Genomic DNA, 72,089 nt, shown 5'->3' with positions numbered 1-72,089 from the left:
ACTCTTTAGTGGTTGAACCCTCCAGGAACTGCTTGATATGATACAGACTTTAGAAGGCGGTTGATGTCTTGGTGTGCAAGACTGAATATCTGTTTTTTTCCATCTGATTAATAGAAGGAATACACACCTACTTCATCCATCTACAGAGTCTGTCCCTCCAGTTCAGTTAGTGATAACCACAGAAATGCTAAGCAGAACAAACAAGGATTTACCCTAAAGTAATCTGCAGGTGCCACATCGGCCAATCTTCCCCTCAGATACACATACAGAAAAGATAACACACAATATTTAGCAATTTATTTTTCTATTCTGTTTCATTACCACCTCAATGGAATATATATAAAAATACACACATACACACATATAAATATATATGGAATGGAGTGGGGACAGGACGAATGAAGATACAGGAAAATATAATATTTAAGAAAATTATTGCTTCATAAACAAATAGACAAGTAAATACAGGAATTTGAAGAAGTTGCAAGCTGAGATCAAAATTGAAACTTGCTTTCCTTCCCCCAAACATTGTTTGATTTTAGGGTATTGTAGCTTTCCACCTTCCATCTGTCCTCAAAAGAAAAAAAATTATTCACTGTGTAATGGATACAGGTGTTAGTAATAAAGCCTAGAAACTCTATTTGTCCTCGTAAGCAATTGTCATCTCCCTACTTAAGTACAGCCTGGTGCTGCCAATAAATATAAGCAGAGTTTTAGTAAAGATAAATTATAAACTGGTTATTTGGTCTTCTAAAGAGACTGGGTATTCTGGACAGCTGTTTGGCTGCTGGAGCTGCATTTAATGAGATTCATGCACAAAATTGTTTGCACGTTTGAGTGAGATATTTCACAATGGCACTGAAAACAATTGGGTGTTGTGGGATAAGTACCTTTTACAGTATATCAAGGTCAAACCTCTTACTTGATGTACTTAACTAACCATGTAAAATATTACATCAGCAAGCCTATGAGGCACTTAGAGATATATTCATATTTGCATAATGTCCTCTGTAAGTTAGTCTGTGGTCCTTAAGGGTGTTTAGAATAACTGCATGCAAGAATATACTTAATCCAATCTCATTTTAGCTTTTGCTCTTTTAAGATTTCAAAATTAATAAATCCTCCTGATACTCCAAATTACCATGAGCTTTTATAAGCATAACTTTGTAACTTTAACCCATTTATGAACATACCCTACAGGCATATGTACTAATGAATAAGAAATAACATTAGAAGTTTAAAGATGGTCTCTTTATGAAGTAATGTAAGAAAATCCTGTTAGCTGGATCAAGTACAAAAGTGTGATTTCTTAAAAATAGAAAATCCTTCACAAAATTACTTGTAATTACAATAACCAAAGGATAAAAAGTAAGAATAGTTTAAGTATTGTGCATTATTTAACTTGGTACATGAAATGTTTTATGTTTATGTATGAAGCATGCAAATAGAAATCTGATCTAAAGTGTGTTCCATGGCTATGGGATTTTTATTAATTTATTTATTTATTTTCTATTGCGCTTGATTGCTGTCAAGAATACTGACAGATAAAGGATTTCCAATTACCTTAAATGCTTAGTGCTCCTTCAAGTGACTTAAGCTCTTCTCTTGTTTACTTCTAAGACATTTGGAAGAGGTGGGGAAAATCTTCCTAGTCAAAGGTTCTTCCAGCATCCCACAGGTTCTCCAGAATCCACAAGCTACATAACTTCTTTGGAGAATTTAAACTATGATAAAATCTGATGACAATTAATGGGTCAGCAACTGACATTTCTCTTTCTTCTTGCCATGGGCTTGAAGCAGTGATTGCGTCTGCCCACCGTCAGGAGTCATTACAACGCATTAAATGGAATATCCTGGTGACCAAGCCCTGCTAGTAGCGAGGGGAAAGGGGACCAAGTCCCAGACACTGATTCTGGTGGCTCACTGGAAAAAAAAGGCCATGTGAGAACCACATAGAAGTGGGAAAAAGAGGTTTATTTTGCCCACCACCTATTTAATAAGGGCAGAAAAAGCCCTGCTCATCTCTTGCTTCCCCCCCACCCCTTCCCACTTAAACATTAAATGGCCAAAGTATAGGGACCTCCTCATTCCCAGTTATTACTTATTATGATAATCCATTTTGTTCTGTTCCCAGATCAGCCTTAATCACTATTCTCCTTGCACAAAATAACTAAAAAAAGGGATTTTATCTGGTATGAGCAGTCGGTGTGTACCATCAGAGCTGCTTTAGATCAATGGAGCTATGACACTAAGAAAAGCTGAACAGCTGGCCCTGAGACCTCAGTGTGCCCAATAGATTAACTCTGTTGATTTCCTAAAAGTGGCATTTCAGCATATCGAGAATGTATTGCTTTCAGAAGGAGGACAGGTGCAAGTCTCAGACGTCAAAGGAGTCACCCTTTTATTGTAAGGAAGCTGAAGTGTATTGACAGGTCTCACAACAAACCCATTTCTTTCATCACATGTTGACTTTGGCAAGTTTTTGCCCTGCTCAGTGGAGCAAGAATAAAATAAATTTAAAGCAATGACAACTGTGATTTTGCCAGGTGGGTGTGCTATAGAGATGCTCTACTGCTCTTTCACTGGATGTCACTCTGACATTGAGCTGAATTCTAGGCTTTCTGCAGATCTAACTGGCTTTGTTCAGGGAATAATGCAAGAGCTGAAAGTTGAGAGAAAAGCTAAATGACTTCTTCTTAATGCAGCTTCAGATGTCCAATAACCCTTTGAGAAGTAGGATCATGATCGTGTCACAGGGATTCATGGGGGCAAAACAGCACGTAAACAATAATTCTTCAGCCTTAGGAAAACAAGGCTGGGAGGGGATAGATACGCTGTAAATAAATATGTAGATTTAATGCCTAGAGGTAGAAACCACTGAAGCTAAAGGACAGTAATGCACATGAACATAAGATAACCTTGATCTTATTTAGACTGGAAATTAAAGGAAGGATTCAAAGTGTAAGATCAGAGAGAGTATGGAGTTGCCTGGCTAAGTGGACTATCACTAGTGGAGCTTTCCCTCTCCACCCAAGAAAACAAACCCCATCTAGGGTTAAAATGGAAATTATTCTGTTTATGAATAGCACTTCATCACTGCGTGAGTCAGGAGGTGACCTAACTCTGTGACCCATTTCTGTGACCCAGAATGTTTCTTCTGTTCTTCAGTTATCAGCAGCACCTTAGCTACTACCCATCTGTACTACACACTAAGGCAAAGGATTTTATGTGGAGTACAGTCCATGGCTGAGAATGCCAGAAGGCAGAAACATTTCACAGAATCACAGAATCATGGAATTCGAAGGGTTGGAAGGGACCTCAAAAGATCATCTAGTCCAACCCCCCTGCAAGAGCAGGGTAACCTAGAGTACATCACACAGGAACTTGTCCAGGTGGGCCTTGAGTATCTCCAACGTAGGAGACTCCAACTTTCCACTCGTTCTCCTGCCTCCCCTACCCTTGCTCTGTCACATTCACAATGTGACGGGACAGTCAAGCGGGACTAAGAGACATCCTGAACTGGGCAGGTTTACATACCCATAGATGAAATCACTAGGAACTGTATTTAACCCAAGTCATTAATACTTGGTCTAGTCATAGGACTCAAAGTGAAGTGATACCTCATACAACGCTGATAGCTGCTAGATATGTCACCTGTGGTATTCCAGGAAATTCTTCAATAGAGGCAAGTTTGCTCGGAGAAACAATTACATATCCCCTCCCTTGCAAAGCCTCGAAGGCAACACTGGCTTAGATGTTTTCCACACTCCTGCTCTCCCCCATCTGCCTAGCAGGTGGGATGCCATCATAAAACTGAACCCAAGTGCACAGGTTCAGAGGGCTTCAGGCCACCTTCTGCTTTGCTTGTGCAAAGTTGCCCTGGAGTCTGGCAAATCTCTCCTTCAGCAGAAACATCTGGATTCCCCCATCTCTGGCCTCTGCTAGTGCATCTGCTCCGACAGCACTAACGGCTAAGGCTCTTACAGCTGCTACCCTCCACAGCAATTGCATGAGGCACATCCAGCGTGCTTTACCCTGGATCTCCTCCTTTCCAGGCAGATTATTAGAAAGACAGCCAACTAAATTGCTACCCTAGTAATGAAGAGAAACCCCATTTACAGAGAAATTTACAATATTTTTGCAGAAAAATACTAGCATGTCCTTGACAGAGAGAAAAAAGGGCAACTTTAAACAGAAAACAAAGACTTCTAGTGCCTGCAAAGCCAGCAGTAAAAATATTTTGCAATAGAAAGATTATTCTTTACATCCAACAATATAAATTATTGTCCACAGAACGTGCCTATTTGGGAGTGCATAATAATTTTATGTACATAGTCAACAGTGTCAAATGTAAAGCAAAAAATTGCCACTGAACCTTAATCATATGACAAGGCTGAAGTTATTTTGCCACTGTATTATTGAAATTATCAATGAAAGAAGAGTCTGATGCTCCTAAATTTCTCAAAGGACGAATAATTTCGTTTAATTCCCACACTGAATAACAGATTTACTTGTAAATGCTCGGATGTTCATTCTTCACTTAGGGTAAGCACCCTGAACTCGGGAAGAAACACTTGATATTCCTTTATATACAACAGTAAGTTCCCCTCATTTACTGGGCTGTCACTGATGCCTCCATAACAGCAGAAGTCAGAAATTTGAGAGTTTAAAAAGGGTTTAGATACACAAGTTCCATTAGACTCATGGGAACTGTTCCTGTAGATCTTTCAGGCAGCTCCAAAAAAAAATCAGTCTAAATTCCTTACCCCTCCCTTTGCACATTTTAAGGAAACTAGAGACAGCTCTGGAGATGAGCGGTAAGCAGAGAGGCAACTCCATTATCATCACTGTTAGCAAGTGAAATAAGAGAATTGGACTTGCATGGTAGGAGAGTCTAATGAAAGCCCTTACAAGTGCCACCATATTTGTCTTACATGTGTAGCTTTCACACATGGTATCAAGTAAGTGATGCTGCAATGCCATGTAGTAGAAGGTAAAGTTAGCTGCATATAGCGGTTCATTAGGCATGAAAATGCTTCTGAAAGATGGCAAGTTACTACTGAACATAACAAGAAATATGAGTTGAAAAAGCTGAAGAGAGGAAAGAAATTCATCCCATTTCAATTAACTTAGAAAGCTGAATAGAAATATTTACTCCCAAATAGCACTATCAGCTTCAAGACTTATTCTCCTTTAGGGGACAGAAAGTTTGATAAAAATGTAACACTCTGGTGCTGATTATGATAAATGCTCATTGAAGACATATTTTGGTGGTGATAAGGAGCTGCATGACCTTGTGGAGACCCAGTGCTCTGAGGCAGACACTTGCAGTAGCAGCAGATGCACTTCCACACAGGAGCAGCTCTTCTGCAGAGAAAACAAATAAAGAAATTAGTGCAGCTCTGACACAAACCATCTTTTAACTCAATTAGTGTTTACAAACACATCTCTGCTCCTGTCTGGGGAAGCAGAGACCAGTTACTGTCAAACTGGATAATGAAATGGAAAAAGAAAAAGAAGGAAATAAAAAAAAAGCCTTTACACTAGCATCTCTCCTTCTCCTAGCCCTGGTCCCCTGGTCATTTGGAGAAACGCATCCAATCCCCACCTGGAGATACAGTGGGAATTGGCCTCCCAAGAGGAGCAGACAACATAAAAGTCTGGAATGTACTCTTGTCCTACACCCATCATAGCATGGCATTTGAATGTTGGATTTAGTGCTGTGCTTCCACAGATAGAAAATGAGGCCGACAGAAATCTGGATTCAGGCCCTTGCTCCATACTGCTAACTTGTAGAGAGCTGGTAGCCAAAAGCATTTGGAACAGTTGTCTCTCTCCAGATGCTGCCATTCATTTCTGTGGGAACAAGACCATTTACATCTAATTACAGTTTCTGCTCAAATTAACAGGACAGAAATGACAGCAAAAAAAACCCCTTGTCCGGGCTAACTGGGAGACCTTTCATCGGCATGGCTTATAAAGTAGATGACTTTCAAACACACCAGCTTTTAAGTAATTTAAAGTTCACATCTTGACTTCTCAGTTTCTCTCATCAACATATTAAAGCAACAGCAAAAGCAAAAGAAATGGGACATTTTTATTAAAGACATCTGTTTGTAAAAGATATGTTAAGTGACCATGCAGTCAACTATGGAATTGGTATCACCATGGCATAAAGCATTGCTTTCATTATCAAATCAAATGCCAATTGCATATTACATTGTGGTGTGGACTAGAAATTATACAAAGATAAATGTTTTCACTGACATTGCATATGGACTGAAGCATATGTCTGTAGTATTACAGTTGCATACACACCTGTGTCTCATTTAATTGTGCAATTGTGTCCAGTTCCACTGAAAGGTAAGAAAATCTGCAGTTTTCAGATGAGAATCAAGGCACCCATGTACTCCTTTCCCCCTTGCATTACATTTAACCTCAGGATCATACCAGTAGTCCATTGGATGCGGAATATTTCTGCCTTTTTAAGTCCATAGGAATTTTGCTATTGCAATTAGCTGGCTATGTAAGCGTCATTGGTGTTGACTAACTTTGCTTTGATTGGCCATGTCATACAAAGGAGGAAAACAAAAGAAGGTGGAAGGCTATGAGACTTCTTCCTTGTGGTCCATCAGGCAGTACTGATGCAGTTGCTACAGTCCCATAAGGGCTCTCCACATCCCTCTGGTGAATCAACACCCAATTCAGGTTTTCTTCCTGCCAAACAAACTATTTGCACATGAAAATAATTCTGTGCTATTGGTCATTATAAATTTATTATTCTGGTCCAGATAGATTGTTTAGATTATGATTTTATGGTTGGATAGTTGCTGTCTCTTTTAGAACTTGATCAATGTGTAGCAGATAAAATAATTCATGTTATTCCAAAAGACGGGGTTACACCAATATAGTTAATAGCTTATACATTCAAGGGAAACTTCTGTTCCTTTTTTAACATATATTCATCAGCAAACTGGTTCTTTTGCAGTTTCTTACCTGCAACACAACTGCATTTGGTTATTACATGGATGTATAAATGCAGCCCTGTTCTAAATATGAAAGCAGGACATAGAGCAACATGCAACTGTCATACAGTCTAGAAACATGCACTGTCCACTTACTGTTAATGCTTGTTTAATAATTTCTAGGTTCTGAGTGAATCTACACCTGATACATGCAGATATAGACAAGCAAACACTTGTCATCTTGGAATGAGCAAATTACAGATTTGAAAAGGAATGGACAAGTTATTTGGACAAGTCCATTCATGCACAGAAGTTGTTGCTAGACATGAGCCCTGTGCTTGATATTGCAGGTAGGTAAGGGCCCCCTCCAAAAAAGGAAAGAATTAGATTTTGAAGACAACCATAACCCATCTCAGGACCCACACCACTATAAAAAAGCAGAAAAAAAAAGGTTTTGTAGTGGACTTCCAACACACCAGCTACAAAATTCTAAAAGTTATTTCTCCTCCAGATTTCAAAACTGGACATCATTTTATAGCCAAGTCCAGTTCCTGACTTGTGCCAAGAGACAAAGTAAAATCACAGAAACCATCAGACACCCATTTTATATGTGCAAGTTGTGAAGGCAGCTGATTATGGAACAAGAATTTACAGACTGCAGTGCACAAAATTTGGCTTTCCCTTCTATTTCAGCAGCAGAGCCCTTAAGACTCACCTTAAGCAGAGTCTTAAGACACACCAAACGAAATAAAAATCCTCTAGAAATATGAACTTCACCTCACACTGGACAGACTATAGGAAACATCTCAAGCCTGAGATGGACAAAAGAACAGGAGGAAATACTGTACAATATATATATATAATATACAATGGATCTAGACAAATTCATAGCAAAAATGTGGATTAGTTTTAACTGAAGTTTTTCTCCCATTATGCCTTTCCTTAGGAGGAAGGAAGGTTTTCCATTTGGTCCTACTAAATTATTCTAAACACACAGACATCATGTTTCAGCATATTAGGCCTGTTTAAAAGTCATATTTGAAAAAACACTAAAATCTATTGGATGTGCATAGTATTTCTTGCTAAGGGTCCAGCCCAGTTTCCATTGCATTCAGTACTTGGAGCTCAATGACAGCTGTGTTAGACCTTTCAGGTGAGATTTTCAAAAGCTTCCAGGGACTCACAGTGTGTTTACACTGTTAGTTAAGCTTGTGTCTGAGCCTGATCCTTAACTCCATAATCATCTGCACTGTTAACCCTCAATGTACCAATAATTGATGCTTGAAGAGCTTCAGGAAGTGTAGGCTAGGAGAAGAACCAGTCTTTTTGGGGACCTGTGAGAAAAGAGGATGTAAACTCCTTCCATAGCTGGTGTAGTGGGAGCCAAGGCTTCTTCTGAGGATGCTCCTCAGATACTTAGCTGGTGATGTTAACTCCACTGTTTGACTTTGCACTGAAAGGGAATGCAAGTGTTCCCATGGTTGGTGACAGCAAAGCAGAAACTTATAGATTTATGATCAACTTTGCAATAGAAGCACTGTTAAGTACACTAAGTACATGAATGCTGCCATTAGAGCTGAAGCTATCTGCATACTTAAAGGCACATCATTTCTTCTGCAGAATCCAGTCTCTAGAACTTCCCTAAAAGTGCTAGCTTCCACAGAATTGATATCCTGGCCTACCCCTCCATGGGAGGCTTTGTGGAGTAGGGGACCAATGCAGTTGTATGGAGTTGTAACTCCATTGTACTGTTTTTTTTTAAAGCACATTAAAATAGTTTTAGTTCACTGGAACTAATTTCATGCTGGTAGTTTAAAGAAGAAACCAGTAGCTATGAATCAGGTAAAAGAGAAAGGAAACTTTCAAGCTGGTAAAAGATTCTAAGTTATTTTATAAGAACTAGCCAAATGCTGATTTATTTGTTTTCAGGTTTTTTTTTTTCTCCAGTAGAAAAATCAGAGCATTGAATTTGTATAACAAGGAAATAGACGACTATCAATCTGTGTTCAGCTTGCACCACCTTAGTCTTTCCCACAAGGGGTTTCTTTCTAGCCAAATATTAGGGGTATTGTCAGTTCATTCCAAGGACAAATTCCTGGAATAACAGCTGCTAAGTTGACAGGTTTAATGCTTTATCTAGAGGGAACATGACAGGGAATGTGCAACAGAGCAGATTTTTCACATGAGCGTCATTCCAAGAGCTGCAAAACTACAACAGTTTCCAAAATATAGGACAGACTTCCTCAGATTATTGCCTTACGCACATGTCCACACAGCCAACAATTAAAAATTCACAAGAACATCTTGTCATAGAGCTCAGCATTCAATTTGCTTTCCAGCCTCTGAATCTAATCTTACCTTGAGCATTCCTTATCTCAGGAGGAAGCTGGTCTTTGAGTTAAAGCAGGACCAGGCTGCAAAACCACAAGAGTTCAAGACCCGGCCCTGCTTCTGAATTTTAAAGAACTTGTATAAACCCTTCAAGATACAGCTTTCCATACATAGAATGGGAATAATAGCACTTGCTTTGGGTTGTCTGTTCAGTCTCTTCAGATCTTAAGTTATTTAGCAAACAGTTTCTTACCATATATTTGCCTTTTACTTTGTGGAGTAGGACATCCAATGCCATCAGAGCCCTTAAGAAATACAGCAATATTAGCATAAGCTAGCGAACCAAAATAATGTCAAAGGATATCATGGTGTATACAGTTTTAAAAGCCACTTTAAGGAAAACCAACAAACAAGAAAGAAAACACAATCAACACAAACAAATAAACCCACCCAAACCACCACCAACAAAAAAACCCCAAAACACAACAACAAAAAAAACCTCTCCAGAATGTTTTAAACAAAATTGGTCCAGTCTTGAAGACCAGCTGCAATATTGCTTCACAATATGGTTCACCACTTAAGAGCTGGTATGGGATTCCTGTGTCTGAAGATTTAACATTTATTCCATGAACAACAGAAAGGCATCATTGAAGATGGAAGTCAGTTTTGTAACTCCTACCCTGACAAAAGCTGAACTGCATTTCAACCTAGAATTGATGGGCCAGATAGAGAATTCAGGATGAAATTTTCTGGCTAATACAGGGCAGATGTCAGGACAGATGACTGTAGTAGATCCTGCTAGTCTTACAAAAAATTGGCTAATCCACTGTCAGCTCAGGCTCCTAAGCAAGCAGTGATTTCAGACTGTATCAACACGCAGACCGTACAGGAAGTAGTCATAAGGAAGCCTTTGCAAAATTCTGAGGAGCAAATATCTCAAATATTGCAGGCCACTAGGTGATTTTTTTTGCATATCGGAAAAATTTACGTGTTTGGAAGAATACAGCCTGCAAATTCTTCACCCTGTTCCACTAAGCCTACTAAATCATCTGGAGGTGTTCAAGTTAAGCAGAACTACAATCCTTATTAAGTGGCACTCATTGCCACTAAGCATCATCGAACTTACATGATTTCCCTTGTAGATGTCTGGATTAAGTGGTTTTGCCAGCTAAGCACCTCCTTTTTCTGATACCGTTGAGCGTACTGAATCGTACGTATTTTACTGCTTTATATATTTCAAATAGCAAGAAAACTGTCTTGTTTTGTGGAAATTAAAATACAGTTTATCTGTTCCACAAATTTTCAATACATGTGAGCTCCAAATGCACATGGAATACATTTCATCCCACCTATATATACAGTCCTACATTAAGTATATAGTGGTTTTCAGAGAGTGGCAAACAGCCTTCCCATGCATTTATCCTGGCCTGATAACGTTCTTATGAAACAGAAATAATATGCTGAACATTAGAATAATGTCAGTTCACAAAGGAATTAAAAATAAATAAATAAACCCCAAATCCAGGCACCTTGAAGCAAAGCTCTGAGAAACTGTCTCAGTGGAAAATCCTGTGGTTGGAAAATGTACCTAAGGCTGGTACCTTTGGCCGCTTTCAGAGCATAGTTCAGCAAGCAATGCCTCTTTCATTGGGCACCCAAAGCTCTAGAGCCACATCTGTTTGTGCTGGCGTGAGATTGGCACGCTGCTCCCACTGATGAAAGCTGAAGCAACGGTGCTGGCCTACAGGGAAAAGCATGGTTTTCAGGATTTTTCCTTTATTTCCTTTTGCTGCGAGTATTCTTCTACAGTGCCAAGGTGGAGAGAGGTGAGCATACACAGGTTTTCTTTGGAGGACAAGGAGAACAGAAGGAGGAGGGTGTGAGGGGTGCAGGAAGGTAGAAAGGCATCTTATCTGAAAGCTGAACCTGCAGAGATTTCTTCGGGGTTTTTTTCTTTTTTTTATGATAACAGAACAGGTCAACAGTGACCCGCACCGTGGAAGGCAACAGAAGGCTCTCCATTCCCTTCGGCAGACATCTTCAGTCCCTGTGCCTCAGTGGGGCAGGCACACACTCTGCCAGCCCAGAGTGTGAACATGCCTGATTTTCAGAATATAATCTTTAAAAACTGGTTCCTTTTCCAGAGAGGCAGATGAAGCACTCACAGGTTTTTGTACTCACACATTTGACCCAAAGAAGCATTTAGGCACATATGAATGACGGGTTGCAAAGCCTAACATCCAGGTGCTTGGTCCCAAGAGACCCTACAGCTTTTTGGTGCATGCATAGGTTCCTTTATCAACAGATGGGGAGAGCTGAAAGCTTCTAAATTTGGCTGATGAGTCTTTTGCAGATCATATTTAAAACAGTACCTCTACCACCTTTATTCAGCGTGGCCTGAACAACTCACATTTGCATTATTCTCCATTCTGAGATAGGTCAAGGAATAATATCCCCATAGGCCACTCTATAACCCAAGAGATACAGACTAGTTCCAAGTTGCTACCACCCCAGAGCATAGAAGGGATGGGTCAAGGATATGCACTTCATTTCTAGACAGACATAAATTAATAAGAATTGATGCTATATTCCACAGTATAGGGTTCATCAAGAAATAAATGCGAGACCCAGGGCTCTACACTTCTGATGGAACAGAGGCTGCACATTGTTTGAAACCCAGGTTTCAAATATGGCTCCCCAAACATTAAGTGAAAAGCAAGGCCAGGAAAACAATGCATACCCTACTTCTTGAAACAGCATCACCAGAAAGAAAATAGCACATGACTCATAAGGCCAGATCTCAAGTAGGTTTTTGGTGCCTTCACAGGGGAAGATTAAAAAAAAGAAGTTGCAGCAGGACTGAGACTTCATCTGGCCTTATTCTTATGCCTTGTAAAATATCAGAATAAATAAATCTGTTTCTCTTCTTTAATTAGCCTCTTATTAGAACAGTTCACTGTCATGTATTTATTTACTTGATAATATCTCCTCCACACCTTTGCCTTCCCTCATTCAACTAATCTTAACATCTCCCTTTTCCTCCCCTTCAAGCTCTGTATTTTAATGCTTTGATGTTGTATTGGCTTCCCCACCCATGTTTTGTTTTAAAGAAAAACAAAGATAGAAAATCTATACACAAAACAGAAGAGTCAACTACATCTTGACAAATCAAGCTTTTAAAGTCATGAAAAGCAGATTTAAAGATGAAAGCTCATTCTTAGCCCAGCTTCCTTCTTCAGAGACCTTAATATGATCTTTTATGTAATGCCAATTAATTCAAAATATAATGCAAGCTGCAACTTCACATAGAGACACGTGATTGTTAGGTTTGTGTTGAATATACAGTTGTAGAGTTTGACCAATGGAGCTGCATAGAACAAGATGTCTTTTAAAGACGTCAATTGTCTGAGCAGCCACTGTTTAAATCTATGAATTCACAAGAAATGTACACATGGGTGTACATTTCACATGGGTGGAAAACATTTATCCTAGCAGAATAGTAACAATCTTGGAGCAATGACAAGTCCTGTTCAAGTTATGATCCAGATATGGAGAAAACAGCAGTTCATCATCACAGAGTTTGCCTTACTCAACACATTACCAGCGCTTAAAGGCAGCAGCCATGTCCAGGCTGTGAGAGATCATATTCCTGAATATTTAAGATTTTAGCCTGGAAAGGTTGCTGTAGGCACTTGTTTTCACTTCCATCCTCTTGGATATGCCCTTGCATTGTACCTATAGAAGAAGGACACATGGCTTTACAGGTAGACACATACACGTACCTAGATCCAGGCCAAATAAAAATAGAAATATAAAAGTTCTTTCCCAATAATTATGATTGAGAAATACACATCTCAAATGGAAGAGACAGTAATTGCAGGGACATAGGTTTCACTGGCACCATTTGAAAGGACTTTTTGATTTTATACTTCAATAGTGATGCTACCTCAAAGTTGTTCAGCTGATCCTTCATATAATTGCTTGCTGGCATATTCTGAAATACAAGGAAAGATAATAAGAAGCCATAAGCTATGGAATATGTTATTAAGGTTTACTGGCACGTGTTTCAGGTACCCAGAGTATTCATTAAACAGGAAAGGGTTTAATTGAGCTCAACAGATTCAATTTTCAAGGATTCCTGAGTGGAATTAAGAGTCCAAACCCCAATGCCCTTCAGGTAGTTCCAATCCTGACTTACTGAAAGTCCCTGCCCTGCTTTGGCTCCAGCTGCAGCATTGTTACAGAACAATGATACTGCAGCAATATGCTGCAGACGCAGCCTGAGATCCCATCAAAAATGGGGTTAACACCTGGGAAAAAAAAAAAAAAGACAGACGTCCAAATCCTGGTATAAACCAAAGTATTCCCTGTAATTTTTCACATGTAAATGGCCTGGAGCATCAAATAGGTTCCCATGCTGTCATATTTAACAGGACCAGGGAGGAAGATGGCCAGAAGCTTTCTGACATACGTTGCAGTAGACACTGATAAATTTCCAAGTGAGCCCTCCTCTGCAAGCCTCACAGTTCAAAAATTCCTACCCGGACATTTTCATCTCATCAACTAAACACACCAGCATATAGAATACTAAAGCTAAAATAAACTGCTAGTTGAGCATTATCACCCACAGGATTTGGTTGGAGACCATACCACCTCTGGAGGCATAAAGACAACTCTCAGGCCCTATTATGTTCTTCAAATATTTAATGCAGACCTTATGTTGAACAGTGTACAATAATACTTCTTCAGACAGAGCTCTCCAAGTGTGGTAGGACTGAAGCTTTTTATGCCACCAGACCTTAGGTGACATAAGCCAGGTGGAAAATGAAAAATAAGCCTAGAAGCAGCCTGACAAAGGAAAACAGTTGACAATGAGAGGGAGCAAAGTACCAACAAAAAGCAGAAAAAGGAAAGCATGACGCTATTGGGTGAAGTGGTCAACTTTTAGCCAAGTAGCAGAAAAGGAGCAGAAGAGAAAGTATGTTACCAGCAGCCTGGAGGCAAGGCACAAAATGAAGTGCCAGACTGTAGCCCACACTGTGTCCTTAACCCAGGAGAGGGCCAGGGTTAATCATACGTACTGGTAGTTCTACCCTGCATGCTGAGATCAAGGTCTAGCAACAAATGCCAAAACTGCAGCTGATTATGCTCTGACCAAGACGCCTTGCCTAACTTTGGCCACCCTGTTGGTACTCTAGCACCTCAGCATGCATGGCAAACACCCATTCCACAGGCATTCACTGCTTAGACTTTATTTACTAGTGACAGATCAGACTTCCCAGGGCTTTCCTCTCCTAACATGTGGCATCTTGCCAGCTAAGTTAGAGGAGTAGGAAAAGCTGAGTGCTCAGCTGTAACCCATCAATATGCCTCTCTCAAGGAGTGCACAATATACTGTGAGGAAATAGGACCCAAGCTTCAGAACAGCTACAGCTGGCTCACAAGACAGGAGAGCAGCATGGGTGACAGCACTGCACTGCCAGCGTATGAGACACCAGCTTTCAATTTACAGATCTCCGAGCTTTACATTCAGCGCATGAGACCAGAAAAGTAGTAAAGTGGTGATGCTTTTAGCATAAGAATGGACACCAGAATACAGCCTTAGACATGGTTCAAAAAGCTTCCAGTGGTGTCCCCAGAATCCAATGCAGTTTAAGGTTACGGGGAAAAAGAAGAAAAAAAAATCAACAAATACTGTAAAAGGTGACAGTATAGATGGGTTCCTCAAGAGTCACACATAATCAGGATCCTGGCCCTGTTCTCTTCACTCAGACAAAACTACTGATGAGAAGAATTTTCCCTGTGACAGAATATGCTGGAAGCATGCCCAGGCTCACTGCAGCTCCATCCCAGTAGTTCAGGGCAGAGCCCCTAGTGCTATTCACAATCAAGAGAGTGAATTCTAAAGCCTCCTGCTTCCCCTTGCCCCACTGGCAGCCAAATTCCTACACTGGCATTATGCAAATCCAGCTAGCCTTCTGTCCCCCACTCCTTAGGCTCTATAAAACATTTTATTGAGCTAAAAATATCACACTTGTATTGTCTTCCACTGTCAGTCTCAAGCCACAAAGGAAAATGTTCCTGCCCTCACAGATAAGATTTGCAAGGACACAGCACGTGCTTATACCTCATTGATGGTAGCACACTCTCATGATGCATGGTGCACCAGACTGTAATTGGGTGCAGCCTATTTACCCCTGGCACTGTCCCAACAGTGAGTTTCCTCCCTCAGCCACCTTAAAGTCCACTTCTCTAGCATCCAAGGTGAAAAGGTGCAAACCTAGGCACCAAATATCATCCACTAGTTTGCCCACTGCAGTTTACAGGCAGCTGCATTCCCTGCAGATGGGGTTGTATAACTGGATTTAAAACGCTGTATATAGAAAAGGTCTACAGAGGGATCTGGACAGGCTGGATCACTGGGTTGAGGCCAACTGTATGAGATTCAACAAGGTTCAGTGCTGGGTCCTGCACTTGGGTTACAATACACCCATGCACTATTACAGGTGAGGCTTGGACAGATCCCGGTGGAAAAGAACCTAGGGGTATTGGTCAGTGGCCAGCTTGTGCCCAGGCAGCCAAGAAGGCAAACATCCAACCATATTGTATCAACAACAGAGTGGCCAGCAGGCACAGGGCAATGATCATCCTTCTGTACTGGGCACTGGTTTGGCTGCACCTCAAATACTGTGCTCACGTTTGGGCCCCTCACAGCAAGAAGGACATTGAGGTGCTGGAGCATGTCCAAAGGCAGGCATTGAAGCTGGTGAAGTGCCTGGAGCACAAATCTTATGAGGAGCAGCTGAGGGATCTGGGGTTGTTTAGCCTGGAGAAAAGGAGGCTTGAGGGGAGACCTTCCAGTCTCTACAATGCCTGAAAGGAGGTTGTAGTGAGGTGGGGGCTGGTAAGAAGCAACATGACAAGATGAAATGGCGTTAAAGTGTGCTAGGGGAGGTTTAGGCTGACTACTTGGAAAAATTTCTTCACCGAAGGGGTTGTCAAGCATTAGAACAGGCTACTCAGGGAAATGGTTGAGTCATCATTCCTGGAGGTATTTAAAAGACATTTAGATCTTAGAGACATGGTTTAGTGGTGGACTTGGTAGTGCTGAGTTAACCGTTGGACTCTATGATCTAAAAAGTCTTTCCAACCTGAAGGATTCTGTGATTCCAATGGTACTGGGCTCTGCTGGAATTCTCCATTGGTTCAAGGAGCCAGTGTGTATGTCCAAAGCAATTACAGAAGCATGCCTTGTCGAGGCAGTTCACTAGTGTAGCAAGATTTTATTTCTCTCACCTGAGAAAATAAAAAGCAGGGGAGAATTATTTGTCAGCCCAAGCCCTGTGTTAATCTAGTTGCAAGTATAATGTGATTTCCCTCCTGCCCCCGTAGTAGGTATTGCAACACCTTACATATGGATCATTTTAATCTATTATAATCTGGCTGGCTAGAAAGAAGGTTTTTCTCCACCACAGCTGCTTGTGATTAATACTAAATATACATGCCAAGCTTCAATCAGCAAGAGTGTGCATTTTAGCTAGTCTGTATTTTGTAAATCAACAATAAACCCTTCAAAAATGCAGAAGATGCTGCAAAGATTTACATGCTTAAGTTATAACCAGCTTTTTTTCCAAATGCTTCTTCTATTTGCCATTTCTAATGTATCATTATCTTTTACTTCTTTTCCTTAAGCAAAATTGATTTAAAAGCTGCTGATCACAGAAGGTGTCACCTCACCTTTACAAATAAACTGGGCACATATTCATTAACTGCTTTGTCCTCTTCATTTTACATTCACTTACTGCAAACTTCAGCAAGAGGAGAAGCATTTCAGTTGAAGATGAAGCACATGTAATAAAAAAAAAACAAAGCCAATAAATTATAATTTTATAAATCATTATAGAATACAAACATGTATTCTTATTTTACTATAATTATCAAACTAGGATTAATATAATCTTGTATATTACTTCCCTTCACGGTGAATTAAATTATGTAAAAATTCTCCCACTAGTATTCTTACCCAGCAAGAAACATTTTAATTGTAAATTTGCCTTTTAGAGTCTTTAAATTACACACACATTAAAAAAGGCCAGTACTATGGTTACTGTGTATCCACTAATCTGTAAATAGACTCCCAGTCCAGGACTCATCTCTGAAACGCGGCATCAATTGCACAGGCTCCCATTTAGCTTTAGTTGAATAAAGCCATACTAGATACGCAAATAACATCAAACTTGCCGGATTAGAAAGGGGCACCTCATACTCTAAATCATGATTGTCAATCATCACCCAGGATTAAGGGATATAGTTTAAAAACCTAAAAGCAAGCACTTCCTTTTAACTTCTGCCTACTGTGCATTTTGGATTATCGCCCAGAAGCGACATTACTTGAAACAAGGCTGCCTCCCTTCTACCATCTCAGGGAAGTGCATCTTTACCATCTGCTAACCTCTGCTTGGGGAAAAAAGTATAAAAATATCTCAGCAAAGCATACAATTTAGATTTGAGATCTACTGCTGGCTGTGATTATATTTATAACTCGCTTTTCACAGAAAAATGGGGGGTTATTTTTGGCTTAATAAGTGCTTTCTGAACACAGTCACCACTTTTATCAGAAAGATGTAAGGCAGTTAAAAACCAGAGCAGCTACTCTATTCTTACTCAGAACTGGCAGCCTTCCTGAATTACTGCTTTTCACATGAAGGGTTTTGAGGGAATTACTTGGAATGTATTTCATTGTACTCCTAAAAGCAGAGCAGCATCCCATGGATAACTCCGCCTGTCCTCCTGCACACAAGACAGTCAACATTCAGCCTTCCAACTCTGTCCCTCACCTCTCCCTTTATCACTTCTCCTGTGTTCCCCTGGTTGAGCTACAAAGACACTTTGGCAAAGCTGGAGTTGCCACTTAGAAAGTCTCTCATTTGACATCAGAAAAGGCCAAGGGAGAGGGAGATTGGTCAACAAATGTTAATGTTGAATGCGTATGCAGGTTCAATGAACTGAGCTCAGGATTTGGTTATAAACTGGGAATAATTTGTGGCAACAGTTAACAGAATTGGCTGCTCGGTTTGGCCCCTAACTCATGATTTATCATCTAATCTTTCAGGCAAACAAGTATGCTGTTTTCCTCATTTGATGTAAAGTTCAGGTCATTCCTAGTCTTTTGGCTATTTCTGCTCAACAACTGTCATGCCAACTGATGTACCTTCATGTGCAACTTATATGGAGAGCTGCGCACAGATGAAAAATTTTTTAATTCAAGTATGGCAAAATCCATGTAGAAGAGAAGGTACACAAGGAATCAGTAAGAGGGGGTAGCTGTCTACATGAACAAAGACCTAACAACTCTGTTTTAAGATTCTGAGCTTCATCTGTGGTTCAATGCTTCCATGTCTTTGGCTACTACCACAGACAACAATATGCATGCCATCATGCACATCCATCCTGTCAAACCCAGCTAATGCTGAGTATGGTACAGGCCCCTTGAAGTTATTCAGGCATGTAAAGCCTCTTCAAAATTATGGGATTTAGATAGCCTGGCACTTTTGTGGATCTGAGCTTCTAAACTGGATGCTTCAGTGTTCAGTCTACTCAGGTCTCCATTGCAGACATCTCAAATGATCAGGCAGGTTATCCTCCATAAGCAAATGTTTCTCCTGCATTTGCTTACAAGTGTGTCTCTCTTTCTCTCTCTGTATTTATGAAATTTTATTAAAATGCTCCAATCAGACATGTACATGTGTGCAAATGTATGGTATATAATATAGTCAAGTTATGAGGAAGAAAAAGACAAAATAGAAGAGAATGAAGTATCATCAGTGCTATCCTAGACTATAAAAATAAGATTAAATCAACTTCTACAGCTAATCAAAATATTTTTCAAATTCAGTATTTTTGGAATATCTTTATAATTGAGATGCTCAGCAGAATCTGGGGACACAGGTCAGATCCTCAGCTGGTGTAAACTGTCACAGCTGCACTGACTTCATATGCACTTTCACAATCTAATTGAGTCAATGATCTTGCCCCTAAGGTACAGTTTATGGCTGCATACTGATTAAAGAAAATATACACTGGTTCTTTAAGCAAGAAGGGGAAAAAAAACTCAGCTAAGGCTAATCTTATCAACATATAACCTTTTAATCAGATTATTGAAACAACATGTTAATTTATGAAAAGTTTGGCATTCTATTAAATTGCAAACAACGTAGTGAATTGCAACCCAACAGGCTGCTCCATTGAATTCATGCAGCCACTCCTGGCAAAGGCATTTCAAATTTGAACTTAATTAATATTCCTACTCCTGGTTTCCATAGTTTCTTTTTAAACATGAGTACTAGCAGAAACTGGCAGTAACTTTACCCATATTCTCAATAATAACCCCCCTCTGGCTGTCAATATGTGTGAAAGGAAAAATTTTTTGCATACCCCAAACAGCCTGTCATTTTCCTGTCTTTTGTCAAAAATATGTTGGCTTTTTTTTTTTGCTTACACAGTTTAAAACACTTAACTGTTTCTCTGCTTGGGTTATGAGCGAGGCATCTCCTTTGCATATTGGAAAGAGAGCTCAGGAGTCATGCTTCTCCAATCTCAGATGACAGCCTCATAGAAGAAAACCTGAAACAAACCAAAGAACAAAACAAATCAAGACAACTTCAGAGTTATGGAGAGGGAAAAAAAAGCTTTCCTAGGAGAATCAAGGAACTCAAGTAGCTAAAATGCTTGGGGAAGTGTTTAACATTTTCCTTTCTTGCCTAAGAAATTAAAAAATGGCTACTGTCCATGCTGATCCAAGAACATATTCTAAATATGCTTTAAAGCTGTTTTTCTGTTCCAATATAAAAGAGCACTGCCCTTCATAAAAGCAATATCTGAGCTAGCCCAAAAAACAGGAACACAGACTGAGAAAGTCTCACCATCCAGACAGAAAGCAGGAGAGAAACACACATGGGCATGGAGAAAGGAGGAGACCTTCCCATCAGTGCCCCACTCCCATAGGAATCTTTCTAGAGATCACAACTCCTACTCCGCAGCTTAACAACACTTCACCTTCTGAACAATGTAGCCCCAAAACACATCTTTCACCATTATGCAAGACTGTTCACCAAACAAACCCATCATTCACTATATTCAACCCGGTACCCTCTGACTTTTGGGGAGTAATCTTTGTCTTTTGTGCTGGGGCAAGGGAAACACAAATATAGTTTGAGTGGGTACCAGTAGAGCAAAGGGCCCAAATGAAGAATTTCAGGTAAAAATCTTCGTAATATATCCACCCTGAGCTCCATGCTGCTACAGGACACTATAATAGAGATTAAGCCTTCAAGCCTGGGAACCAGTTACTTCAGATTTAATGTGGCCTTTGGACTACAGCACAGGAATAATCCTATATCACTTTCCATGGGAAGTTCTGTGTCTCTGTTTTATCCGGCCCAGCAAACCCAAGTTATTTCAGCCACTCTCTGACCAGACCTTACATACAAGTAGAGTTGACCAGCTAAGTTTTAACCTAGGTGTAATTGAAGTGATGGTAGCTGGTAGGTGGAAAACCTACTAAGAATTGGAGATGGGTCCTTACCTGAGAACCCCAGCCTCTAATCCAATAACACTATAGGATGGTTTTTTTCCTAGAAGACCACTTAATGGCAACAGTTAAGGCACTTTTTCAGCAGTTTCCTGCTAAATGGCTAGTTGGTCCCTTTACATACAGATCTTGCTATTCCTTGCAAATCTCCATTACAGACCTGATGATTTCCTATGTTAGGGGCTATATCTAAAGCTTTTTCCTAAAATGAAACCAGAGTAAGCAAGATGAGGGTCTCACCATGGATATATCCAAACTAATTCTTCTCTCTGTGTTTCTCTAGCCATGTTGGCCAAAGGTGGCAGAGGCATAGATTAAAAAAAAAAAAAGATATCCTGCAATAAATTTTATACAAAACCTTCATTGTAAAGTTCAGAAATACAAATTAGTACCCCACTAAAACAAAGGCTACAGAACTGGTGTCCCGTTTGGATGTCTGTTAGTATAGTGAGAGATATGCGAGACGTTAATGTGTACCTGATGTTGACCACTTATCCACACACAAGTTGTGGTCACAGCAGAGCACAGAGAGTACTCCAGAGTGTCTTAAGGGAGTCTTCGGAGTCTTCAGAGGAAGGAACCTGTTGGACATAATTTCTCAGTAAACCAGGCTTGGTTTACTCCACTGTTCAGAGAGTAACTGTGACACAAAAAAAGCTTTTATTCACTGGCAAAGTCTCTGACTGCACCACCCAAGTCTTGGAAGGAAGACGCAGGGACTGCGAGAATCTAGACCTTTGGCCCACTGTACAAAAGGATCTGGTTCGAGACCATCTTAAAAACCTGAATGTACACAAGTCCATGGGACCTGATGAAATCCATCCGCGGGTCCTGAAGGAGCTGGCGAATGAAGTTGCTAAGCCACTGGCCATCATATTTGAAAAATCATAGCAGTCAGTTGAAGTGTCCAACGACTGTAAAAAGGGAAATATAACCCACATTTTCAAGAAAGGGAAAATGGATGATCCAGGGAATTACAGACCAGTCAGTCTCACCTCTGTGCCTGGCAAAATCTTGGAGCAGATTCTCCTGGAAGGCATGCCAGGGCACATGAAAAACAACAAGCTGCTTGGTGACAGCCAAGCTGCATCAAAAGGAGCGTGACCAGCAAGTCAAAGGAGGTGATTACGCCAGGTTGGCCAGAGCCTTGAGTGGCATGGTTTGTTGTGAGGTGTCCCTGCCCATGGCAGGGGGGTCGGAACTAGGTGATCTTAATGTCCTTTCCAACCCTAACTATTCTATGATTCTATTAACACTCCCCTGGCAAAAGAAGACTTGGATACAAGCAATCAGCAAATCAGTCTTCAGAATCTGCTCTTCTTTATGGCCTGACTTCAGTGCTGACCCTGCTTTAAAAGTGAGGTGGAGTGGGGGTAACGTGGACCAGACAAATCTCTGGGATTGCTTTCAATCTGAATTACCCCTGTCTATAACATACCTAGGTATACAAGTGGTAAGCCCTATATTTGCCATGCAGCTAAGTACAGCCATAGTTGAACTGGCCAATTGCATAGGTTAGACTACAGAAAAATCCAAGTCAAGAAAGATTAAGTTCACATATGATAACCTGGCACAGTGAGTCTATGCCATACTCTCAGGAGGTACAGGAGACAAATAATGATGCCATGAAGCAACTAACCAAATAATTAAACACAACAAAGCAACCTTAGGCTGGACATTCATTCCATCAAGGCTGTTATCAACCACAATTTTCATGATTTCGCAGAATAAGAAGCTTACCTTCAGAGGACCACAGTGCAAAACTATGAACTTTCTTCCTGTCATTCCAAATTCTTCTGTTTTATTGAGCTGAATCAACTAGGCCTGTTAGCAATTGCCTCCTGTGTTGCCAGCTGGGGAAGCTCAAAGACACCTGTGAATCAGAAGGGGATGATAAGCAACTGCTTGATAGATAAAGATCTTGGAATAATTCCTGTCTATCCTGCCAAATATGCCTTGGCTGAAAAGTATATGGTGGCTTGAAAGGAGGGATGAAGAGAGGGAAGGAAGATGTGAAGGTCAAAACTATCTCCAGGTAAGGCAGCCCCAAGGCAGAGTCAAAAGAGAATGGTGGGTCAGATGGAAGCACCCTAGGAGAGACTGGGCATCTGAGAAGATGTCTGAGCCAAATTCAGGGTTTTCTTCAGGAGACAAATAATTTCTCCTTGATGTTGGTGGCAGCCTTCAGGGACAATCAAAGTCCTAGCTTGAAGGACCTAGTAAAAAAAAAAAAAGTCAGGAAGCCCAAGTGACCCTTTGGTAGGACAAGGTGTTCTGTGATTCACAGCTCATAGTACAGACAAAGGCAAATGAGATGGCTAAAACACCATTCATCGTTGCACAGGGAATAAAATCTCAAATTCTTCATCTCCCCTGGGAAGGACAGCAAGCTTTTTTTCTGTTACAATCTGACAAGCATTACCTAGAAGATGGATCCTGGAAAACAAGAGGGTGAAAGTAGTGGGGACGTATAAGGGTAGCTCATAAACAGAGCCCTGGAGGAAGCAGACAGACATGAGGTGCACCCCAACAGACTGCCAGAGCAGCTCTGAAATACCAAAAAACCTGAGAAATCACTCAGACCAGGACCAGCACTGCAGAACTCCAACTATGAAGGAAAGCTCATGGTGTTTGGCGTGGAAGAGATACAGAAGCTTCTGAGGACAACAGAAGAAAGTCCATTTCTACAGGAAGCCAGTGATGGAACAGATGGATGGCATCTGTAGATTGTCTAACTTGTATCGTACCTCATTGTACAGTCTTAGACAAATGCACAATCATCAGTCGACCAAACGGTCAGACAGCAGCTGTCACTCATGCAGGCAGAGCCGGGATCCAAGAGGGAGCAAATTGAGAGGGCCTGTTCTTCTTTGCCAAGGACCAGCAGGTGTGGAAGGAAAGAGGTGCCAAGCAGAAGGGAACCAGGCTAGAAGAAAACTCATTTTGTTTGAAGTTAGCCAATGTCAGATTAAAGAAATCAAAGACTTGTGTAGAGTAAAGCAAAGAGAAATAAAGGAAGCATTTTTCAGATTTCAGTCCAAGCCTTTTCTCCAGTTTAACCCCTTTCCTCTTGTTCTTCCATTTGCTTGTTTTTTTTCATCAGTCACAACAGAACGGCTCCTCCAGAAGAGACTCATCCCTTGGCTTTGAGATTGCTAAAGATATCAATACCACAACAATCTAGGAAGCACACTTTTCATTCTTGCACCACCGCATACACTAATATGCTTCTTCACACAGCACTTTCACTGGAGATAAATCCATTACCAGTGCTGTACTATAGCAGCATTCGTGTGCAGCCTTCATAAAGACAACTACTAAACACTGAAAGGCAGCATTTGCCTGCTACCAAATTCTTTGTTCTCTAGTCTACCAACAGGCTTCCAAATAATACAAAATCAGCTTTAGATTCTTCCATTTGCCAAGGAAAATGAAATCCAATGAGCCAGATGAGCTGAAAGGCCTGAATTCATTACAGACAGTCCTCAGGGGTCAAAATAACAAGTATCGCTGGGCCTCTATAAGTAGGTTAAGACATTTTCCTCTTTAGGAATCTCTTTTTAGCTGGTCTAAAGTGGCTTGCATACCTTCATAACTGATGAAGTTACTGAGACTCTTCTAGGAAGCAAATCTTCTGCCCTACTTTAGTTCTATGCCAGGATGAATCACTTTGGAACAGCTCCTTTCCTCTGTTAGTCCATTATATAGGGAGCCTACACAGCTAGTACAGTTCACATTTAAATTCACATAAAGGCAGTTTGGTAATATCAGTCCCCATGATGTTACCATGCCTTGAGAACTGCTCCATTTTTGCCTCTTTTGGCTCCAGCTGCATCTTGCATAGCAGTGTGGAGTAGCTACAATGTCTTTTATAATCTTGCTTCATTGCAGAACTGGCTCCATTCCATTTTCCCCTTGGAATTCATGTAGTTTGACATCCAAATATAACCTACTACTAAATTAAATTAAAAAAATCAAAAACTGTTATGTCACTCTCCCCTAGCTTCTTCAGCACATCCTTCTATGTTCTCAGCACATCCTTCTGTGTTCTCAGCACATCTTTCTATGTTCTCAGCACATCTTTCATAGTTCTATGTCTATTTTATACAGAGCAAGTTCTGCTCAAGAATGCAAGCCATTTCTTATCTTTCACTGAATTAAAGCAATTTGCTGACACTTAAAGGAAAGTACGCTTCAATTCAAAATTCAAGACAAGTGTAAGAGTACCTGACAGCACTCTTTATAACTCATGCTACTTTTTAAACTAAGTTGACAAACTCTCACAAGTTTCTAAGAGTTTCGAAGGGCAGACATTTTCTGAGCCTGATTAGGACCTTTTTCTGTACTGGAAATAAAGAACCAAGATGAACTTTCTTTAGCTGATACTGATGTTGATTTCTGCCTTCACAACGTGACTGAACAGTTGAGCACTAAGCACTCCCGTCGAATCATTATTTTCTGCCTTCTCTTTTTAAGCTAGGCCCCTAATGTTGCTAAATGTACCATTTTTAAAAGAAACAAAACAGAAAACTGCCCACCTTCCTGTTCATTACCTCTTATGGTGGGCCTGAATGAAAAACACCAACATGGAGAGAATTACGCATTGCACAAAGAATAGCTTGGGTTTTCTCAACATGTGTAGTGTCTTAAATGGGAAACAAACTACATTTTGGATCATATCGCTGCCACACAAGGCATTCTCCCTCTGGTGGTCTGATCTGAGGGTACGTTCTGGAGTAATTTCCTAGAGGGAAGCTGACAGCTCTTTCACACCCTTCCCTCCTCCCTCTACACAAATGGCAGTATTATTATTACAGGATTGCTATTTATCAAGACCAAATAAAGTAATTGCCTTTAAAGCAAAGTGCATTTGTAGGGTAAAGACTTCAAAGGGACCTTTGCCTGTGTTTGTAGGGATACCACCATCTTGGATGCATGTCTTTTTGTCACTTTAGCCTACTTTTTAATTTTGAGAAAAGAGGCCTTTCTTTATTGCTAACAAAAGCACTACCTTAGCATCTTGCTTGCCAAAAAATTAAGTGCTATCAGCTAAATACGCTTCACTGTCTGCTCTGAGTTATACACCAGTCATGGTAGGCTTTAATTTGATTAGTGATTGGGCTAAAAGGAGCTAATGAAAAATTATAATGCCCAAGAGCCCCTTAGACTTGTTCAGACACTTTAAATACCAAATCCCTTCAGCAATATAACAGTATCTTTATAGACAAAACTGAGTTTAAAAGTACAAATCTAATTGATCTCAAGTGCATTGGAATTACTATATTTAGGCATTGGATTATATTCTCCAGAAAGCCTCATGCTATGTAAGCAACAAAATTAATTGTGGAAAGACAAAGGTATGTGTCTAACATCTTTACGGATTTCTAAAAATTCATATTTTCATTGAAGCTGGCAATGCTGCAGCTGCCCACACCAGCAGTGAATTTGGCACAGAGCCCTATACATTGAGCAAATACAAGCTGGCTATTCTGGTCTCTTTCAGAAGACCTGGACTTCAAGCCCAGCCTCAAAATTTCTATTCAAGGCTCTCACTGTTGCAGGAAGAAAAAAGTAAATAAAAAACCAGCAAATTGATTCTGAACAGCTAAGTAAGACTTTCTTTTCTTTGGTCTTACCTGGGGGCTCAGTTCATGTAGGCATACATGGCAGATGCTAGACTCCACAGAAGGATGTCATTATACTGTTTCAGAATAAACAAGCTACCTAAACAGAAAGAAGGAGCAATCCATCCCCAAAGCCACTTTGAGATTAATATAGCATGTACTAAAAAAAGAACACAAAAATATATATATGCTTGTCTAGCTGAACAGGGAAGTCATTTTAGACTTCAGATGGATACACGGATTCTGGCTGCTTCAATCTCTGCTGCTTCATGCAGCTCAGTTGCCTGCCTGCAGACAGATATCCCTGGTAGGGAAAAGCAACAAAATCCATTTTTTCTTGAATACAACCCAATATCTGCATCTCAGAATAAAATAATCACCAAAAACACACTTGCAGGCATGATTCAAGATACCCCTCTAAATTTCAGTGGCTGACCCTGTGTTGCACTTCCTGCTTAACATGGGATTTTCCAGTAACAAGTCCCAGAGAGGAGTCTCGTCTTGATCCTCCTTTATAAAAGGAGATACATTCATGGGTTAGACAGACTAACGTTATCAAGGTCGTATCCCACTTTTAATACATGAGGCTGGGCTGGGTCTTGGAGGTCTCACTTTAAGATGTTTCCTAACAGGCTAGGGAGAGCAGGAGTGGATTTGGATCAGAAATTCCACAGAAGAGCAAACTTTTTTCTAGGTTGAAGGGTGTTGTTGGCTCTTTTTTTTTTGTTTTGTTTTAATGAGAAAATAGAACCACACAGACTGGGAAACAAAGTTAAGTTAAATCTAGCCCAGCTTTATGCATTTTAGCGATTCACTCTGCTGTCTGTTGAACACAACAATATAAATATTGCTATCTCTGTTAAAATGAATTATTGACAATTTTAATACATGTTGCACAGTACATATTAATATAGAAAAATACATGTTATCAGCAGTGCAATGTTGACCATGTACTAATCCATTCCACCTGCTCAAATATTAGTGCAAATAATTATATATTTGTAATGCATCATTGCTGTCTAGTTTGGATCTCTGCCTCCAGAATAAATGTCTCTTCTCTGGAGTTGTTTGCTATTATGAGTAAAATGTTCTGTATTCATACTCAAATTGACTTTGGCTGCATAAGTAAAATGAGCAACCTTCAAAAATCCACTTGTCTAAGACTTAGCAAGTAATTTTAATGCATTGTTTGCAGTAAAATTAATGTTATAAAAATGTTTCAAACACAAGCTTGTGTTAGCTGGCTTCTCTACAACACTCAAATGCCACACATCAAAACAGCGTAGAGTTCAAAATGACCATCTTCAGCTGGCAGCATCAACTGAGGTGAACGTTAAACATGTCTTTCAGTGGGAGCTATTTACCCTGATACCATGCAATTACCTACCTATGAATTGATTGTGGGGACATCTTCTCTCTAGAGTGTCATCTTTCTTTTTAAGTCAAGAGGTGACCTTGGTGAGACTGGACACTCGATAGAACAACAGCTCCCATTCCCAACAGACTGATCATCAAAATGGGAAAAGCAGACCTGCAAGCAAGACACTACAAAGGACTCTTTGTGCTAGGATATACCCTTGGCTAGACATGAAGTTGGGATAGGGATAAGAAAAACAAAGCACACCCCTGGGAACAAATGAGGTAGGGTTAAGGTGAAGAAATTGCAAGGGAAGACTCTGGTGCATTCAGCCAGCCAATGATGAGGTGAGGAGCAAAAACAGACCCAAAAACTTACGGAGCCCCATTGTGCACACAAAGAGAAGAGATGAAAAGAACCAACATCTCTTAGTCCATTCTCTCCTCCACCCTTGCTAACAATAAAACACAGCATGAAGAAACTTTCAGCAACAGCTGCTGCTGCTGTGATGCTTGTCTTCCAAAACAGTATTTGTTCCTTCCAGCTCTGGCTCCAGCAGCCTTATCAACAATTCTGGGTTTCAGTGAAAGAAGAGAGAAGCTTTAATACTTCAGGAAGAAAAAATCTGACGTATCAGCTTTCAAAGAACATTGTATTATAGAAGAGCAGCTGAACAAGTTGGCACTTCCAGCTATGGGTCTCGAGGCAGTCACTCATGCTCTAAAATTACATTACCAGGGTAGAATAATTCCAAACCTCCAAGGATGACAAACTATAGCTCGGAGCTACTGGACCCTTTTAGGCAGCCTATGCAGGGCTAGCAAACATCTTTTCTGTAGCACAAGGATGACTTTTGTCCCCCCTGTGACAAAGCCTCACGTTATGCTGAGGCTACACAACCAGGGGAGGATAAGGGCAGGCAGGGGACATGCATGCTGACCCCTCGCAGCAGGGATGAGTGGCTCAGCTGAGACCAGGACAGGCTTTAGCATGACAAACGTAGGGACCACCACTGCTTGCAGTTTGGCCAGCATTGCAGCCTCAGATCAAAGGTCTCCTCACTTCACAGAGGGGAAACAGCTGTGAGGATGAGCAGGATTTGGGACTGCTGTAAGGAAGTCTCAAATTTATTGTCATCCCATATCAGAATGAGGTTAAATTACAAATAAATAAAGTGCAAATAAAATTTCAAGTTATAACCATTGACTATTCATTTTGGTTTATTAAGGTGTTCTCAAATATACTATTCAGAGGTGGCTCAACTTTACATTTCATGTTACTTTCCTGACATGTTACCTAAGGGATGCTGAAGCTGAGATATTTTTCCACGCCATACTTGTTCCCTTACCTGAAGTTACAACATAATGCACTGTAAAGCCAGCTCAGCTGAAAGCATAGAGAAACAGAGACCTGCAGAGATGAGAGAATATGAGAAAGCTAGAGGAATAAAGGGGAAGCGAACTAAGCTCTTTCTACCAGGCTACATGTGGATGAAGGACTACCAGATAATATGTAAAGGTCTCCTAGGAGTCATGCTGGAAAGCTACAAGTTAAAAGTGTGGTAACAGAGGGGAAGGGGTAGCAGAATCCTGAGATCTGGAAAGGGAAAAGAAGGCATAGGGATATAAAGCTAGAATAAAAGTAGAAAAGCCCACATACACTATGGGCTGTATTGACACAGAGTAAGCAGTGCCCCATACAAGAGAAAAGACGACAGGCAAACACAGCTGCTTCCCCACTCTAAGATAAGCAGAAGACATGTTATAGAAATTTACCACCAGAAGAAATTAGAATGAAGGAAATAAGAAAGACAAGCACAGAGGTGAACATGACTGAGTAGGAGATCTGGCTCCCCTCTCTCATTAAAACAGGTATAGGAACATTGTGAAAGAAAATAACATTGCCAGCCTTGACATACAGAGAGAAAATATTCCCATGTGGACATCAAAATGGAAAACTGCCTCCACTTAGAACTAGCACAGAAGTGAGGGTGGTGGTGGAAATAATGCCTAGAAGCCAATATCCAGCAGAACATCAGATCAGGAAAGGTGATCCTAGTTCCTAGGACTAGAAAAGCAAAGGTGAAGAGCCACTACCTGCATTTAGGAAAAACCATCACATCAACCTGGTTTCTCCATCCATGACTAGTTCAGCACAAGTGCTAGTCCAAATTAAGACAGCTATTGCCGTGAAAACTTACTCCATAAAGCACCCTTCTGTTTTGGAATTTGTCATGACATCTAAAAATAAGTATAATAGGCTTACTGTCATGCACATACTACATTGAGAGAACTGTGACTATGGGCTTTTGAAGAGCAGGCCAATATGTACCAACCTATGAAGGAACCCAACAGACATCACCCTCTTCAGGGCACGTTGCAAGATGTAGAATTTGACACATTTGCACCATTCCCTACAGAAATGGAACAATCCATTCAGACAACACTTGACCTACATCACAACACCAGCTATATGGCAAAGGATTGCTCCCCAGGCAACTGAAATTGTGAGCTATCTGCAAACATCATAACCATTCTCGAATCAAGTAGTCACAGATGTGCACTTGAGTACAGATAGGGTCTTCCTGTTTAATCCAACAGTTTCAAGATGAACAGCTCCATTGCAAAGTATTGCAGCCAGTCCCCCTCCTCTGAAAATCTATCTCATTTCAGCATCGGACACATATGTGAAGAGTTTTAATTCCAGCCCTGCTTTTCTCCCAGGTCGATGCATATTCTCTTAGCAAAGAGATTCAGAGCAGCCCTGCGGAGAAGAACTTGGGGATATTGATTGATGAGAAAATGAACATGAGCCGGCAGTGTGTGCTTACATCCCGGGAAGCCAACCATATCCTGGGCTGCATCAAAAGGAACATGACCAGCAGGTCAAAGGAGGTGATCCTGCCCCTCTACTCTGCTCTTGTGAGACCTCACTTGGAGTATTGTGTGCAGTTCTGGTGTCCTCAACATAAAAAGGACATGGAACTGTTGGAACAAGTCCAGAGGAGGGCCACGAGGATGATCAGGGGACTGGAGCACCTCCTATATGAAGACAGGCTGAGAAAGTTGGGGCTGTTCAGGCTGGAGAAGAGAAGGCTGCGTGGAGACCTCATAGCAGCCTTCCAGTATCTGAAGGGGGCCTATAAGGATGCTGGAGAGGGACTATTCATTAGGGACTGTAGTGATAGGACAAGGGGTAACGGGTTGAATCTGAAACAGGGGAAGTTTAGATTGGATATAAAGAGGAAGTTCTTTACTGAGGTGAGGCACTGGAATAGGTTGCCCAGGGAGGTTGTGAATGCTCCATCCCTGGCAGTGTTCAAGGCCAGGCTGGATGAAACCTTGGGTGATATGGCTTAGTGTGAGGCTTCCCTGCCCATGGCAGGAGCTTGGAACTTGATGATCTTAAGGTGCTTTCCAACCCTAACTATTCTATGATTCTGTATGTGGGGTTTCTATTAATCACATTTTAACGACCTCCTTCCATGTGTTATGCTACTTCATTTAAAACTGCTTGTTCTCCACATCCTTTCAGTTCATGTCTTCCTCACACATTGAGATACTTAGATTGTAATCCTATTTTTTCAAAACCCTTCCATTTCAGAGTTTTTTACATTTTTGTGTTGTGAAGTATTTTTACAGAACACCAACAACTCCTTCTTGCCCTCTGTGCATACACAAACAGAATACAATACCAAATCATGTTAATAAATTACAGGCCTTGTAAAAACACAGCTTATTTTCCAGCCCACAAGTTTACTGCAAAGCCACTTTCATCAACTGTAGACAACATAATTACACACACACATACACACACTTCTTCTCAGGCATTCATTTGGCTGCCAGCCTGCTAAATGCCTGTGTTCAGGGAGGAAACATGAGAATGGCAATACTTTCAATCATTACATGCACATTAAAAGGCATATCTGTATTTTGGATAGTACTTTATTGTATTCAGAAGCCACTGGAATTGTTTTCCCCTATTATGTATTGTAAGAACTCTAAGCTTAAAAAATGGGCGAAAATTATAGTTCCCTGCCCCATTCCAATCCAACTTGTATCATAACATAAACTTGGTGACACGGGAGTCCTCCCCAGAAACAGAAACTCTCAGTGTGTGCAAGGGGATATTACCTTAAAGGAGGGGGAAAGGGAAAGCTCATACCAGTGATAAATTTGGTCAGTAAAACTATTTTTATTCCTTTTTTTCTGTTTTTTTTTGTTTTTTTTTTTTTTAATAGAAGGGCTCATACAATTGTGTGAAGATATTTGAAGACGATGGAAATGAAATGAAAGAAGTATGTGGAAGAAATTTTTTATTGAGGAAGAGTCTACATATCTAAGTATTCATCTGCTTCTTGCTGCCTCCTGGTAACAGGCATCATGAAAATACTGCACTGAGCATATGCATGGAAAATGGCTAATAAAGCAAGAAATACAGTAAATACACTTCATACAACCTTAAAAAAATTCAAACAATCATACAGCAAAGGCTGAAGCACTTCTGTGGTTCTGCAATCTTAACATTATGCTCGCTGTTCAGAAGTGCTTACAAATTGACACTTTTTTGTAGAAAGGTTTTGTATTGGTTAATAAAACCACAGCCTTAAAATTGTTGGCTTTTAGTTAGAGGTAAGAGAGGTATCATTTGAATTCACATCAGAGCATTCGGAAAATAAAATAAATAATATAAAAAAAAAATAAAAAAGGCAGCAGCACAAGCATGTGCCTCCTCCAGTGTCCAAAACTCTTTATGGTTTTGCCATGGCTAAGGAATAGAGCTATGCAGCTCAACAAAGCAGTCAGTCTCCCCAAATACTTTGAGACAGCCTGGCATCCTTTCTCTCATTTACTGACATAATACTCTACTAAATTTAAAATGAAGCAGAAGAACCTCAACTGATCAAGAGAAGTTCCACAAAAGACTGTGAATATTGACTACACCTGGAAATTCATTATCAAAAGAGAAGAATTAATTTATTCGACCAACCAACCTATAAAGTAAGACATATGCTGCTCTGAAGATGGGAGAGAAAGAAGTTTCCCTAACATATGATGAGCCCAAGCAGAAATGAAGTGTTTCAGATGATTTGTCCAGTGATGATGTAAGTCAGATTAAAGATACAAACCACAGCAGTTCTAAGCTGTTTTCCACAAGAGCTCCCTCTGAACAAAGGTCTATTTACAACAGTTTTCAACTGCTTGTGGAAAAGCTACCCCTGATGTTACAAACATCATTGATGCTTCAATGCAGTCTATGGGGCCATCTCAGAAACACCTTGAATAAACACTGGAGTACAACAGAAATGAAAGTCGCCTGTCTCCAATATTAAAATTACTACCAGTGGAAGAGACACTTTTGCACACTTCAACATCTTATATTGCTCAGGCACTGAGGATCAATTATCTTGAGCACAGTAATTTTTAACTCTAGGTTTTTGCTAGAGCCACTGTCCATTCCTCCCAGAAATTAAAAGCTGGGCTACATTTCACCCTTTTGCTTCGTTATAATTTGAATTTATTTACATACAAAACAAGAGACAGGAGAAAGTTCTTACATTAATCCAACAATGGCCACCTTCACCTTGTAATAAGAATGCTTTAGGCAAGGCAGCTGCATTTACTTCCAAGAGCATATATAAAATTCAGTGTACCAGTATCAAACAAACAGTAATGTCAGATTATACAATGCCAATACATTCATGTGGGCCCTGGACTATTAGGTACAAAAAAAAACAAAGTCAAAGAATCAACTCCCCTCCCTCCCAAAACTTTCCACCACTATAGTTCTGTTTAGAATGCTACACAATGAATAAATTACATCTTTCTGGGATAGTGGTGCCTTTACTCCTACTTCTCAAGGACATTCCAAGCTAATTAATTAGAGCAAGAAATTACACTGAGTGGGATAACGTTTTAAATGAAAGAAATGACTTAGAAACACCAATCAAAGATAATTTGATTATGATTAGTTGTGCTGAGGTCTAAGTAATTAAAACTGATGAAGAATGTTTTTACACTGATCTATTCTATGTAGTCCATTACCTACACTATCTCTGTAGTTCAAGTCTAACAAATGGTATCTTATAATTCAATACTGAAGAATAACATTCTTTCAATGCGTGACTTGCTCTCCTACACTGACATGTTTCTAATAAAGAGAAAAAAAAAATCAGTAGCAAGTAGATTTGCAAAATTCTTCACTGGGAGAACTTTAGCTTACATGAAATATTCAGATTTTTATCTGCTCACTGCCTACATAGTCATGTTTAAATATGGCTGCTGCTTTATTCTGAACAGTCATTATCCCAACAGAATTTACAATCATGGTTTGATAAGAAACCATTCCCTGTACTTTCTAACAATTGAGGCCTGCCCAAAGGTACAGCACTTCTTTCCACACTCTCAGCTGAAGTGACGAGCAAGACGAGCAGATCTATAATCAACACGCAGCTGAACAAAGGAGTGAAGGATGTTCTTGTCCAAATTAGCAAGTTGTTCTCCTGAGCAAACTTGCTTTAAATTATCTGGGGCTACAACCAGAAGATTGCAAAGTGCATGCAAGGTATCAAAGAGTTGTAACACCAGCGCAATCTGTGGTCAAGAGAAAAGAAAGACACATATTAAGATTTAGACTTGCTTGAAGTCTTATAAAACAACATTCATCTAGATCTTCAAAATACTTTCCTCTCAATGGAGGATTTACATCCGTCATTCTCTCATGTGCTTAAATTTATATATAAATACACGCATGTATACAACTGTAGGGAGATACACATGCAGGCGAAGTTATACATAGAACACATAATAATGCAAACTCAATACTTCTTCAGTATACACATATAGCCTGCAAGCAATATAATGCTACCAGGAAACTGCTCTTTGGGCATGATAAAGACCTGCTGGTATAGTAGAATATGTAACATTAGTATGCAGAATGGCCATGTTCAAACAGAAACAAACTGCTTTTATGAGAAAAAACCCTATTTGATTAAAAACAGAGTCCTGCTACTGATTTTGACATGGCTGTACATCACCAACCTGTACATGCTTACCTTGAAGTCTTTGGCACACTTCCTATATTCAGCCACATCGCATATAGCTAACATGCCTCCCATGCAACTGTAGGAATATTGCTGTAGGTGTTCATAAATAAGTCGATGAAAACGAACTCCAAGCTCCATTAAAACTGTGTCCACATTTTTGCCATCCATAGAATTTCTAATTTTTTCCACCTGCTTTCTAACATACCCACAGACTTTAACACAAGCCTAAACAGGAAAAAAGAAAAATTAGGGAACTTACTTTCTAGAAACCTGTTCTTCTCAGAGTGGCTTCCACATCATAAGCTGGACATCAGCCACTAAGCCTTTAAACTTCCCACAAGACATAACTGAAATCAGTCATTTTCCAATTAATAATTTTTGAACAGTTTATTTGCCACACGAAGACTTAAATATTCAAGTACAAAGACAGAGGCAAGACAATATTCACTTAAGTTACAGTTCATACCAATTCAGAAAAGTCCGATTTGGTCTCTTAATTCAGAAAAAGATCAACCAAGGGGTGGGGAGGAGGAGGAAGTGATTACAAACCTTGTCAGCTGCAATTCTAAACTAAAATAAACAGCCATCCAGGCATCACCACCCTTATGACACAGTACCAGACTCTACATCCACTTCTCCTATTCCCACCTAGCTGCAGGCATTGAGGCAATGCTCTCACTTCTTTCCACTGACTGTAGCTTCTTTTCCACTCCTCTCTGAATTGTTCCCTAACAAGAGCTTAACACAACCTAGCACTACAGCTTCTCAGTATCTGCAGCCTGGGATTCAGACATTTGGTGAGAGAGATAATGTTCTGCAGAAAAGAAGGATTTATGCCATACCCATGATGCTTTGTCATGGCCCTGCCACCCTAGGGAGAAAAGTGGCCAGCAACTAAAGAGTACCTGATAATTGATTTTCTGAAACTGATAGCTTAAAGGTAATTAACAGCTAAAAACCTTATTCCAAATCTGTGCCTCTTGTGAGGTGAAAGAATGTGACAGTGTCTGACATGAGATACAACACTGCTAATGTGCTTTTCAGATTGAGAAAATAGTACAAAACAGAGTTTTGACTGTTAGTGCAAAATAGAACAGCTAAGTTAATGTGTGTTTGATAAGAAACATCTTGTACCCAGTAACACTCATGAGCATTTGAAGCTATACTGATGAGCTTGGACTTAGCTTACTTACATTAGTATATTGAATCAAAACATTGTTTTCATCTTCTGGTTTAAAATCTGTCTTCTTTTGCTCTGCAGCCAAGATGTGTTTCATCTGTCCAATCATACAATTCAGTGTCCTTTAAAGTTACAAATACAGGTTGGGTTTTGAAGGGAACATTTTGATTTCTGTGATTTTTATATTTATATAAGCACTAATATGATTCTATATAAAAGTAAGCAGCATAAACCATAAACCCCACTATCTAATATTTGAGTAATCTACAGAAAACACACTAAAACATTTATCGTAAGAAGCAAGCAGTGCTAGGCCACGTCAAAGGAAACACTTCATTTAACAGATGTACAAACACATAAGCACTCTTCTCAGAGAAGATACACTTCATTTCATGTAAGAAGTTAGAAAAAGGAGAATCAGCAAAAAAACCACCCCAACTGCCCTAGAAACTCTTTCCTCCAAGTTCTTGGAGCAGAGCATACAGCATGCTAGCCAGGTGGTTTTAAAGGGGACACATTAATTGTAAGGTAATCAGTTTAAATCCAGCTCTTCAGAGAGACTGGATACCATTCTTCAATGCAGTGGAAATCAGAAAGCCAAAGGAAGCATTCCAAAGTGTTTAGTAGAACAAATTACATATTGCTCAGAAGTAAGCATCAAAAAACACTTGGAAAATGAAGGCAGGAGGGAGAGGGAAGAAAAACCTAGTGTTCCTCTTGTTCTCAAAAATCTAATAGTTTTATAATGTAATTTATTTCTCCTTACAGGATTTATCTTTCTGGAACCTTATCTAAGGTCAAGGCCCTGGTTTACTTCAAGTCCAAACCAAAGGTCAAACAGCAAAACACCCCTGAGAGGAACCTCCCTTTGTCTCTTTCTTTTTCTTTTTTTCCTCCCATTTTCTTTATTCTCTCATCGTTCCAATCTTCCCGAATGGAACAGTCAAGGCCATTACAGGCCCTGAAGGATTCCAGCTGGGGTGAAGGAGATTAAAATAAACGTATCTGAGTAGGGGTGAAAGAGAGAAGCATATAAGTATCCAAAGGAAATAAACTCCTTTTTTTCTATGCACAGAGCTCAGACTTGCATTTTAGGTGTCCTTCATTCAAGCAATCCAGAAACAGATAGAAATTTAAAAGAAATTCTGTTTTGTATTCTCTTCAATTTCCATTTTAAATAAACACTGCTAGAAGGCTGTTTACAGAGAACATACACTGAAAGAAAGCCAGCTGAACTAATTTTGTTTGGCTAACAAATCGCTTTTATAGTGGTACACAATTGCTATGATTGGCATTCAAGAAGCTGCTATTGGACCTTTTCAGACTGGCTACTGTTGAAATCATCAATGTTTATAAATTTGCTTTTATCTTTTAGATTCAATCATTCCTTTAGGCAAGACAATCACTTTTTAACAGCATTTGTGGCACCTCAAAGCAGCATGCTAGCAGACCCACAAACATTTTACGTTTCAAAACTAATCTTCCATATATGCTCCAAAGAACAAGTTTGACTTTTATTAAAGTCTCCATGCACAGATATTTGAAGGTACCTTTTTCCAGCACGAAACTGTTCTCCTAAATCTTACTATCACTTTTAAGAGATTAATTATTTTACACAAACAGTAACAAACTAATGTTGATGACTGACCTATATCTGTCTGGATCTGAGCTAATGGCCTCAACAGTTCAAGTATTTCGAATCTGTGTGTAAACCTCTATAGAGTCACTTTCAGCAGAAACAGCTAAAATCTCAATTGCCACTTACACATTTCTTATCTCCATCTTTCTTTTTGCACCTACAGAAAAATGCAGGTGAAAAAATTATATCAAATCTTTCTCAATCCCAGTAGAACACAAATGCAGTGCCTGTTTTTCCTATACAGTACTCCTGTTCTTATCCCTCACGAATATGGTGTGATCCTCACAAAAACTTCAATAAAGTTTTCCAGAGTAGCCCTTGTTACCCTCAGGATGCCTTATTTCTATTACTGCAGAGAGAAAACAGGCACAGAAAGCTTAGGTAATATGCTCTAGGTTGATGAATGCCACCCTTAAGTATGGGAACATTACAGGCTCCCCAGACCAAAATGCATTGTGCAACAGGTCCATTTCCTAATATTAAACATACTAGTTTGTTATTTTCCCCTGCTGCAAAACAGTTATTTTCCCCTGCTGCAAAAAAAAAAAAAACTTTATTTTACAATTTTTATAGCTATCCTCTCATTTTTATTTGGAGAAATGTAAAATAAACAAACAAAGAAATAAATAAATATAACAGAATTGAGTCAAAGCAAGTCAATGTCAGGATCAAAATTATTCCAGGCCCACAGACTTCTCTAACTAGGTCTAATCCATAGCACTGCACAAACTCAAGCAAATAATATAACCTATTTTTGTCATACTTTTCTCCTAATGGAAAGTCTTTAGCCTGTTTCTGGCCTGGAGACCAGTAATGAGTGGTGTCCCTCAGGGATCGGTGTTGGGACCGGTCTTGTTCAACATCTTTGTCAGTGACATGGACAGTGGGATTGAGTGTGCCCTCAGCAAGTCTGCCGATGACACCAAGCTGCATGGTTCGGTTGATACACTGGAGGGAAGGAATGCCATCCAGAGGGACCTTGACACGCTTGTGAGGTGGGCTGATGCCAGCCCCATGAAGTTTAACCATGACAAGTGCAAGGTCCTACACCTGGGTGGGAGCAATCCCAGGCACAGCTACAGGTTGGACAAAAAGGAAATTCAGTGAAGCCCTGAGGAGAAGGACTTGGGGGTGTTGGTCAATGAGAAAATGAACATGAGCTGGCTTCAGTGTGTGCTCACAGCCCAGAAAGCCAACCGTATTCTGGACTGCATCAAAAGAACCATGGCCAGCAGGTCAAAGGAGGTGATCCTGCCCCTCTACTCTGCTCTCGTCAGACCTCACTTGGAGTATTGTGTGCAGTTCTGGTGTCCTCAACATAAAAAGAACATGGAACTGTTGGAACTAGTCCAGAGGAGGGCCACGAGGATGATCAGGGGACTGGATCACCTCCCATATGAAGACAGGCTGAGAAAGTTGGGGCTGTTCAGCCTGGAGAAGAGAAGGCTGTGTGGAGACCTCATAGCAGCCTTCCAGTATCTGAAGGGGGCCTATAAGGATGCTGGAGAGGGACTATTCATTAGGGACTGTAGTGATAGGACAAGGGGTAACGGGTTGAAACTTAAACAGGGGAAGTTTAGATTGGATATAAAGAGGAAGTTCTTTACTGAGGTGAGGCACTGGAATAGGTTGCCCAGGGAGGTTGTGAATGCTCCATCCCTGGCAGTGTTCAAGGCCAGGCTGGATGAAACCTTGGGTGATATGGCTTAGTGTGAGGCTTCCCTGACCATGGCAGGGGGGTTGGAACTAGATGATCTTGAGGTCCTTTCCAATCCTAACTATTCTATGATTCTATTTCAATCATCATTCCTCCCTGCTTCAAAGTAGAAAAAAGTAGTCTGAGGCAAAAAGGTAAAACTGAATTACTGCACTCTTTCTACACAACCAAACCCTATAATGTCCTTCCAGGAGTATTGCAGAAAAACTACCATGACTCTCTAAACAAAATCTAAGTTTCCTATGCACAATAATGCATACTTGTAGATAAAAAAAAAAATAGAAAAAAAAAAACTTAAAAAAACCCGCAACAATTGTGTTTAGAGATCCTACTACCTTAAAAGGAAAGCTAACATACATCACAAGAGTTTTACAAGAATTAATAATTAATAGGAAGTTTAAATCCCTACTTGCCTATCAATGCCCATATCCATCTTCACTTCCATTTGTTCGATGATATCCTTTTTCTTCTGAAGACATTCAGATAATTTAGGAGAAGAACTGCAACAGTACAGAGGATTAGGTACATGACAATGTTAATATAGAAAAAAAAATTAAGATTTGTCTGCTGAGTCTGCTACTCAGAACAGGATTTTGTGAAGATTTCCCATCCCATCAGAAAGTGCTATTTCAAGTGTAGCTAGCTAGGTTTGTGAGTGACGATGGACAGCACTGTAACGTGCTCCAGGCAGCATTGTGTCTACTGAGAAGTGTGCCTCTTAGCTGCTGCCATCCCCGGCAGGTGAGCAAGCAAACCCAGCTTTTCACACACACTAGTTCAGAGCACATCAGTGTGCTCTACCTCAAATGCACCCAAACATGGGGTCCCAATAACACACAGCTTCCACATAGTTCACGTATTTCCTGGGGCATGGCCAGCTGCTCCCTTTGCAGATGTTGCAAGGTGCCTCTATGAGTCTCAGCAGCCTCAATATCAGTATCAAAAGCACACCCACAAACCCCCTCTAGTCCTGGCCTGTAACACACCTGTAAGGTCTCTCAGGGGCAACTTCTCTCTCCTTCCTATCAGCACTCTTGAAGTTCCCTCTCTCCCATTAGTTTTCCAAGGAACCAATTCATTTAACTTCCCTTCTTCCCTCTTCCATTACAGCATTTTATCTTGCCTCATCATCAAGCTGAACCACTCCAAGAATAAACTCCTCTTAACAGAGATGAAGCATGAAACAAATTGCTTTCTTCACCAAAAATGACCATTTAGAAAGAAATGCTAATCAAAATAAAGGTACCTGATCAATGGCATCAGATGATCATTGAACTGCTTGTCAAATAAATGGAAAATAGTATTGGCCTGGTGGACAACATCCAAGAAATAAAGATTTGCGTTCTTTGAATCAGAAGAGGGAATGCCTAAAGCAAAGAAAGTTTCATCAGGATTATAACGATATGCAGTTCTTATAATTAGTATGATAATTTTTTTAAATATGCAGAATTTTTCCATGACTGCTTAAATCACAGGCTTAGAGTTTCAAAAATTTACCATGGTGCCATATATAGAATACTTATCATAGCTTTTTGAGGTAACAACCATAAGCACAGAAATATGTTGCTTTTTAAAACTTCCAAAAGCAAAATGGAACAGACAAATATTTCTTCAGTACATGAGTTTTATGCTTTCATGTAGGAAAGCTAGTTTCTCACTGTCAAGATTTTAACTTCCTTAATACAAGCAGTTTTCTTATTTCACTCTTGAAAATGCAAAGGTATACAAGCAAGCATGAAATTCTTACAAAACATAGGACACTAAACATTCTCCTGCCATGGCACAGAAAACAATTAAAAGAGGTACGGAGTGCTGATGTTCCAATTTCTGGGATACAAATGTTTTTGATACACAGATGGAAGCATGCTGTCTTCTATTCCCCAGATGGAAGTTATACTTTAGAAGACATTAAATGCCGACTCCCAAACACATATTTGATTTAACCAACACATTCTGAACAAGGCCAATCAATAAGGCACAGCAAAGATTTGCAAAGATCATCTACACAAAAAGGCCAATGAGATGAAATTCTCAGAAAATACTATACTCACCAGCAAGGCCTGTTTCTAATGCATAATCAATGTGTTCAGTACATAAGAAGTCTACAAGCATAGAAAAAATTCTGAAAGCATTCTTCGGTAAGTCAGATGGATCAGAGAGCTTTAAAAAAAAAATTATCCTAAAGGTCAGTTCTACATACATTTGAAAGTTTATCTGATATTGCACAGAGGATAAGCTGAAAATGTAGTAAGTATTCCAGAATAATTGGAATTTTATTGTAAATGAAAAGTATTCACAGCCTTTAGTGTTCAGCCTTTAGCATCATTAAACCCTTCAACATGATCAAGTAAATTGAAGCTAAAATGCTACAGGATGCTATAAAAAGCAGAAGGATAGAGCTTCTAATAATGACAACATTAATAATGAAGGAATATATTAATTAATAGTTCTAACAACACAATTGTCCAGATAGAATCTCAGGTATTACCTAAACTGCATGCCACCGTATACTAGTAAAACATATGCAGAAAAGATGACTCCATCCATATCTTGCCTTTTATCTTTTTACTAAGTTTCTGCCACTGGCCACAGTGACAGGCAGGACAGTAGGTTATTAGATGGACCTTCAGTTTCACTCAGTGCAGCTGGTCTTTCATCACTGCTACAGTGTTGCAGACAAAACAATACAGACTGAAAAAACCTCAGCTACACAGTTCAGCTGGAGTCAACGGAGCATGAAAATCTTTATGAAGTAATGCCCATATACACACACAGCATCTGCACGTTCATGAGCTGTAAGCAACATGGGATTTCAGACAGCAACTTGTCAGTAAATCCCTTTTCCAAAGAAAAATGTGACAGAGCCTTTTTATGCAGGAAATACAGCTTTGTTTTGTAAGGAATTCCATGAAGATTTTATGAAGCTAGCAGTAAGCAAAGATTATTACTGCAAAACCAGTTAGTTTCCATAACACCACTCCCAAAGATTTCTGCTGTATTCACCCCCAAAAAACCAAAACAAAACCTCAACAACAAAACACCATTATAGAGATTTCCAGGCACTGAAATGATTCACTATATGGCTACATAGTGTATTACCAACTTATTTTTCCTAAAGCAGTCAGAGGCACTAAGCTAATTTACAATGTTAATGGCATTAAAATTTGTTAGAAATCAGTATATTTAGCTCATTAAAAAAAACAAACCCAAAAACCAAAAAACCTCTAGCATTTAATTTTGTAATTAAATTTCAAGGGGTTTCATTTACACTAAAGTACCAGACAAATAGTAACTGACAGACAGTAAAATAAGCAATTTAATTAGAAGAAATATACTTAATATACTTTTTTTTCGGTTGTTGTTGGACTAAAGCACTTAAAGAAGAGCAGAGCATTACCCAGGTAAATAATGCTAAAGATTATTCCTCTCAGCATTTTATTGGTCAAAATCCTCTAACGCAAAAGGAAATGGCACTTGACACAGAAAACCAACTATTGAACTATTCTCTGTATTTTTAAAGCAGGAAAAAGGCTTCTCAGGTCTTGGGTATAACTTCATAAGAAAAGCAGAGTAGACAGCAGGTTTAATCATCCTCACTTGTTCCAAAAATAGACAGTGTTAAAAGCCACAAAATACAACTAAATCCACATTTAAAATAGAAACCCTTAGCCTCCACCATGACCTTGCTTCAGTGAAGAATGCATGAGAAATATCTTTCCTTTCTTCCTATCATGCTTCAATCCAAAACTGAACCTCAAGATTTAACTTCACACACAAAATTGTATCACTAACAGAGATCACAGGAAGCAGACTTACCCTGTGACATCTTTCAAAAGCTTGTTTAGTTTCTTGTAAAAGGTTAACCACCACTTCTTGCGACAGAAAAGTTTCTCCATGTGTGTCAATACTTGGCCCCAACGGTAAGTTTGTACGTTGCCTTATTCTCTCTTTGAGGTCTTGAATACTAGAAAAACATATACCAAAAGAAGATTTCACTGGATGGAAATTTTGATGTTCAAGTTCAACAATGATTTAAGATATTTTAGTTGTTAACTAAAACAGAACCCCAGGCACAGTTTAGGATACACAAGCATTAAGACAAGCTTAACAAAAAATTGCCAGTAAATGCAAAACTACCACTTCTGATTCCATGGTTAATTGTGTTCTACCATGGCACGCACACGCCACAGGACCAGTTATTCCCCATCATGGCACAAGAGTAATTTCAATTGAATCCTATGATACTATGCTCTGTGGACAGTTTAACCTCAATACATTCTGTCACACTGTACTTTCAAAGCACTAACAAAAGTTTTGTATCTCATCCACACCCTCAAATCCTCTCCATTCATCAACTATCTCAGCAGTCCTGATTTAGTCAAGCATGCTCCAACATATTGCCATGCACAAAACAACCCATAAAGTTACTCACTACGATTTAATTTTTCCCAAGAAAATTAATTTTCATCTTTGTTTTTTAACTAATTTCTTTGCTGCTGCTCTCTCTAAATCACTTTTCATTCCTGACACACTGAACCCAGTCGCTCTTTGAAAGGTGCAGTAGTCTCATCACCTCTGCTTCACACAAGTTTTAATTCTTCCTTTCCCACTTTTCACTAGTCCTTTATTATTTTCTCTACCCTGAGGATAATGAAGTCTTGTTTTACCTTTCTCTAAGTCCACTGCATCTTCTGGACTCATTAAGAGCTTTCTCACTGACATTGCTATGGTCTTTTCCCCTTCCTAGGTCTTGGGAGGGGACCACAAGACCTGGGCAGGTGAAAAAAAATGTATGCTTTTAGATACACACATACACATGCTTTAGGTACCTTAGTTTTGCTTCAGTCCTTTTGTGGATCTGGATCCTAAGTTGAAACATAGGTTTAACTGGTATTTTTCATTTCCCGTGAGTGTATAAATACCATGCATCACCTTTCACATGTACCAAGAGCAATACACTTTTTAATCAGAACATTAAGTGATAGCAAATTATAAAAAGCTGTAGGTCATTTTAGAAGCCTGCTCTTTTGCAGTTCATGACTGTACATCCAACGTGGCAAACAATATGTTTCTCCCCATACCGCCTCCCTTCCACTTTAAAAGTACAAAACTTCACAGAAGAAACTTACCCTCCAGTGCCAATGGACCTTTTCTGGTGGTTTTTGGAATCATAATAGCGTTGCAGAATCATAGCACTCCTACTTTTCAAATAACCAATTTCCACCTCAATGTAATTCTCCAAGTAGGAAATGAAAATGGATTTGATAAGCTTAGACAAGAAAGTCTGCTTATCAGTACCCAAGTTAAATTCCATCAATTTGCTTGACAGATTAGTAGTTCTTTATGCAAAAGAAACAAAGAGGAGAGGAGGAAAAGGTTGAATTTGCGTGAATTACAGCATTACATGTTTGTAAGTACACAGCACAATGAAAACCTTCTAGCAGCCTTACATTTAAGAATTTTGCATAATTCATGTTTAATTACATACAACTGCAATCAAGTAAGTTGCCAGTGAGATGTGGAGGACTAGCTTTTACACAGTATAAAAATTTTTCTCAAAGATCACTATATTAAACACTTCCCATTAAAAATAACAATGACAATTTATATTTTTTTTTAGGAAAGCAGTAATTGTAAAGGTTCATGGCCATAATTTTATTTATTTTTTTTAAATGAGAGTTTACATTTTTGGCTTTTCTTCCTACATCTTGATAATAAACAAATTACAGGAGAGTATCTACACCAATATAAAATACCTTGTATATAGATCATAGAGATTCTTAAGATACTGTTCTGCATCTGATTTCCTGTGTTCTTCCAGCTGGTCCTTTACATAACTCTGTAAAATTTGGGTACATCAGTTAGAAGAACTAGAAAACACAACTTATACTCAGTACTTGCCCGATTACATTTAGTTTACTGCAAAGTGTGTGTCTTAAGGTAATTCGTATATTCTTAGGGCTTACATCTCCAATTTACAGATCCTGCATTATTTACAGATAGAGTTAAAAACATCTTTTAGAAGAAAAATATTTAATAATACAAAGCAGCAGCGTGTGAAGCAAAGACAAAAGACAGATTGCTTCAAAAATGTGACTGACCAACAAACACAAAATCACCTATTTTTAAGATTGAAAAGCACTGGAGGCCTAGGGACATTTCTGCTTGAGAGTAAGCAAAGGAGATGTTAACATATTTGCTTATCGCAACACATACACAAACTTAGAGCTTTCTTCTTGTCACGTATTTGAACAAAAATATTCTTTACCATAAAATACTAAGTCAAAACTGACATACAAATTTGGTGTTCAAACACAAGCCCAATCTCGACACCATAAGATGAATAACATCTACAGGCAAAATTGCCTTTTGCAATAGTCAGCTATAATTCCACACCCTTATACAAAATTACAAATATTGCAAGATGTCATTAATTGTTATTACTAAATACGATTTTTTTCCCCTCAAGTTAGATACCTGAAGTTTAACTTCAAAGATATTTTGAATGAGTTTGGCTAGTACAGTCTCTGGATTGCTAAAGACTTCTCCAACTTGCTTATTCACTCGCTGGCAGAGAATGGCGGCATCTTCAAAGACATCATTCCTCAGGAATGCACCCTAGGATTTTAGAAGCACATTTCATAATATATTTACAACAACCTGTATGACTAAATCAATCAAGACTCAAAGAGATACATTTGAAATAAAAAGTGTTACCTCTTGACACTGTTTTATGTAGACATCAACACAATGGGAATAGCCCTAGGGAAGAAACAAAACAACTCAGTGTTAAAGCAGGTTGTCCGTACTTCAGTATAGAATAAAATCAAAACCCCTGTGAAAAAGTTATTGTTAAAAAAAAAAAAACAAAAGCAAACAAAAAAATTCATCTAGACACTTTCAAACCCATTGTTTTCACAAACCTGAAGTTACTTCACTTATCCCCACACCACATGGATATATACCAGAAGTTTCAACGCTCTTTCTCAAGCATGAAAACCAGTTCACATGCATACAAGAAAATATCTTAGAATAGCCTCTACTGACCTTGCCTCCAATTCCCTATTACCAGCCTTTATTCCCCTGCATTGAATCATAGAATAGTTAGGGCTGGAAAGGACCTTAAGATCATCTAGTTCCAACCCCCCTGCCATGGGCAGGGACACCTCACACTAAACCATGTCACCCAAAGCTTCATTCAACCTGGCCTTGAACACTGCCAGGGATGGAGCATTCACAACCTCCCTGGGCAACCTATTCCAGTGCCTCACCACCCTTACAGTAAAGAACTTCTTCCTTATATCTAACCTGAACTTCCCTTAAGTTTCAACCCGTTACCCCTTGTCCTATCACTACAGTCCTTAATGAATAGTCCCTCCCCAGCATCCCTGTAGGCCCCCTTCAGATACTGGAAGGCTGCTATGAGGTCTCCACACAGCCTTCTCTTCTCCAGGCTGAACAGCCCCAACTTTCTCAGCCTGTCTTCATATGGGAGGTGATCCAGTCCCCTGATCATCCTCGTGGCCCTCCTCTGGACTTGTTCCAACAGTTCCATGTTCTTTTTATGTTGAGGACACCAGAACTGCACACAATACTCCAAGTGAGGTCTGACGAGAGCAGAGTAGAGGGGCAGGATCACCTCCTTTGACCTGCTGGCCATGGTTCTTTTGATGCAGTCCAGAATACGGTTAGCTTTCTGGGCTGCGAGCACAAACTGAAGCCAGCTCATGTTCATTTTCTCATTGACCAACACCCTCAAGTTCTTTTCCACAGGCCTGCTCTCAATCTCTTCTCTGCCCAACCTGTAACTGTGCCTGGGATTGCTCCGACCCGGCATTTTTAAAGTTACATATGCTATTTGAAATAGTTGTTGTGCCCATGCAAATATGTTCAATTAAAACAGGCATTTCCTGTATCGTGGGTTGTTCTACTTATGTATTTAAGTTAAAACCCTCGAGTTTTACCTTGAAATGAAGCAAAACTGCTGCTACTTCTCTCATTCTGGAGATTTCGCCTCTCCGCTGGGCGCTGGTAAACTCTTGAATTAGCTGGCACTCTAAGTCATGGTACTTACCTGTAGAGGAAAAGCGGTAACAACGAAAATCCATCAGGTTACATAACACAAGCACTAACAAAACCTGTAATACTGACATTATTGCATACTTCTTTAATCATCTTTAACAATTCAAATACAGAAATACGGATCAAAGTGGATAAACTTACTTGCTATCTTCGATTTTACTTCAGAAAACCTGTTAACAACAAAAAATACCATGATTAAATTCAAATCCACATCACAAGCAAAATCACAGACATCCTAGATCACAAGTAACAGGCACTCAAAATGAGAACACACAACACAAAGACGACAGAAAAGTTACACACTTTATATCCATAAAAACCTACAAACATCTAATTCAAATCTAGCTTTAAGTCAGCACAGCAAAATTATCCCATTAAAAGTCTGTTAAGCAGTTTAGGATGTGTATGCAAGGATGATCCCGAAACATGGGCATATGAACACAAATTTGAGAACAGAGGAGACAGAAATAAGAACACAATCCATCTCAAAAGCTACAGGAATCACTAAGCACCAAAAAAGTAGACAAGGGAAGCATTAGAAAGTTATAGCTATGCGAAGATTAGTTTTTTAAAGATGTTCAGATAGAACATTACCTGTCAAAAGGCAGTTCCTGCGCAATCAAGTGTAGTTTTTGAATAATATCAGCTGCCTCTTTAATCTGTTAAGAGTAACATGACAGAATTACTAAAGAAGGCCTGATTAAGGGCTGTTCCTTTCCTTCCCCTTCACTGTCCAATTTTCCATATATGTAATTCCTATTTCTAAAGCTTGCTGAGTTGATATACCCATGGAAGAGATATCCGCCTTAAAGCTCCTGTGTGTACTTTCATGACATTTCAACGGTTGGGATTTTTTTTAACATAAAGTTATTTAGGTCAAAACATGATAAAAAGCCTTAGATGTGCCCAATATGAGCAAGTAACATGTAAGTGTGTAAGCCACCTGGACAAATAGCTCATCACTGCACTATGCCAACATAGTTATATAGCTTGCAGACCAAAGACTCCTCAGAGCTGATTAGATCAGAATGTGGCTAGAGAAGTCTCAAGAAAATCTGCACCCTTCCAGGTGGGAATAAAATACATAGCTGTAACTCAGTGCTTACTGAACTGTGATTCTATCCTTTACAGATGATTAGGATAGAAAGCTTCATGAATCACACCCATCCAGAAGAGATCTCTGTTGAACTCCAAAGCAAAATGGCTAGCCACCTTTCAGACATGTCAAGAAAAGCCATGACAACACTGGCATGGAGCAGTAAAAAAGGGGAAAATAGGAATCAAGGAATCAAAGCAAAGCCTAGTTAGAGTACCTCACATTCTCCCAATGAAGGACAAATGGAAGCTGTATTAGAAATTACTAACTGTGAGGTCCAAAGTAAAGATCAAAATGAGTCAGTTAATCATACACCTACAAAATAGGAATAGTCACATGAATAGAAAAGCTAACAAAGGTAATACAGAATGCAGATTTCTGATCATTTATTCTTCCACAGTCAATCAGCATGGGAAGTGCACCTAAGCAGGGCTTAGTAATGTTTCACTAGGCTGACTCAAACTATAGAAAACACCAATTTGAAAATGTGGGGAAAGAGCTGGTTGTAAATGAACCTCAATGGATTTAAGTACACGATGCCAACTGGCCCAAACCAGCCACAGCTCTGGGACAGTTTTAGAGGCTTTGTTATGCTGTCTTGGTGACTGGAAGGTACCTCAAAGAGGGCAACGAAAGCTCTAGCTACTACATTCAAGCAAAACCTTTATAAACTGACACAAGGGAGAACATGCAATTTATCTTGTTCTTCCTGTTACTCATGTTCCAGGGATCTAGACTTAGAGGAAAGTAATGAAATCCTATTCTCCCACCATTTAGAGCAAGTTGGGATTAAAACTTCAAGAATTGAACAAAACACACAGGTAAGAATACATAGTACAGGCATTACACAAGGATGGCTGTTTAGCAAAAATAGGGGCTCTCATGAAGTATATCCACTCTGCTTATTGAGAGCAGCTTATGTTTTGAACTGTCAGTTTACAATAGCCTCTTAAGTCCAAAGCAGCTACGCTCCTCACATAAATCCAATGAAACAGCAGTTATTTCTATAAGCTTACAGCAACCTTAATATCTAACAATTGTGATCAATGCTGACGTCATTAATCTATATATATCAGCAGTTATTCATCAATGTTAAAAAACCAAAACCAACCAACCCACAAATACAGTATTTTTTTTTGTTTCCTCTTTAGATAATAGCTGTTAACTAACTTGGTTTTTATTGAATTCAGGGCCTTTTCTTATGCATAACAGAAGCCATGACAAATCAGTTCTCCATGGTTTCTGCTTAAATCTATACATATTTAGTTTTTAATTGAATCAGTCTTCTGTAAACTATCAAAATAAATACAGATTCTGTAAAATGCTGTAACACACCTGGAGAAAAAAATCTGAAATACTGTGGACAAGTAATGGCAGGACAGAATTTTAACAAAATATTTTTATGAACAAGCTAAAAGGCATAATGGAATAACAAGTACAGAAACTAAACTGAGAATAGGATACAAAAATTATAGTAGACACATTAAACATAGGACAATGCCATTGCATGATAAGCAAGTGAGCTGCCAGATCATTTTGATAGTTTGTTTTAACTGGAGTGATTTGCTCACTTCAAGACCCTTCAGTACAGGACAAGGACTAGTTAGGTGGCAGCACAAGGGAGATTTTAAGAACTGACCCTACTGGGAAAAATATGAATTCCCTAGGAATAAGTGCATTATAATTTTTTTCCTGCCTCTCCTTTCACGGTATCCCTTGCCTTCAATGTCTCAAAGAAAAACCCACACTTATGAGGGATGGCATAGTACGAAAGAGTCATAACATCTTCCAAACCACTATCTAAGCTCCACATCAGTTCAAAGATCAGACAATAATGGGAAAGCATTTGATATTACATTCAAGAATATTTGTTACTATCTCGTATTTTAAAACCTATTTTTAGTTCAAAGATTCATTAAGATGTTACAGCACATGCCTAGTCAGTTTCTTCTAAAAACACTACTTCTAATTACTATTTAAATAAGGAGGCAAAAGTTATGGAACAGTACTAACGCACCTACATGGAAATTAGTTGCAGTAAGATAATTTGGATCCAGAAAACCTTGTCTGTGTTCCCACATACTTCCTCTGCAGACTAGCACAAGACTTCTGGCTTTTACTACATTTGCCCTCCCCCTATTTACTGAATATCTTATTAGTCTTCAGACTGTATAAAGATTAATTTGTTTACTTATTTCCAGGCTTACTCTATTTATCTACCTTTTTTTTTCAGATCCTCCAACAGAAAGTATTATGAAACTTCAAATTATAAGTGAAAGTTGAATTATATGAGAGCCTCTTCAGCAGACAATACAATTCTCTTTCACTTATACTTTGTTATTTACCATGTTGCTATTAAATATTTTTAAAATGCATGTTTTATTTCTACTCAGGAAACAAAAGAAAAACAGAGATCCGGAAAAGGTTGTCCACAGATGAACTTCAGTTATGTCGAAACCTTTCTGTTTGACTTAGAAGTTACAGAAAGTTTTATGGGCTCCCTCTTTGATTAGGGCAAACTATCAAATGGTAATTACCATATATCCACAGACCACGAATCAAAAGTCACTATGCAACTGACTTCTTGGGAATACAACTATATGAAATAATTAGTTTTTCATTTTCCTGAGAGATACCTTAAGGCTCAGTTGAGAGGAAATGACGATTAACCTGTTATTGGGCCCTTTGTGAGCAGCATTTCAAGCATGTATTTTTTGCTGAATGTGCAAACCAAGTTTTTGCTATTCCCACATACTGGGGGAATTTTTTTCCAGAGTACAATCATAGCATTGCACAGAATTTAAGGAAAGTGCAAAGATGCATTAGGATGCACCTTAAAAAAAAAAAAAACCCAAAAAATCCTCAAACCAATAACTTACCTTTCAAACTAAATAAGGAAATCCAGTACGTGTCCATTTGCTTTCAGCTGGACACTTTTCCTTCAGTTTATTTCTATTAGCCACACCATTCAGATTGCATTTGCTTCATGAACGTATTCTTGAAGCATAAGAAAAACAAAATGCTTTAACATTTCTTTGAAGTTTTCCTGCCCAGTTCCTCTAAATTCAAAGGGTGGAGACATAACCACAGGACTATACAAAGCCCAAAGGCATGCTGTGACAAAAAGGTATCCAAGGCCAGTGGACTGACCCAACAGAGTAAAGTTTCACAAAGAAGTTGTATTCAGAAACATTCTACATTACAGGGTGGATCTGAGGCAAGGGGTTCAAAGAAAAAAGGCAGATATTTGTGCATTCTAAAGTTGCCCTCCCAGCGTTTCTCAAACCTTGATAATTTCATAAAATGAAAAATGCCAACATTGCCACATTAAGCATCACTGAATACAAATGCTTTATCAGCAATCTGCAGCCTAGTGTTGTTAATTTACATTTCAGAACAATGAAACTTTAACAAGTCAGTCACTCACTAGTTTGAAGTCTGACCATGGTAAGTCATGGTAGCAGCTTGTAATTAGGGCAGTACTGCCTATTGCTTTGAACTGCTTTCATCCTGCTGACAGCTCTTACCTTTTCAGAGTTTGTAAAAACATCAGACTTCAGCTCTCCATCCAGAAACTCATTAAAGTATTTCATCAGCTTCTGAGCCTCCACAGCCCGTTGCCGTGGTGTGTTTACCCCCTCCAGTTGGTCACCAAGGTGACAGACCTTAGTTGCTACATAGCTGATGTGCTCATCTAGTTCTTGAAAATGTTGGAAGGCAACCTGGGAGAACACAGGCACGCACAAAAACCCACATGATTTCTGTTTACTGTACTTTAAGAAACACTAGATTTACATCAGTAAGAAACACAGTGAACACAAGCATTAGCTTTCCAGGTGTTGCATCTCTGAACTACAGAGCTAATCAGAACCACTAATGAAGTACACACAAACACTTAAAAGTTCAGTGTCTTCCTTTTAACTATTGCAAAGACTCAGCACTTTCAGAATAACACTCATTAATGGTACATGCAGATACGCCCCTTTTGACAGGAGAAATTGTTCTCCATCAAAACCTCTTTATTCTTATATCAAACAGTAGCATGCTGTACCAAGAAACGTTAATAGAGCATGTGATGGTTTTAAAACTTGCAAAGCTTAGCACTGACTATACTCTTTAGATTTTACCTGGTTGCTTTTCTGCAGCTCTTGTACTTTCTTGGCAAATTCCTTTGCTTCCTTCTGGCACTGCTGTTCTAGTTTCTCCACCTTTCTCTGAATCCTTTCATCCATTACCTGTAATTCTTGGATATGATTTACAAATTCTTCGAGTAATCTGATTTAAAATAAAATGCAGGAAAGCAGACTTTAGTTTGAAAGACACAGTCTTCTACAGAGAGCTTAAAAAACCTCAAAGAAAAGAACTTGCCTACAAGGCTGATATAATTACATCTAACTTACAAATGCTATTTTGTTTTAAACTACATCACCCTAGCTGCGTAGAACTCTATGCCTACATAAAAACTATGTAATCACATAATAGGCCAGAGGAGAGGGGAATACCAAAATACCAATCACCCAAGAATGTGGTTCTGTCACAGGTACAAAATCCCTGTATTCCCATCTTCCCTAGAGAAGTCTCATAAGGACAAAGAGTTTAGGCTACCACATCCCTTCACTCTAAGAACAGGGTAATATTGTCTACTGTACATGTTACAGTAAACTTGTAAATCAGTATCCTCTTAACAGGCAACGAATACACTCGTGTAGTCTCATAATGTCATTTTGCTTACAACCATTTTCTTTCTGGATTTTACTTTTTCCTCTAACATATGACATTTTAAGGATTTTTTTCCACCCTTTCCTATCACTTTGATTTTTCTTCCAGACTCACTCTTCCCAAACACAGGAATGAATTCCTAAATTTCCTCTCTTCTTTTTCATTCCATTCTCAATGTGTGCCTCTTTCTCATTTTTTTCCCCCCCATTTATCCCATTCCACTCATCTTTTCAGCTTATGCTTTCCTAAACATCCTAGTCAGTGATTCTCAAGGAATGAATTATTCACAGATCCTCCATAGCCATAACTCATGCTAATAACTGAAAACATGTGAAAGATCTGATAACGCTGCTGCCCAGGTTTAATATTAGATCAGAAGATGAAAGGAAACATGAATCTCTTCCAGGGAGCTATTTCTGGACTACTCAGGAATTGCCTATTCAGAATACTGTGAATGTGAAGCCCTTCCAACCTGCAATGCTGCTGAAGGCAGATGAGCAAGCTGCTCTTCTCCTGACTTCCCATGAACAAGCTAAAGATTCTCAACAACCAGAAGTGAGAAGCAGAATGTATTATTCTACCTTCACGACTCCTTTCCAGTAACAGGTGCAGCACCTCTCTTGGCCAACAGCTTTCTTCGAGCAACACCTAAATGATACTAATGCAACTCTTCAGCTGAATGGAGAGTCACTGCAGTTTCAGTCTGAACTTCTGCTGTTAGAATGACTGGCTTGGAGCACTGATTGCTGTACTGGTCTAAAAACCTATTTCAAATTATATCTTTACATGACTCAAAGGCACAACTTACTGAAGAAAACTGGATTGAGGCAGATGTTTATGACTGCCTTCCTCAACTTCCTGCTTGCCCAAAGCCCAAGAGTAAGCGTGTTGCATTAGATTCCACAGAAAATCACAAGGAGCAAACTTAAGTTTACAGAAATATATTTTAAATAAACTTTAAACAACAGTGACACAAAGCGTACTTTCCAACAAAAGCCTGGAGAAGTGCAGACAGTTTCTATTCAACAAGCTGATTCGGTTCCATTTGACATTTGTTTTTTAAACAGTTATTGTGCCAGCTCAGCATTTATTCAGCAATAGTTCCTAATATAATGAGAGAAAAAAGAATGCTAAAGTAGAAGAGGTAGCTGCTGGTCACATTTCTCAGAATAAAGACTCTAACATTCTTTCTACCAAACAAAAGCATCACATTCTAAAAACAGAAAAGAAAAAACATACACCAAAAGGTCTGGGTTTTTTTTATAGTAATTTTGGCTCCCTACTCAATATTAGAAGATCCCACAAGAAAAATATTTCCTGTTGCAGGATTCTCCCACTTGTCCTGAAAAATTTAAAAGTGCATCACAGGAGTTAACACAAACAAGCCAGCGGAAATACAGAAGACAGGTTAAACTGAGTAGGTATTGGTACAAATCATTAACTACACTAAAGCATATATTAGGCCCAACCTGAGTAGGTATTGGTACAAATCATTAACTACCCTAAAGCATATATTAGGCCCAACTGTGAAGAAAGAGCTATAGGAAATAATGCTGTGTATTTCCAGGCTTCTTCCTGCTTAAATCACATGCAAAGCTCTGCATAGGACACAGGCCCCAAACCCAATGTCAAACATTCAGCACCTTGCAAGAACTCAAACAATATCCTTCCTCTTCTTTCACACCTCCAAAGAGACAGACTGCTCCAGAAGGAATGTCCTTTGACCAAGTTAATGAAGTGCTTCATGTTTCTTTTGAGTAACAATAGCTTGTCTATGATGTTAATAATTCCTAAACTTTGTTTTGGTTCTATCTCAGTTTACTACAATGAATGATCATGTGGATGAGAAGTCAGGAACAGTTATTGCACTTGCTCATCTCCCAGGTTATAATAGTGTGAAAAAAAAATTAGTTGTATCTCTAGAAAAGCTACCAATACTGGTACAAAAGCTAAACAGTTTGAAAGAGTCACTCTTCAAAACCAAAGAATTTCCAGAGGTTTGCAGTACAGAAGCTTAGTTGTTGATGTTCAACAGATGGTGCTGTATAAAACTGTGCATCTGAGTTACCAATGCAACACCCAATGTCAGCCCAGTAACTGAAGATCTGGCTTCTTAGGGTTAGGTTTCTCACAGAGTCAAGACAACTCACCACAAAGTAGAGAAGGTCCTACACTACCTCTTCCTTCCCCACTTCCCATACCCTAGCTTTGAGCCTTTCCACACAGACATTCCTTCTCACCGCCAGTTCACAGACACAGAGTCTTCCCTTTGCACCTGCTCCCAGGCTTTTTCAGTCAGCAAAAAATTGCTAACTGAATGACAAAATGTTTTGGTGGGGTTTTTTTGTTTGGTTGGTTTTGGGTTTTTTTTTTTCTTCCTATGAGTTTAGTTTTCTGACACTTTAGTAAGTTACATCAGCTTATCATGAGATTGGATGCCCAGAGCTAGCTCAGATGAGCCATCATGGTATGCAGCTCAGGAGCAAGAAGGGCACGAGCCCATTCATCAGCAGCAAGCTGTTCATTTGATTCAGACTATACAAATTCACACAAATTCAGTTTATACAATCTAAGTTCACACTGCCATGTTTCTCCCTTTCTTCCCATCCTACCTTTTATTTGCACCAATACTGTAAACTACTGGGTCTTACAAAAAGCCAGGTCAGGGAGCTAAACTGGCAAGAAACTCATTAAATTAACTTAAATATCATAGCAGCAAAGTCTCATATTATGCCTTAATCCAGCAACTATAGTGCTTTGGAACATTCATGTCTGACAATATCAATTCTCCTTCCTTCAAAAGGTCTAAATCAGAAAGTTACTTTCCTTACCCTTGTTACTGAATAACTGATTCATGGTCACAAATTCCAGCAATTTTCCAGATGAAAACCTCCCTGGACACACACCAATACTGCCTACAGGCTTTTTGTTATATACGTAATAAAATGGTACAATTAAAGATACATTCACTTCGACCATTATGCAATTTTACTTTACCTTTTTGGATCAAAGGCTTCTCCACCTCTGGAACCTCCTCCCGGTGTTCTCCATGCCAGGCGTTCAATGTATTCATCTGCCACAAAAGGCTCCTAGCCACAGAAAAAAAACTCCTTACAATGTGCCACAGCAGGTTGTTCCTTAAGCAGCTGCTTACACATAATTTTAAAAGTGTGCAGAAGCTTTGCTACAATGAAAAGCAAGTACAGTGTGGACAATTACCCCGTCACCTCTTATGTTTATGTATTAAATATGGGAACACTGTTCTTAACACAGTGGATGTGAACATCTAGTCTAGAGATAGACAGGCTACTAGCAAAGAATTTGCTACAGGTCTGGGTAGAGTTGGCTCTAAATTACCTCTCCTGATTTCCAGATGAGCTTATGGCTTGTCATTATAAAGTGTGAGGACTGGAGCACCTCTCCTATGATGACAGGCTGGGAAAGCTGGGGCTGTTTAGCCTGGAGAAAAGAAGGCTCCAGGGAGATTTTAGAGCAGCCTTCCAGTACCTAAAGGGGCTGACAAGAAAGCTGGAGAGGGACTTTTGACAAGGGCCTGTAGGGATAGGACAAGGAGGAATGGCTTTAAGATGAAAGTGGGTAGATTTAGATTAGATGTTAGGAAAAAATTCTTCACTGTGAGGGTGGTGAGACATGCAACAGGCTTCATGGAGAAGTTGTGGCTGTCCCATCCCTGGAAGTGTTCAAGGCCTGGCTGGACTGGGGCTTTGAACAACCTGGCCTAGTGGAACATGTTCCTGCCTGTGGCAGGGGTTTGGCACTAGATGATCTTTAATGTCCCTCCCAACCCAAACCATTCTGTGTTTCTGTATGATTCTATGAACCTGCATGATTCTATGAAACATGCAGCAGCCACACTGATTTGACATACTATATTATGAGATCCATCTGTCAGCTGTGCAGCAAATCAGATAGAACTGATCTGTCTAAAAAGTTAAATGGCAATTCTTTACAATTGCTCAAGCCTGTGATGCAGTCCACAAAGCAGCATTGCCAGCAGAACTGGCCAAGACACTGCCCTCTGACACAGTGTGAGAATGCCACTGGACACTATGCAACACCAAACCACAGCGGCAGAAACAAAACAGATAAGGAAAAAAAACAAAGCAAGCATAAACACAGATGATGGACTTGACCTTCCCAAGAAGTAAAAAACAAGGCATGAATGATGTTAAAAATGCAAGGTTACTCAGGTTTCTTCCACAGTTTTTGCTGGAGCTTCCACAAAAATACTTCACAATACCTGTGAAGCGTCAAGATTACTTCTCCACCCAACAATATTTTCTGAAGGCAGAGACCTCATTATAAACCCAAGACCTCCTATTTAATTGAAGTATCTAGAATATTTCTTTATGTAGTTTAATGCTAAATACTCAAACCACAGTCCAACATCTACCCTTTTAAAAAAACTTAAGAATTTGTCACTTCAGATTAACTGGCAATCTAGCAGCACTGTTAAGGTGCTAACAACAGCACATCTAAGATCAGTAAGCAAAGTATTCTCATAACCACCAGGATTTCACAGAAAGCATTTAGAACCATTGCTGCATGTAATTTAACACTATGAACAGAGCTGGGAGTGGTTCTGGTCAGAAGTGGTATTTGCCACAACTTATTTCTGATAACAAAACATGTGAAGATGTCATAATTACTTTTGATAAAGTTTGGTTTTTAAAAAAATAAAAATAAACAGATCTCCATAGGTACCAAACTGGTTCCTGTATCAACAGGTCTAAAATCTCATCAGAAGTAATAAGGAGGAAAGAAAAACAAACCTCCGTTATTATAGTGTTATTTTAGTAACAAAAAACAAAGGTTGAAAAGCAAACATTGCCAGTTCAAAGTCTGTCATTCCTCAGAAACACATTACGGTCTATCCAGTAAGGCACAGCTATTAAACAAAAATACAAAAGTTTTTAAAATATACTTTGCAACATGCTGAATCCTGCCAGGTAAGAAGTTTCACCATTTCAACAGATCACTCAGAACCCACTCATTCAAAGACTTACTACAGTAACTAAATTTTGCTCAGGCTTCTTGGTTAAACTTTAAAAATAAGTGGATGATACCACATACAAACAATTTCTCTGCAAGTCACTTATCTCTAACCCAGCTGTTTCTGACACACACTGTGAAGTTTCTTTACGTGAATCCTTTTTATCAAAAGCTTAACACAGTCTTTTCATATCAAGTGTAAATTCTCTCCTTATTTCATCTTTCCATCTAGATGTTTGGGAACATTTTTGCAATTTCAATTATAGGTGAAATCAGCCATTCAATACAGTAACATTTCCTTCAAGGACTTCCTAATTACCTTATGGCTCTTGCACCACTTCTCCTTTACATGAAAATCCCAACCACAGTCTTTCCTCTTAGGATCCTGTAAGTCAACTGGAGTACCACTCTATTTACAAGGATATCAATATCAAGTACATCGCTATGGAAGAATCCTATATATGGGGTGCACTGTTTACTGATGCTCTGTGTGTGCATGTAACATTTTCTACATTTTACAGTTTTTCCTGCAAGCCTGTTTAAAACCTTCTCTCCTACAGAAATCTGGTATACATGCCCTAGACACTTGAAAATTGTAATAATTAAAAAATATAATAACCATCTTGCTTATCCATCTCTATAGTCCTCTAACGCTCCCTCAAGTGCATGTGTTCACAGGATTCCTGCAGTTCCCTCCCCTGCATCCCCTAAACCAGCCAGATACATAGCAACATATACTGTGATTAACCCCAAATCCAGGTGCCACCTGACCAGCCATGAGGCCAAACCAGACTGGCAGCAACCAAGTCCCCTCCACTGCCCTCCCCAAGGCAGAGGCACGCATCTCCCTCTTCTGCAATGCTCATCCCACCTCACAGTCTGCCTCTCTCCTGCAACATCTGCTATTCTGCAAAAATTATAAACTGGTGTTTTGTTTTAGCAACCTGACACATCAAAGTATTGATTAGTTTAGTTAGACCTAAATGACAGCAGAATCACTGCATACAGGTGTAGCAATATTTTAAAGGGGCATACCATGGAAAAATTCTGGTTTTTAATAGCACTTACACAGGAATCCTGTTCTTCAGTTTTTAATCATATAAACCTAGTTCTGTATAATTTAAGAAATAGTAACTGCAGGGGATATTATTATGTACACAACACTGACCAACAGGAAAAAAAAAAAGAAAAAAAAAAAGAAAAAAAAAGAAAAAAAAGAAAAAAGAAAAGAAAAAAAAGAAGAGCTTTTTCATCCAAATTTTTACAAAGGGTGTGCTAAAAACAATCTATTTGATTTATAAAGAACAACTGAAGTTCAACAGTCTTTTTAAGACATAATTTCACAGATTCCACTGCAAACACAAAACTTTACAGTTTCATTTCTATATTGTGTCTTTAACATACATTTGCTCTCTTCAATCCTATCTTGATAATAGGGCTGCCTACAGCTGACAGATTAATTCCAATTTTGTCTCCTATCCCATTTTGCAGAAATTGCTGAAAATCAACTATTACAAACATCATTTGCAAATTCTTTGCCTGTTATCAGATCAGCTCCAACAGTCAATTTCTTCACAGCTTTGAGCTTCCCTCTAGCTCTACATGAATTAACATGATGTTACCCATTCAGCCAATACTACTGATTTAATAAGAGATATGCCTGAAGTGGATGATAACCTGCTTTGATCTGGCCTATATAGACAAAACTAAACTGGACCTAGCAACATTAAAAATCCGTTTAGAAATAATCATGGTTAAATAACACTTTGAGTTACATGAGGAACCGAGTCCATGTTGTGCCCATTTTTTAGCACAGATCCTTCTACGCATCTCCATTAAAAAGTACTTTCAAACACATACTCATGAAAACATGGCAATCAAATACCACCCCCAGTATGCAGCTATGGGTTACTCCCAAAATAAGCACATTTTCATGGTCTAACATATATGGCAGTGACTTCAAACTAACACAGTAGGCAACATTATTTTAACGAACGTCAAGAAAATCTCTCTTGCCTTTGGAGAGAAAGAAATACTGGCTTTCATACTGGAGAACATAATTTCAAGCCCCATCTCAAGGCAAAGGTGTCCCCTTCACTGCAATTTCATCTTTATTACTATTGCAAAATGGAACAAATTGTTGCATGACCCCGACATGCAGACAAAACAAAGTTTTCTTTCCACAGCCAAGTTATCTCACATTCAACATCCCACAAAGAATGGAACCATCCTGTCATCACACTGAGAAATCAATGGACTCCTAAGACAGTAAGGGAAAAAAACCAACACCCTAGCATCCAGCTATTTCTAACGCGATACATTAGTCCTGCTGTTTTTTTTAAATCATGTAAGCCAAAAAATGCGATTCATAACACTCATGTGTCATAATAGTGACTCATAAATTCAAGCGCATACAATGCATTTATGTAAACTATAGATAGAGGATCTTCCAGAGAAACAGGAAGACCTTTCCTGAAGTCTGAGCAAAGCATGTCTCAGTATTAACACACCAAATGAACAACTGCCTCTTGAGCTACTCAGAGAGCAAATACAGGATACCTGGTAATGATACCATATCCCCATCCACTAGCATGGGAAGATAAACACTTTTTAGGCTCACGTATAATGACAGCCCACAATGCAGGCCAAAAGATAATTGGCCAGACTCTTGCTGTATTCCTGCCCTGCCATGTACAGCATTGGGCAAGTACTCAAGTTTCTTGTGCCTGTTTCACAGTAGCTAAAGGGAAGGTGAAGTTACCTTCTTGCTTCAGAAAAGCAGAAGCTGTGACAGGACACCGTGGTGCTGGGGTCAACTGAATCTGTGCTTTCATAAGAACAAGGGTGGCGGTCGGGCCTGGCACAGCCTGGCACCCTGCTGAAAGCGGCACCCCGCGTGCTGCAAAGCCCTGGGGAAGGAGGCCCAGGCGTAAAAGGATCGCTAGCTCCCACCCTAAGGAAGGTGATTAAATGCTTCCCCCACCGCCTGCGGCATCAGCCTCGCTCCCACTCCCCCGCTTCCTCAGCCCCCCCACCGACATCCAGCTCCCAACGTTCTGGCACTGCGCCGCTCGCCCACGGAAGGAGGTCCAGTTTCCCTCACCGCCCGAGGAGGAAGGAGCTCGCCCAGGGGAGCTGCGCCCCGGCCGCAGAGGGGCAAGCCCTCCGCATTCCCTCAGAGAGCCAGCCGTCCTCACCTCCACCTCCCGCCCCCGGGCCCAGCACGGGCCCCTCCGTCCGGGAAAGCCCGCAGGGAACCCTGGAACTACCCACACCCACCTCGAAGAGCTCGGCCGTGGTGGCCATGGCCGCAGGGAGGGCAGCAGAGCTCCTCCTCAGCGGCCCACCGCCAGCCCGCCGATGCCGCCCATTGTGTTCCGCAGCCCCAGCAGCACCAGCCGCCGCGGCACCGCCTCCCCCCGCCGGAAATGGGCCTGCGCCGGACGGTCGCCGCCGCACGCAACTCCCGACTCCTCCCTAGCTGCGGCCGCCCCTCCGCAGCAGCCGGGCTACCATCGGCGCCACACCGGTGCTGAAACGGCTTTGAGGGCAGTGTGGCTCCTCAGGTATGACCCTGGGGCTGGTGGAGCCGTGCTCTTTTCTGGGTAAGGGCAACGCGCCGGACTGGGGGCCTGTGGAGACCGGGGAGGCGGGGATAGGCGCAGTCCTGGCAGCCAGGATAGGCTCTCGGATCGGGCCGGGCCGGGCCGGGCCGGCGTGGGCCCCTTCAGGGGTCTGGAGCGCTGTAGGGCGGCCAGCGGCGGTAGCGGGCGAGCTTTGCCGCTCTGGCAGGAGAGAAAGCTGGCGGGGTCGCGGCAGCTTTAGAGAAACAGGGGCTGCCTCGGGCTCTGAAACGTGCAATAAATGCCGAGCAGTGTGATGTTGACTGAATCCCTTCAGCAGCATCAGTGCGCTGCTGGCCCCTGTCCTTTTCTGAACCTGATTTTGAGAATTCCTATGTTCTTAAAATGTGCTTTTAATGAAATCTTCCTCTTTTTTTTTTATTTTTCCCCTGAGTTCTGCATTTTGTGCATGACTTTTCACTATTCCTCTTTCTGTTACTAGGTAAAGATTTTACTTAGCTCTTCTCTGCCTTGATGTGGAAAAGGGCAAGGTGGAAATTATTAAATAGTCAGATGAACAAAGTGGCTAAAGTAGAAAGCATGCATTTTGCTTATATATTCTCTTCTTGTATTGTTCTGTAACTAAAAAATGTATTTTCAATCAGAAATGTAACTTTTGATTTCATTTTATTTTTTGCATACAATGACAGGGGTTTTTTTTTTTTGTTCGTGGAGGAGTCCACTAAGTTCTCCAATGCAGGGCTTTTTATTCTGAACTGTATAAGCATTCTAAGTAAGAATTTGGGCTAGGCAGGCTGCTTTTGTTGGTCTGCCAAAATTTGTTGCTATTTCAGAGGACTCAGAGGAGCAGCAAAATAGCTGGGGTTAGGGAAGTGAAAAATGTTGAGACCTGGTTAAAGAGATGTGATCTACAGTCATTGTCTGGATTCACTAAAACTGAAGAAGGAGGCAAAAAAACCCAACGAAAACAACAAAAAGAGCAAGTAGACTATCTTCCATTTTCAGGTGCAGACATATCTCTGCATCAGACATTCCTCTCATTGTTTTAGCATTAGTATTATGGTCCTTGTAGTGCCTACAGGACCAGAGATGAGGCCTCCCCTCTACAAACACAGAGAAAGAGAAAGCCTTGTCCCAAAAAAACCTGAGTGTAATCACCATGGAGGAAGAGGGGACTGGTGACAGGGATATGTGAAGTAACTTGTCACACAGTAAGTGGCAGAGACAAGGAATAGTGCTCCTTTGAAAAGGGCAAACTATGCTTGATACTTCAAGTGATTTCCAAACTTAGATCTTTCAAGTTCTCAGAGAAAATAATAGGGCTGTGGAAACCCCAAGTTTATCCCCCTAACTGACCTTAAATTCAACAAAGCCTGCAGACAATATAAAGAATGCTGGATCACATGGAAACTATTGGTTTCAGGACTTACGCACTCAGCTGGAGATACGTGAGCCGTGATCTTTAACCTCAGAGAAGACATCTGAGACATCAAAGCATTCTGCTTTTCTTGAGCCGGTCATAACTTAATTCGGGCAACAAGTATGGTCTCTCTTAAATCACCAAAGCTCATTCATCCCTGGAAACTTTAATCTTTTTAAGTTTTCATCGCTTTCTAGAAGCAAATACTGAAAAACTGAGATCTGAAGGGCTAACTAATCTAATTACTCAGCTAAAGCTGGGAATATTCAGTGAGAGGAGGAAAAGATTGCTGTGGCATGGGGGACAGCTTCAGCAAATGGAGCAGACAGATGGGGACATAAGTAAGACAAAACTAGACTGAAGTATTTCCCCTTCCTTTGTTTTGGAAACACTGACCAAAAATAACAGATGCTCACTGTGATAAACACATAAATGTATTGGCTTTCACAAATCATAGGTCTTACCATGTGGATATAACTGCATGAATGTGCAAAGCTCGCTAAAGACACAAGATTAGACAACAAGTTGAAAATGGCCAGAACTCTTGAGCAAGGTGGAGTCACATAGCAAAACAGTTTGTAAAGGTAAAAGAAAGGGAGGGGGAGGGGCTTGATATGAGGAAAGCCAGTGCCTGAAAAACACAGGGTTACAGTACTTTTGGCCTAACTTAGGCCAAAGATAAAGAGCAGTGTTTGTGTTTTAAGTCTGTGGAATTTAGTGGCCCCACTAAACATGAATGAATAATATCACACCATCCTTCTACTTACCAGTTGGTTTAGAAACAGTGCCTCCCAAACATCTGTTAGCTTTGGATACCCCCTGTCTGTCTGTCCAGCAATAAATTTTTCAGGAAGGTCACACTGTTCTAAGTCTTTGCCAGCTATCAGAAGAATTACAGATATGACTGGTTTCAGCTAGTTTTGTGATTACTGGGGCATCCAACTGTGCCAAAGGTGAAAAGTACATTCTGAGGAAGACTGCTTACTTCATCTTGAAGGCCCTGACTCACATGAGGAAGACTGCTTACTTCATCCTCAAGACCCCTGCTCGCAATCACCAGAGAGCAGTGCACAGATGCCAAGAGGAGACTTATGATAATAAGTTCCTGGAGCAAGTTAAAATATGCCCTGCCTATATGCGGGAATCATGAATATGTATATGACTAATGCAATGGCAAAAGTATATAAACCTGTAACAAATGCCAATCAGTGCACCTCTGGCTATGATCAGGTGCCCAGCACTGTTGCTCTTGCTTTGTTGACTTTGTCCCTCAATAAAACCCTGTTATTTCTATTAGAGGAGTGAGCTTTTATTTCACATTCACCAAGGTTACACGTAGCTTCTTATCGACAGCCTTGCTCTGGAAGTCCTCACAAATATTCATGCTGCAAAATGACTCTGTATCTTTGCACTATAAAGTAGGTGTGAGGCTACAAGGGGGTGTCTTAACTGAGACTTGTATCCTGTTTATGGATCTTGTAGTTCTGGCTTCTTTCTACCTGTGCATGCCTTTTCCTTATTGACCAAAAAAAACCAACAAAACCCCTAGATGCCTGATGAAGAGTCAAAGAAAAAAACGGTCACTGAAAATAGGAAGAGTAACTGCCACCAGCAAGGGACTGCTAAACTCTGCTACACAGTTAAGAAAAGATGGTGTAGGTAGGACTTACAGGCAACAGGATAAGAGCCATGCAAGTGTTCAGGAGCAGAAGGGGAGTGCTACATATGTGGGTCATAGATGCAACAAAGTACCACATTGCTGGAGTTACAAGTTCCATGGCAATTTAAGAAACAGTCTGGCAATGAGTCCTTAAGAAGACTGCCTAAAAAAGAGAAACAAATGTTTCTCCCGTGTTTGTGTGTTAGCATGGTTCTGAATGCAAACAAGCATGCAGCCTGAGAACAGATCTGCTAAGGAGATGATTCATAAAGTGATTTAACTACTTGCCTGGTGTGTAACCTGTGATATGCTCTTTGAAGATTGTGGATAACTATTAAGAGAATAAAAAAAAAGAAGCTAGAAAGCTAGCCTGTTACCAAACTTAATGTAAGAGAGACTCATGGGAGTCTGCATTTCCAAAAAAAGAATGAAAAACAATCCATTTGTAGAAGTAATAATTTTTCTTTTCTCAGCTATTTATTTAAAGACAAATCCTTGGTTCCTCTTGATAGTTTTAGATTAGCTTGAGAATAAATTAATTCTTCTCTCCTTTACAAGTAATACTGCTTCAGAAGAAAAAATCCCAGACACAGCATTAAACAGCTTGTATAATTTTTCTCAAATATTATCTGTAGGAAATTTTAAATTGAATATATACATGGATGCAACATAGCAATTTTTAAATATACAAAACTGTGTCTCTGTGACATTATGATTACTTAAATACTTGAAAAAATGAAATGATTAAACAGTCATAAAAGCTTAGTCACATATACTGCATATGCAGTGTGGAATCTGTTTTGCTTCCCTCCTCCCAGTCCATGCAGCCCATGCCAGAAAAATTGACTTGTGTACAGTGAAATGGTGTTAGATTTATAATATTGTAAAGATTTTAGTTAATCTCATTAATCAATTAAAGCAATTGCTGCAGATCAGTTGTGTAAGTTCAAAACAGCAGTGGTATATTAGCATACTATAGCTAGGCAAAAAGCTGTTGTAGTTGAATTTTATTATGTGCGACATCTGTTTTCTTAAGTGTCTGAAAACTTGTCTTCTTGAGTGTAATTTCACCTCTTAGAAATAGTTCAGAATCATAGAATCCCAGGGTTTGGAAGGGACCTCAAAAACTCTTCTAGTCCAACCCCCCTGCAAGAGCAGGGTAACCTAGAGTACATGACACAGGAACTTGTCCAGGCGGGCCTTGAATATCTCCAATGTAGGAGACTCCACAACCCCCCTGGGCAACCTGTTCCAGTGCTCTGTCACTCTTACAGTAAAGATCTTCCTGATGTTAACATGGAACCTCCTATGCTCCAGTTTACACCCATTGCCCCTTGTCCTACCACTGGGTATCACTGAAAAAAACCTAGCTCCATCATCCTGACAGTTGCAATTTTGCTGCACTGATGTGAGTCATGCTTGGGTTCATTAGTGTCGTTTAAACATCCCGTACCTTTGCACAACAGGAACGGTAGACAGGTTCACATTTTATCTAAGAAATGAGTGAATATGCTTGCTCAAAGTTTTCAGGAAAAATCCACCTACTAGAATGAATCCTAATTACACATGAAATAATTTTATTGACAGTGATTTAGATCACTGTTCCTGTCACTGTTTCTATCAGGACACTGCTAGCTTCCATTTACACAAGGTTCCTTTTAGTACCAGAGAGGCCTTTAGGAGGTACTTGAATACCTAAGAGAAACCCATCCTTCATTATAACAGCGGGTTGTGTGGTTGATATGATAATTCAGGTGGGAAAAGATGTGCAGCATTAAGATGCTCTTATTTCCATGTCACAGATGTTAACCCTGCTGTTGAAGTGTGCACTAAGACCTTCAACAGGTCAACACACATGCCTGTACCCTCTGACAGTGCTTTTCTTAAAGCCTTGCATTTTGAACTGGAACTCACAAATGACCATATCTTCGCGAAGCATCGAGATACTTGTACCTGAATCAATCATTCATTGGTATATTCAGTTTGCACCAAGGGAGGGGATCTCTGGCCCATGCTTGCTTTTCAGAAGAGTGGTCCAATATATGCATGTCTTCCAGTAGCTGAGGAGACCTTGGAGCCTCAGCTACCCCTCCTCACTGTTAGTGGACTCTTGCAAGGACTGGCTTTTCTGTTAGGCATTGTGGGTTACATCTCTTCAAGTCGGAAAAATGAAGCTGAGTGTGAAAATAGGCCAGCTTCAAAATTTGCTTATACATACCTGTCTGCTTGGCACCCCCTTAAACATACATAGTTTAAACAGCTTGTTTGATGACATTCCAGAAATACCTACAGATAAGAATCAACCAGCTTGGAGATCCAAGGCAAATCTCAGATGAACATCTGTATCACTGAAAAGGTAAGTGTATGCAGTATGATACAAGAGATGTTGTGTACATGTAGCAAGTTTATGGAACTGTAAATTGCAACATGATAGCATTTTATGTGCAAGTCTGATCAAAGTATTTTTCATACGAGCACACTGGGAAAGTAAGTACTTATGCCATTTTACTTTGGGATGTGAACAGTCAATTTTTAATACTGTAATATTTCAAAGTTTAATGAAATACTACTTATTAGACTGATGTGTTAGTGCCTTTTATTTTGATCTTTACTGACTTTTTTTTCCTGCATGCTTCATGCATTTTTTCAGTGACTATTTATGGGACTTAAATGTCCAGCATTCCAGATTTTTATTGTTTAATATTAAAAATTGGGGAATATTAACTAAATAGATCAACAATAATTATGAAATACATTAAAATTTGAGTTTTCTATAATTGATGTATTTAACATTCATTCTGAATTATGCTTGGAAAGCACACTATGTTATCAGAGTATTTGTAACTTTCAATGTTTCAAGAGGAGAAAGGCCTAATAAACTGGATCATGACAATTTAGTTAATGGCAAGCGGTGGGATATTCATCTCTGAAGGAAGCTAACTGCACTTTCAAAGACTGGGCTATTTCCCACCAGCGATGCTGGTAGGAATTATAAGGGTATACAGCTTCTTGATCTCAGAGGGACAAGTTTCTAGGTCATCTTGCAGAGGGGATGGCCTTACATAAGAAGAAAGCCCTGGCGTAATCGTGCGCTGCTGAGCTGGCACACGGAGAGATGAGACAATGGATGTGCTGCACACGGTTGCTGTGAGAAAGCTGACTTGGGACCACAGTGACCACTAATAGCATGCTTGAATCCATTAAGCGGATATTGTAAAAGTAACAGAATTAATTAGACTGTCAGCAAGCATGTTTATGTAACATCGGTCATATTGTAGCTATACATTAGTCCTTGGTTTGCATATCTGTTGTTTTCATGCTAAAGAGTATTTGTCAATCAAGAGACACTTAGCTAAGACTGCATCGCTAACCCTACCACATGGGAAAGGCTACTGAAATGGGAAAGGGGCTTGGTTTTGACAATATTTGTTGGTCCTAATATTTGAAGCCAGCTAAAAATTTTTAGTGTGATTTTATTATTTTTTCTTCTAATGCTTATATTTGATTTTTTAACATCTAATTCTGACTTGAGGGAGTTAATCTAAAATAACTTGACTTCATTTTTTAAGTGTGACATAGAGGGATCTGCACCAAACATAACCCTCAGCTTGAATCTCCCGACTAATGGTCCTCCACTCCAAGATATCGTGGTCCATCATTTTGTGACTTCCATTGACACTGCCATGCTGATGTCCAGTAGTGCTGAACCACTGGATGATTCTGTGTACAACAGACCTTACAAATTTCGTTTAATTCTTCCTTCAGATTTCTTCAATTTGTGTTACTACACTTCCCAGGTAATAACATCCCTGATGCTTCTTATTTTTGAGTCTTCAAGCAGGGATAAAAATACCTGTGTTGTTGAATGTGTCTGAATGAGTTTCAGTCTGATAGAGACAGGTAATCTATTTTTTATATAATAAACTGCTTGGAAAGACCTTGAGTCATCTGAATCACATTCAGGAGGTGCTAATACCTTTGCTTGGCATGGCTGCTCATACTTTAAATAACCTATGTAGGTGCCTGAATTAGAAAAACATATCCAGGCTGAGATATGTGAAGTGCATATACCACAAGTCTGTGTATCTCAAATAGCCTGAAGAGTAGAACAGTATATAACTGATCTTATGATGATGGTGTTAACCTATCTTGAGAATTAACATATTTTTTCCCCAGGTTCCTGTTCCACCAATTTTGGGATTTTATCAACTTGTTGAATGCATCAAAAGGAGCGTGACCAGCAGGTTGAAGGAGGTGATCCAGCCCCTCTGCTCTGCTCTTGTGATACATCACCTGTAGTATTGTGTGCAGTTCTGGTGTCCTCAACAGAAAAAGGATATGGAACTGTTGGAACAAGTCCAGAGAAGGGCCCCAAGGATGATCAGGGGACTGGAGCACCTCTCGTATAAAGACAGGCTGAGAAAGCTGGGGGTGTTCAGCCTAGAGAAGACCTCATAGCAGCCTTCCAGTGTCTGAAGGGGGGCTATAGGGATGTTGGAGAGGGACTTTTCATTAGGGACTGTAGTGACAGGACAAGGCGTAACAGGTTAAAACTTAAACAGGGGAAGTTTAGATTGGATATAAGGAGTAATTTCTTTGCTGTAAGGGTGGTGGGGCACTGGAATGGGTTGCCCAGAGAGGCTGTGAATGCTCCATCCCTGGCAGTGTTCAAGGCCAGGTTGGACAAAGCCTTGGGTGATATGGTTTAGTGTGAGGTGTCCCTGCATGGCAGGGGGGTTGGAACTTGATGATCTTAAGTTCCTTTCCAATCCTAACTATTCTATGATTCTATGATTCTAAGAGCAATCACAGTTAAAAATAACAGTTAATTTAAAGCTTCATGAAAGCATAAAGGATTTTTTGAGTACTGTAAAGCTCGTATACCTTTTTTCAACAGGTAAGAATAAAGAAATTCTAAATTAATTTCTTCCATTTCTCTGTAATCTTCCTGAAATAAACCTGTCAGGAGTCAATATAATAGATTATGGTCCATCAAAGTACTACCAGTGGATAGTGACCTTGCGAAGTTCTGATGCCCAATTGGAATTCTTGTAATTTACAGAAAACAGAATTATACCAGAATACTTGGAAATGTTCTGAGTACTTTTGTTGTGCATCTCATTCCCCTATGGTATTTTCTCATGGGAAATACTGTCCCAATCCCAAGTGGATTAAGTCTCAAGATCACTTCCAAACCAGGGCTACCCATTCCTTAAGACTGCTAATCCTAGCTACAGATCAGTTTATCAAAATATAGTTTTTTAAAGTTAAAACAATAGTTTTCATTTAAGCCTTTCTGACAACTGCTATGACTACACTATCACATCATTATCATGAAAATTTAAAGATTAAATGATACCAAGTTGCTGATGCTGATCATAGTGTTAGTAAAACACTATCAGTGAACTAAGGACAGTAAAATATCATCAGCTCTTCTTTGATTACTAGCTTGAGACTGTGGTGATTTCTTCCTACTCTGTAATTTTTTTTTTGTTTTTTTCATAAATTGCTGTGTGCTCAGGTATGATTTATTTCTGTGCACATAAGTAATGTCTTTCAGCATTGTGTTGCTTTCTTTAATAAAATGGTGTTAGCAAATATTAAGCGATACTAGTTCCAATGGTTTTATTTATTCTCTCTTAATGTAGGTGCCTCATCACTCTATTAGAGTACAAAGTTATGACCAACTGGATTTGTCCCAAGAGAAGAGCCTGCTGGTTTGGGTCATTGGTAAGCAGAATACCTGTGTTACTTCCTCCCCTAGTCAGTTTGAACAGTGCAAGCAGAGTTGGTTAATTTCTTATAGATGCTGTTTCTGGCTTTAGGACAGAAGTTCCCTAAATCTTTGGAAGGTTCTCTGACTGGAACCGTCAGTTTGGCATTGCAGGCAAGGAGCACCCAATTGATTATATTTGCACTGGGAATGCTGCTTACATAAAAGCAAAAAATGTAAGATGTGATGGATGAATTGGGAATACCCAGCTACAGAACTCAGCTCCTGCATGGAACATGAGACTGTTGCTGTCAGTGTCACCTCACCAACATCCCTTGGTGGTTGTGGGCTTATGTGAATTAGAGCAAAAACCACATCTACTTATTCTTGAGTTAACACATGACTACTTCCAAGTCTGCACCAAAAATACACTAGTTTGGAACATGGTAGGTACACATTAAATCTGAGCAGTATTAATGGAAGCATTTTTATTTGTAGCAGTCTGTCTGTTGCTGCCTCTGTCAGTCATGTTAGCTGAGTCTGTAAATGCCTTTTGAAAACTGTGGTCTACACTGCTAATTTTGTGACAGGTCAGTCCTAAATTGTAACACAAAAAAGAGTTTTTTCATATTGTATGGTTTATATCAAGTATGCAATTTATATTCGTTGAACAAAATCCAAGCCGTCCCTCTGCTTTTGATTTAACCTCTGTTTGAATTTTAAGCTTATGAGTGATAAATTAGTAAAGGTAATTGAAGCTGATACTTTAAATGTCTCATTATCAGAAACTATTTTCAAATAATAGTAAGAGTCTTAGCAGGTTAAAGAGGCCATTATACCTTTCCTGTAAACTAGTAAGGATGGATTGGTAGTCTCTTAACTTGGATGAAGGAACATCTGATTGAAAGGCACCCTGTAATGATTATTTTTCTTGCCTTTTTTTCTAGCCTGGGAACTTCTTTCTTCCAATTACTACATCTGGAATTCCAAAGCACCAGCACCTATGTTTTTTTACACCGCAGACTTGATTAATTTTCTTATGAATGATTTTTGCATTCAAACAAAACAGACAGCTAATGAGAGTACTATCATGATACATTGAAAATAAATGTTTTCCAGCACTTTGTATTTTGTGTGTTTGCTTAAAGATTTCTGTTAAGGAAAAACAAAAGTCACTTGTATTAAAATCATAAGTTAGTTTTAAATTGGTTAGTCCTGTGTAAGAGCGTAGAGAAGACAATTTGAAATATACTTGCCACAGCCATTTTTACTTTCCTTTCTAACATTAACTGGTACAAAATAAGTACCTAGCAATAAAGATACAGACTGGTGTGATTGTGCTTGTCTTCTGGGA

General features: G+C 39.6%; 2 protein-coding genes across 2 annotated transcripts; one reads left to right on the top strand and one right to left on the bottom strand.

The window, feature by feature from the left end:
- Positions 1-32,170: 32,170 nt before the first annotated feature.
- On the bottom strand, positions 32,171-61,774 carry EXOC5 (exocyst complex component 5). Its single transcript, XM_034061393.1, has 18 exons — positions 61,638-61,774; positions 56,343-56,434; positions 52,754-52,901; positions 52,154-52,348; positions 48,125-48,189; positions 47,672-47,700; positions 47,413-47,522; positions 46,166-46,210; positions 45,926-46,066; positions 45,205-45,287; positions 44,578-44,787; positions 43,265-43,412; positions 41,500-41,608; positions 40,695-40,815; positions 39,862-39,948; positions 36,106-36,214; positions 34,922-35,137; positions 32,171-34,460 (listed from the first exon to the last, which is right to left on the bottom strand). Exons 1-18 carry the CDS (start codon positions 61,662-61,664, stop codon positions 34,272-34,274), a joined length of 2,124 nt encoding a protein of 707 aa, XP_033917284.1. The 5' UTR covers positions 61,665-61,774; the 3' UTR covers positions 32,171-34,271.
- Positions 61,685-71,212, top strand: AP5M1 (adaptor related protein complex 5 subunit mu 1). The gene is given in 14 exon segments (XM_034061394.1): positions 61,685-61,963; positions 64,782-64,786; positions 66,825-67,200; positions 67,202-67,338; positions 67,341-67,376; positions 67,379-67,445; positions 68,588-68,819; positions 69,199-69,241; positions 69,824-69,877; positions 69,880-69,919; positions 70,671-70,696; positions 70,699-70,752; positions 70,848-70,892; positions 70,895-71,212. Coding segments are annotated over 14 exon segments (1,455 nt in total). The 5' UTR covers positions 61,685-61,718; the 3' UTR covers positions 70,990-71,212.
- Positions 71,213-72,089: the final 877 nt, after the last annotated feature.

The sequence above is a fragment of the Melopsittacus undulatus genome, chromosome 4 (genome assembly GCF_012275295.1).
Source record: "Melopsittacus undulatus isolate bMelUnd1 chromosome 4, bMelUnd1.mat.Z, whole genome shotgun sequence".
In the NCBI taxonomy this organism is placed as follows: Eukaryota; Metazoa; Chordata; class Aves; order Psittaciformes; family Psittaculidae; genus Melopsittacus; species Melopsittacus undulatus.
Note: the sequence above shows the minus strand (reverse complement) of the source record. Positions and strands in the feature narration are given on the sequence as shown.

Excerpts from the sequence above, each read along its gene's own strand:
- EXOC5 (XM_034061393.1), bottom strand. The coding sequence starts at position 61,664 with ATGGCCACCACGGCCGAGCTCTTCGAG. Across the intron at positions 46,211-47,412 it reads CAGTTTTGCTTCATTTCAAG|GGCTATTCCCATTGTGTTGA; the intron begins GTAAAACTCGAG and ends TTTCTTCCCTAG. Across the intron at positions 34,461-34,921 it reads AGTGTGCCAAAGACTTCAAG|ATTGCGCTGGTGTTACAACT; the intron begins GTAAGCATGTAC and ends TCTTGACCACAG.